This window comes from Fringilla coelebs (genome assembly GCF_963513975.1).
Source record: "Fringilla coelebs genome assembly, chromosome: 12".
In the NCBI taxonomy this organism is placed as follows: Eukaryota; Metazoa; Chordata; class Aves; order Passeriformes; family Fringillidae; genus Fringilla; species Fringilla coelebs.
The window spans coordinates 16042323-16114411 of NC_140038.1; the positions used below are offsets into that span (position 1 = coordinate 16042323).

The following is a 72089-nucleotide window of genomic DNA, read 5'->3' on the forward strand; positions in this document are numbered from 1 at the left end:
CAGCTGAAAAGTGAAGCATCACCAAAAGCTGCGTGAGACTCTGTCAAAGAGAACCTTTATATATAATTCTCTTTCCAAGCCTGGGAAGCTGTGCATCCCACCAGTTCCAAAGAGCGGAGAGAAGATATGTTCAAGTAACCGACACCAGGAACCGCACAAATCCACACCCACTTCAGAATATCTACACAGTGACCTGCAGCGTTTAGAACTCTCCTTTCAGAATGGATGATGGATATAGAAACACAAACCAGGTCTCAGATGACTACAGGTACCAGGATGGCAACTACGACGCACCCAACGACGGCTACTACCGGGGCGGGGATGAGCCCGCGCAGGACGAGGATGCCCAGAGTGATGTCACAGAAGGCCACGATGAGGATGATGAGGTCTATGAGGGGGAGTACCAAGGGATCCCACACCCAGATGACATTAAGGAGAAGCAGAAGAAGCGAGCCCCTGCCGTGGATGATGAGTACAGAGACCGTGCTGACCTCATGGCCGAGAGGATGGAGGACGAGGAGCAACTCGCCCACCAGTATGAGAACATCATTGAGGAGTGTGGCCATGGACGCTTCCAGTGGACTCTCTTCTTTGTTTTAGGGTTGGCACTGATGGCAGATGGGGTGGAGGTGTTTGTGGTTGGATTTGTTCTTCCCAGTGCTGAGAAGGATATGTGCTTGTCCAGTTCCAACAAAGGAATGCTGGGTAAGTGCCGCTGGCAAACAGCTCCTCTAATACTGCTAGAAGTAGCTGGACACCTTTTTCTGGTGACCAGCTGATTTCAGGATCTTCTGATGACTTTCTTCTTGTGTTGTATGTCATGCATAGTCGTGCCTGGGTGGATCTGACTTGAGGGGTTCACATGCTGATGAGCAGCAGAATTGTACCAGAATGTGCTGCGGCCCCAGTGCCAGTCTGGTCAGTGTGGGCTAGATCAGGCCAAGGCAGATCACACTCTGCGGGTCCACAGGGCAAAACACCAAGGGTGTTCAAGGATAAATAAGTGAAAAGTTAAAGGTGAATCTAGTGACTCAAAATTCAAAGCTGTTAGAAACTCCAGGTTTCCCTTTTTTTCAGCCCAGAGTCCCAACAGGCAAATCAACTATGCAGTCAGTTCCTTCTGCCTGCTAACTTCTCAGTTTGGTCATATGTCCTGGATCAGATGTAGTCAATGGAGGTTTCTTTTTAGGTCTGTGGAATGCAATGAAAGTGCAGCATGGAGATTAAAGCTGAGGCTACTGGCAACATCCCTTTTGCATCACTACCAACATCTCCCTGAGGTCAAAATACAAGGCTTAGTTATTTATTGGGACCGAGACTGGGTGGAAAGGTTTGGACAAACAATTTTTTTCCCTTGAACAATAGGCAAGCCAAATTCCATCAGCCAACACAGCAAAGCCTCCCAGATCTCCAAGAATCAGGACAGGTTCCAGCACGGTCTCTGGTGAGAGCCAGCCACGCAATAGGACAGAGCATCTGGAAGGGAAATAAAATTGCTCTTGGAATAACTGCTCGAGGAGGGAGAGAGTGTGTCTTGATGGACATGCACTGGGATTGCAGGGAATCATCAGGGACTCTAGGTCATACATGCTGGCCCAGAAGCCCTGCCTGATACAAGGAAAATGCAGATTTGGGACTAGACCCCAGCCACTGACTTCATTCTATTGACTTTATTTTCATGTGACACAGGCAATAGATAATTATCCCTACATAAACCTCTCCTCTTGGTGTACTGAGGTCATATTCACTTTTCTGTTTCTCCCTTTTTTCTTTGAACTTGAGGATCAGGATGTTTCTTTCTATAGTTAGCCAGGTTTGTACTGACTTTTGTGCCTTAAAGAATTTAGTAACTTTTTTTGCTTCACAAACCCATTAAAATTTCTAGCTCGAAATATCTCCGGTCAGATATCTAAAAGCAAACCTCTCACAATTAGATCCTGATTTCAAAGGGACTTTGGAATTCACCAGCTCCCTGTGGGACACGAGGCTTGGTGTCTTTTTAGTGATGAGACCTTTTTTGAAAAGCAGGTCATTTATTTTGGTGACTCTGTGAAAGCTGAGATTTTCTGAAACTCTGACCCCATAAATATCTACCTCTGTATAGCTCAAGCTCTGGCAGGCTCCTGAGTGAGAAAACTTCAAATGTCACAAGGAAATCTATCTTTGAAGTATTTCTGGCCCAACCACAGGTAAAAATGAACACGAAATCTCCCCAGAGAGCGCGTTCTGCTTTTTCCAGCTCAGTATTTGCAAGGCTGAAAGTTCAGGGTGTTCTGATAAGCTCTGAATAAGCAAGGAGACATTTGGGTCTGTATCCAATCCCAGCTCCAGCCTCCTGCGCACTACCAGAGCTAATCTGGGACTGCTAATGAGGGGAGGAGAACTCTTCTTGCTGCCTTTCCTGCCCACTTTCAAACACAGCTTGTGAGAACCTGATTTTGCAGAACAATTTCTCCTGTCCTTAGCTTGCTTGTTTGGGGGATCTGCTGTCAAACTGCTTGTATTCAAACTATTTCATGACTTCAATATGACAGGGAAAAAGAGAATTTTTTCTTAAAACAATAAAAGCTTGTTCATCTTAGTCTGGTGCAGGGAGGAGAGTGGGTGGTTATGGTAGCATGCAGTTGTTATTGACTGGTGGTGTGCATGGGGCAGGTCTCTGATTCAGTCCAGTTTATTTGTTAAACACCACCTCAATTTCTAATGTTCATCCTGTGCGTGAGAGTGCCAGCACAGGATGAGCAGAGGGGTGATTAGAGCAGGCACAGCTTTCCCTCAAGTTATCCCACGGTTTTAGGGAAGCAGGGATATTATCCACACATAAGCTACTGCCCCTTGCCTTATCCCCATGTACCAATAAACATCCACAGATAAGCTCGTGTTTATTCTCAAGGAACCGATTATCTCCCCACTTTTTGCTAAGGAAACATAACCAGGTTTTCCCAGGAGCAGTTAAGGTCACTTCCAGGCAGCTGCTAACATTTAAACACACAAGAGCCCAGCCATAACAAGAGAGGCCAGGAGGGAAAAACAAGGAAATGAGTCAGGTGAATAATCAAACCCCAGCAGAAATAGGAAGGGACAAATAAGAGTGATAAAGCAGATGCCTCCTAAAGGCCAATTTAGTGAAGTAGTGAAGTTCAGCTTCTGTTAAAAAGGACATTTTGCATTAAACACTCTGCATATTGCATATTTTTTCTCCCTTGGAAAGCAGTCATGGGAAAATATCAAGCAAACTATGGCCAAATTATGCAAAAATTGCAAATAAACAGATGCCCACGGTGTTTCATGAAATGTGTGAAATGGATATGACACATCTTAGGAAACGTTTACATTTCATTCTGAAAATAAACATCTCACCATCAGATGCAAATTAACAGCTATTTTGGCCCTGAATATCCCAAGTGGGACAAAAGACGTATTTGGAGTTTTTTATTTATGAGAAATTCTATTTTAAAGATAATATCAGGGGTATTACAAAAATAAAACCCAACAAAAAAAAAAGAAGAAAGAGTATACATATTTTAGCAGTTTGATTTAATCAATAGAAGTTATAATAGAAGTTGTTAAGAATAATTTTGGTAACATGTAACAACTTTATTTTTACATATTTATTTGAGAGATCAGCTTTGCTGAGCTTTCATCAGCAATAGTCAAAATAATAACTCTTAAACTTAGACAGAATATTCATTCTCAGTATGATAAGCCTTTTGGAAACATTTTTTAAAATATGCTAAGGATAATCAAAAGAATAATAAAATTTGTATTTTTGTATTTATGATACACAGTATCATTATTTGGAGATATATTTTATAAATATATATCTTTACGTGCTATAAATCACTTCTTAGAGGACTAAATATTATGTTTGCAAGAGCAGTAAGTACACAAGTATAAAAGATAGTGACATAGTAATGTCTTAAACTTCTTCACATATAAAAAACTTGAGGCACAGCTAAAGCATCAGCCCTCCCAGATCCCAGAGCTGCAGTTGTGTTATCGTCATTTCACAGTTCACTAAACTGAGACAAGGAAATTTTTAAGGGCTTTGCCCATAACTGTAAAACAGCTACACCAAGGCTGAGAATAAAATTGCTTTTTCAGGTTCCCTTCTCCTTTTTATGATTTATTAATAATTTTTTTAAGGAGAATATAATATTACAGACTCTTAACCTCCCAATGCTGTATTAAAAAAACTAGTAAAAAAGCTCCTATAAGTAATTATGCTTTTATGTAGCAAGTCAAGCTTGGCTGTGTGAGTCAGGTTAAATAGAATGTGTACAACATGCCTGCTTTTAGTTGTGTGAAAAGGATGTTTTATTATCAGCCGAGATAAAATCTGGTCGCAGCTTCTCATTGCCCTGAATTCACCTGATATGACAGTAAATCCTAATCCCCTCTGCAGAGCTCAATGGCTTTTCTCCACTTCATTTTTTTTTCCCTCTGGCTGAGCACAGACAAGCCCAGCCATGGCTCCTTTGCTCTGCCACGGTTATTTGCTGCCTCTCTTGCTCCTCCATGGCCATGGACCCCCATCTCAGCAGCCACCACACCCTGCTGAGACCTGCCCGTGTCAGGCACGGCTTCCTGGCTGCAAATTTGGAAATGGTCAGCCCAAGGAGCATCAGGGAAAAAAATAAAGGTTCTTGTTTTTGTCACTTGAGAACACCCCACATTTTGTGTGGGTCTGGTATGGGGATGAACGGCTGCGTCCCCATCTGTAAACACTGCGGGAATTTCATCCGATGCGTTCCAGCGTGGGGAGGTTTTTATTGGACAGAAAAGGATTTGTTTGGCCTGCTCTGTCGAAATCTTTGCTTTAGCAGAAGGGTTGGGTGGGGAGAAGCAGATGGTCCCATGAACACTGTGGTGCTGGACAAGTCCCATGGGGAGATGTGCAGGCAGCTGAGTGTAAACACCACCCACGCCCCGCTGGCAGCGCCGAGCCCGGCTGTGCCTCGTGCTGTGCCACAGCCCCACGGGCTCACCCAGCCACCCCAGCCCCAGCTGCACAACCCCCTCCATCCCAGCAGCCAGATATCCACACACAGATCTCCCAAAATGGGGTGCTGCCTTTCCCATGGCAGATTTCCTTCTGAGGCGCTGGCTGTGGAAGGAGTCTCACTGCTTGTATTAACCAACAAGGGGAGTGCAATGGGATGAGCCTTTCCTTTGAGTTCCACTAAAAAGGTCAAGTTGATTCAGGGGGAAAGCATTAATAAACCTACAAGGAACAGCAGATTGAATATTGCAGGAAGAATGGAAAAAAAGACCACCAGCCTTCAGCTCATCCTCTGTCAAGACCCTCCCATCACTATGGTACAAGAGAGTCAGCACTCTCACTATTTCTCTCTTTTTCAATTACTTACAATTGGATCCTCTGCCACATCCATCTCCCAGATTGTCCAGACCTGACTCACAAAGTTTTCTTTGTGTCCATAAGGTGTATCCCTAACAGATTCTACACCAGTAACAGTATTTTAATTTGTTTTTATTACATTTTGAACTACAAGATACATAAGTTCCTAATAATTTACTGTTGTCCAAATGCTTTCCCTCTTCAAGAGCCTCTTTTATTTATTTTTCTTTTTTTTTTACCATAGGGCTGTACTGGTATTGGCCTGGGATTGGAAGGCAGGTAGGAGCTTTTTCCTGTGGTCACTGGCTCCACACAAGCCAGAGACAACCCTGGGCCCAGGCAGTTCCTTACCTCCCTGATAGCCCCAAGGACTCTGGGACTAATTCTTCTCAGTGAGCAATTTGGCTCAAATAGCTCAAATTTTCTATTTATTCCACAAGTCTTTGTCCTGTCTTTAAAGGGATTATTTTTAGATGTGCCTCTCTTTTAAGGACTTTAATCCCATTAACCAACAAGAAGAAAAATTCATGCTTGTGATGCAGATTTAGGTAAACCTTGAAATTTTTTGGTTTTTTTCTGAAACCCTTGGAAGTCTACTTGTAACTATATTGAAGCAGTAAAAATACAGTTTATGGCACACCCAGAGCCATATACTGTATCTGCAGTATATTCCTTTCCTTATTCCTAGAACTTCAGCTTTTAACTTCTAATTCCTGTCTAATACAGAGCACACAACTTCAGTAAAGGCTAATAAATTTCTTAGTGTGAAAATGCTAAATATGTTACCCCTTTTCTAGTGGGAATAAACCCAGTCAGTGGTCACATATTTTCCTTATAACTTCAGCAATGGATGAGTCATAACCCAAAATTTATTCATAGAATTTCAGCTCTTTGGTTTTCCACCACTTTTATGGGAGGCTTTTGCAGACTTTCCCACAGGCATTCATTATACTCCAGGACATGTGGAATAGCCTGCAAATAATGGCTTATTCAGAGTTGCCCTTAACTTTTCATCTGAGCACCATCTGTGTCAATTGGGAAGCTGATCTCTCCTAGCACAGTCTGAGTCTGTGTGGTTTGAAGCCAAGTTTAGAAGTCAAGGTTCTGGTGCAGACCATTGTAATGCTGTACTGTAGAATATTTGATGGACTGAACCAGCCCAGCAAAATAAATTCACCATTTGGTGATCACTTTTCTTGGTCCAACTTTCCTAAAATTGACATGAGCTGGATCTTTTTCAGAGGTAGCAGCCATCCCTGTGTTCTCTGGAAGGTTGTCTCCCTGCAAAGATGCTGTTGGAGTAACTATTCCACTCCTCCCTGGGTCTCTGCCACCTTGTTGTCAATCCAGGGCACAGCAATCTGCAAAGCAGACCTTGTTCTGCACCCTGGGTCCCAAGATCCATCAGCTGACAGAGTGTTCTATAGCAGCTACCCCAAAAGTTTAATTACATTGGCCAGAACATGCAGTCTTCACCAAAAAAAGACCTCTCCATGATAAGGAAGTGTTCTGTTGATTTTGTTTCAACCCTGAAGCATTTATTTCCATAACCAGGATCCTTCCCTCAAAACGTGGCTAAGTCGACAGTCTCTGGTTGTCCCTTTCCTTTTCTACAGATTTTTATTGTTTTAAATTTCTGGAGGACCATGCATCAATTGATTTATCAAATACAATAACTAATTAAAACAACATCCTCTAGATGATTTTGTGACATTAACAGCTCTGCTGTGGTTTGTCCGCTCAGTGTTTGATGGATGCTGTGTTGCAAAGATCCAATCTTCCCTTCCATCCCAAGTTTGGGCTCCTTAGTCAGAATCTGCAGGGGTTTGCTTACAAAAGCAGCTCCACTTGATATTGAGTTTCAAGCACTGCCACATCCCACACTGATCCCACTCTTCTGGGCAGACAACAGGCTGCCCCTCTCCAGTGACTGCAGTAAAACACCAGCTAGAATACAGCAACAACCTCCTCCACCTCCTCCTGACCTGGGACATTTTCCATTACTAAGAGGATTTGGATGAACATCTGCCATCCAGGGATTTTCTCCAGGGAAAAAAAAAAGTTTGGCAGATCATTTTTTCTTCCTCACCAGGGTCTGGCAGTGCTGGCAGGGCTCGCTGTCAGATGGGTGGCTGTGAGGCACCAGTGAGTAGATTCAGGGCTTATCATCACTTCCTTCCGCTGGCTGCCATCAGAGTTGCTCCATTAAATGTGGCTCAGGAGCCAGGGTAAAAGCATTAACCCATCCAGCACTGCACTAAGATCCTTCCTTCAGGAAGTTTTTGGATTGCAATTGTTTTTGCTTTGGCTCACCCTTGCAATTTGCACTTCTGTGAACAAGCTGGAGGTCAACGTTAATAGAAATAGAGATTCCAGATACTGAGATGTGTTTGTATCTTCTCTTGAGATCAGTACCTTAAACCTTTACACACCATCAGATCTCCTCACCAGGACAGCTTGGATCAGGAGGGTAGGGCAGGGAGTGCAAGGATTGCTTGCACAAAGCCACGTGCTCATGGTGGAGGTACAATTGGCCAAATCCAGCTCCACAGTTCTGGTACAAAGGCTTTTAATAGACAAGAACATATTTTTTGCCTTTGACACACAAATCCTGCCCATCAGACATCATGTGGTTTGAAAAGAATCACTCACAGATAGGTGACCCCACAGTGGAATAGAGAGATTTAAGAAATCCAAACTTTTCCCCATCTGATCAGCGTGACACAAGTGTCCTTCAAATGCTGCAATGGATCTCTGCTGCATAGCTTTTAATTTAGAAATGCATTTTAAACCAAGTGCAGGCATTTGTAATCAAAAGGAAGACAGGATCAGCTGCCAGATAACTCTGCAGTAGCCCTTAGCTGGTTTTGCTGGATGGCACAGAGCTGCCTTCAGCCACCAGACTGATTGTTTTGTTTAAACATTAATAAATTACAAAAACATTCATTGCCACCTTGTTTTCCAAGTGTGTTTGACAGAACAGGACCTGGGGAAGGCATTTGCTCTCAAGAGAGGCCAAGCTTGGTTCAACGTGAGGAATGAACCTCCAAAGAGTCAACCATGCCTGAAAAATGTTTCTTTTAGCTGTATTTCTTCAATTTGTGAATAGGAATGTTTCCTATTAAGGCAGTATATTTATTTTCTCAGCATCCAATGCCTTCACTCAGGGCCAGGGATGCAGGGAGCACTGCTGCTTTCCTTTAACCCCTGCTCAGCTGGGTCTTGAACCTGACATGTCCCCAGTCTCCAAATATCCTCAAGCATCGTCCCTTTCCTTCAAGAACTCCCTGCACTGAAGGGAAAGCAGGAAGTTCTGCTTTCCAGCAAGCAGATGTTCTTCATCCTGAAATAGCTCAGCCCATCTGGGTCACGTCCAGCTGTGGTCAGGCCCCATCAGGATCTCCACAGCAGGACTGTGCATCCTATAGACACAGGCTACAGTCCTGTCAATGGGGTTTGATATGCTGCAGGAGGTGCTCCTGGGAGCAGCCTCTTGTACCTCTGTGCTTCCCAGGAAAAACTGTGGTTGCAACCAATTTCTTCTGAACTACATCTAGAAAGTAGATAAAATAAATGAAAAAATATATTCCTGAACCTTTGAGCATTATGAACTAGTGTTATTTACATTAAAACACCTGCATTAAAGAAAAAAAGGCAATAAAATCTGTGGTCCTTCTGCAGCAGTGGCAGTAGAAGAGCAAAGGACAACTGTCATGTTCGCCAGGAGAGTGGCAAACACAAACTGAGTACAGGGAGACTGCCCAGGGTGGAATCCCATTCTCTTCTATTCAGCCTAGTCACAGAGTCACAGAGAATGTCTTTGAGGACCCCATAGCAGAAAATCTAGTGAAGTCAGGTGAAAAAGAAGAATCCATCTTTCTTAACAATGTTAGAGAGATGACTCTATAGAGCAAACTGAACAGACAAGCCTTAGATTCTCCCTTCTCCTAAAATTTTCAGATCAAGACTGCACTCTTGAGCAAGCTGTCCTTTAGTTAGACACCAGATCTTGGCTCAGTAAGGAAGGAAGTAGCTGAGCTACACGAGGTGAGTCTGGGTAACAGACTGATCCTTTCAGACACAGCTGGGAAAAGCAGAGAGCGAAAGAGCTGAAACACTGCAGAGATTTAGCCATGCTTCATCAGGCTCCCTACTCTCACAGCTTTCTGAGCATAAACAGCAGCCTGACAGAGCTTCTCCCTACACATCCTCCATCCCACTGCACTCAGGGGGGTCAGAGGAGTTAAGACATCAGACTTCTGTTGTATTGTTGGTGGCACATAGCTGGGACACGTGCAGCCTAAGCTGCTTATGCCTGGCCATTGCTTACGTGCAGGGGATGTGTGAGCAGCGAGGTTGGGAAGGAAAGATGTGGGGCTGGTCAAATGAGGGTGTGTCCATGTCGCCTGCAGTGATGCCAGCTCTCAGGCACAAGATGGGAAAATCACTGTCCTGCCAATGGGCAGAGTCTCTGGTGTCTGAGATTTGGGGTGGTTAGGAGTATCTCAACTGCACAGTATGCCAGGACACCAGCTGCCACATGAGCACTTTCAAATCTGCTTCGACACTGTGTACTATTTCCACCCTGTTAACAAGCTGATTGTCTCTCTCCCTTCCAGGCTTGATAGTCTACTTGGGAATGATGGTGGGGGCTGTCTTGCTGGGTGGCCTGGCTGACAAACTGGGAAGAAAGCAATGCCTCATCATATCACTTGCAATCAATGCTGCCTTTGCATTCCTCTCCTCCTTCGTCCAGGGCTATGGATTCTTCCTCTTCTGCCGCCTTATCTCAGGCCTCGGGTGGGTACCTGGTGAATCTGGCCTGGGGGAGCCCCAGCACAGCTGGGCAGTGTGGGTGTGGGGGTGGGACAAGGAAAGGTGCTCAGGAGAGGCATCCCTGGTGCCCAGCCAGGATGGCATTGCCATTTGGGGCTGTGGCTGTATATTTCACTCTTGACCCCTAGAGCTCTAATGATGGGAAAGTTTGGTCATTGATATTCTGGTACTGCCCAAATTGTGCAGAAATGTGGGTGAGACTGAAAAGTGCCCACCTCCAAGGCCTCCATGAGAGCCTCAGCAGTTCCTACTGGCTGCCTGTATTTTGCCTCCCTAAAATGAGTGATCGTGAAATAACAAGAGATGTTTAAGAGAAGAGCAGGGTATTACTCTGGGTTTGTACAAAGTACAGAAAATTCAGCTTTTAGAGCATGAGAAGGATCTTGTTCATCTTTGACATCTAAGACCAGTCCAGCCAAAGAGAGATTTGTATTTTTCCTCCAAGTCTCACTTCTGAGCAGCCCATCTGTGAGTGTGACCTTCCCTCATTAAACATGCAATCCTAACCACAAACACCAGACTCTCATTTTTCTCACGTGCTGTTTTTTCTCCTCAGTATTGGGGGCACCCTCCCCATTGTGTTTGCCTACTTCTCTGAATTCCTGTCTCGTGAGAAGAGGGGGGAACACCTGAGCTGGCTTTGCATGTTCTGGATGATTGGTGGCATTTATGCTTCAGCAATGGCTTGGAGCATCATCCCACATTACGGTAATTCGTGCTTTTGAATTTCTACACCTCCACATTCCTACAGCACTACACCACCCCAAACCCTTGCACAGTTCTTACACATCCCAGCATAAATATCACTGAAAATAATAGATACCTGAAGTGCTCACAGAAGGTCTCATAAATTGCACGATCGACTGATGGGTACTAAGGCTGCAGACAGGACTGGATGGGGCTCAAGGCTCAGGACTAAAGGCTCAAATGCATCCCTTGATTTACACTGCTGTAGCCTGAGCTCTTCATCTAAATGTCAGCTCATTCGGGGAAAAAAATTGACTGAGATTATATGGCAAAAATTGATCCAGTTATCAAAAATAAGCAACTTTAATCAGGGAATTACTGGATGCTGTGGATGATAGCAGTGAGGACAGCACATGTGCTTTCCCTTAGCCAAGTGTCCCCACTGTCAGGGCCGTGTTCCTGATGGCACATCTGCCCGGCATGTGATGGGCTGAAGTCACTTCTGACTTCACCTAAATGGATGCAGGAGTGGAATGGGTTCCCTGCCCTCAGCTGGAAGTGGGAAGGAAAAAGTAGATGGCTGTAAACTGAAATTTACTTGTGCTCTGAGAAGCAAAAGTCTACGTGTCTCATGGAATTCCTTGTAACTTGTGCCTTAGAAAAACACCAGAAGCAAATATCTACTGGAAAAGATTAATTCCCTCAGTATTCAGTGACACCAGCTGTTTGCAAAATCCTGTTTGAGGAAAGTAGGACAGTTCACAAAACCCACAAAGGAAACCACTAACATTTACCTATCCATCTTTTCATTTTTAGCACATTTAAAGCATATTCAGTATAAAGAAATATTCATGTTTTTGATTGACATGGCAGAGACTGTTGGAAGAAATAGGTAAACTTACTGCAGTGGTTTCAGGTTACAGCTTTTAAAAGCTCTTAGTTATTTACATTACAATTATTTTTCAGATGACTTTTTGATTTTGTATTTTTTTAGCTTCTTTTTTGATTTCCAGTGTTCCACCTACTCTTTTGGAACTTTGTGAAATCATTAGAAGACCATGACTGGCTCAGATGAGACCTCTGCAAAACCCATTGCTTGATGATTTCCTTAATATGCGAATAAAATTTTTACAGAAAAAAAAAAGTTTTAACACTCCTTGTGAGATTTGGGCCTAGGGAGAGTGAATGGAGCAATATAAGAGAATGAGGCTGTACTTTCCAGTTCTTAGCAGGGGAATACCTAACTTGGTCAAACACCAGGAAAAAAGCAGGAGAAGGGGTATCTCAAATGCAGGATTAGGATTTTGATGTTTTTAAGTTTGAACGCCAGCTCAGGTTTTGTAGGTCTGGAAAAAAAATAAACTTGCTTTTCTCGCTCACTTCCATGAAATGTGAAATACATATGTGATGTAGGAGATGGAAAGAAGCTGTCTCTAAAGGGCCTCTCAGATCAGAGATTTAACCTTTGTAAAGCTTTGGTAACATCACTGAGGAGCAATCAATTATGAGCCTTATTCCTGCACCATTTTCCAGCCTTACTTGCCTACAGCTGCTCTGAGCTGTTCCTATCATTAGGAACATCATTAGGTGATCTCTAAACTCAAAGATAAAAGAAGGTTTTTAAAAGGCAGAGCCTGAGCATGCTCCAATTTCTGTAACGAACATGAACTTGCTGCTATCTCCTGAGCGTGCTAGCCAGCCTCCAAGAGCCACCAGCACTAAGAATAGCAAACTTTCAACCTGTCCTCATGTCATACAGAGCTGCAAAGTTCTGAGCAGAGAAAAACTCAGAATTCCTGGTCAGTGTTTTCACTTGTTGGCCCTTGCTGTTTCCAGGCTGGGGGTTCAGTATGGGAACCAAGTACCACTTCCACAGCTGGAGAGTCTTTGTACTGGTGTGTGCTCTGCCCTGTATCGCCTCCCTGGTGGCTCTGAAATTCATGCCTGAAAGCCCACGGTTTTTGCTGGAGGTAAGATGATTCATCTCTGATATCTGCAGAGGATGGCAGGTCCCGAATGTGTCACTGTCTGTCTTTCTTTGTCCCATCAAACACACAGAGCACAAGCTCAGAGGCAAAACCCCTCCTATGTGTCTACCCCAGCTCCACAGATTCCTTGAACCCCAGAGGTTGCAGCTTGTGGGGTCAATCACTGATAATTAGTGTGTCACTGCCAGATGGGGTACAGAAGGAAGGCAGTGAGAGATGGGAATTTTATCCAACAAAGGCACTTTGAAAACATCTCACAGAGTCTGGGCATGGAACTGCTGAATCCTAGCGGTAGAGCAAAGGGTAAAGTACATTTCACTGAGTAAAATACTTAAACCTCAGAAATCTTAAGCAAGTTTCTGTATCTCCACTTCACAGATGGGATATGTGGAGCTATATACATAGTTCAAGGAACTATATACATAGTTCAAGCCTGCAAGTCTCCAACAAAGTTAGGTTGAGAGTCCAGTTCTCATCATCCATCTCCTCTTCTTCCATCTGTTTTTTAAGCTCTGTCCCTGACCCCTTTTCTGCCTCAGGCAGTTTTAGGACAATTCCTTTCTCCAGCACAAAGGTGCTGCGCTCTGTGAATGCCGACCATGCCTTCAGCTCTTTGGGTTTCTGTGTGCTTCTCTACTATGCTGGACCTCTAGAATTGCTTTCTCTCTGTGCTTTGATAAAGCTGGGAGCTTGAACACTTGCTTTCCTTCTCTTTGGTGTTTTCAGATTGGCAAACATGATGAAGCTTGGATGATTCTCAAGCAAGTCCATGACACCAACATGCGGGCCAAGGGCGAGCCAGAGAGGGTGTTTACGGTGAGTTGAGCAAAGCCATTGCTTAAGGAAAGCTGGACATACCCTCCTTACTGCAGCACAGCACGACTTTATTTCTCCTCAGGACTCTTTCAATGTAATCTCTCCCCCAGCAACCAGAAAAAGGAGTGTGAGAAACATTTTGTGGGTTTAAACTTAGGTGCCAGTCTGTTTTTCCAAGAATTAGTTGAGTCTGTCAATTGCAGCAAGTAGTCTTCATTCCTGGTGTTACTCTACATCCTTTAGACCAGTGATTTCTCAATTATGCACGTGTTTAATTGGCTTGCTCTAAGAGACTAAAACAAAATAAGAGACATATTAGCCACGTGGGAGACCTGAGTCACTCCTTTCTCCATTCTGGCTTCTAATCAAAGTCTGATTAAACTTCACGTACTTTCTAATGAGCTTTCCAAACTCCACCTGCCTCATATCCAGTCTTTAATCTCTCCAAGGGAAAGTGGGATGAGTGGCTATTACTCATTGGTCTGCTGCTTGTTGTGAAAAGGTCACACCAGCAGAGTCATTAACAGTAAAATCAGAGGAAAGGTTTATGCTGGGGTTAGCTGCAAATTACTGTAATTCAGTGTTAAAATCCTGGTGAGCCAGCCAGGGAAGAACTCTTGATTTATTCTTTTAAAGATGAGAGCACACATGCTTTTAAAGGATGGGAAAAAAGGAGATACACTTGTGGGTGAAACATGTATTTTTGATCAAGAAGGAAAGCAACGCTCCATGTTCAGAAGGGTTGTCAGGAGACTGTGCCCCTCAGGAGTGCACCTTCAAGGAAAATAAAATTTCATATCTGAGCATGACAATTGCGTGCAGGTTCATGTAAGATCTTAATGAGCATGTGCTATTTTTAGGCTACCAACCATGTGAGCAATGCAAGCCCTGATAGCAAAGGTGACAGGGATGTTTTCTCCAAATCCATCACCAGCTTTGCCGTAACACTGAGCTGGGAAATGAGGCTCACATATAAATATATATACATATAAATATATCCCACAAAGTAGGGTACTATGAGAATCTGAGCTGAGTAGGAGAATGAAGGAGAAGCTGTGCAGCCCCCATTAGTGCTGGTCACTCCATGCCACAGAGTCACGACTGCAGTGGAGGAGCTGAGCTCAGTGTCGCACCTCGGGGCTGAGCCGAGATGTACGGACACGCGCTGGCACAGGGGCTGATCAGTGCTCCTGGTGTGGCACAAACTGTCAGGGTTTGTGCTTTTCTGACAGGCCAGAAGCTGTCAGTTTGTGGTGAGTCAGCCTGTACGGGACAGCTCCCAGATCTGACATTTAATCGGTGCCAGCAAGAGGAATGCGGAGACTCCAGAGCTGAGCCAAGGCGCTCGTTCACACTCAGAAATTTATTCAGCAGATTTTCGCCTCCTCCCTGTGTTTACAAACAGTTCTGTTTTCCTTGAATATGTCCTTTAATTAAATTTACTAAGCAAATATTTACTGGCATACATTTGTAAGTTTTCCTGAGCAGACCGGTTCAGGTATTCAGCAGTGAAAATTCGGATTCTTTTGGTGAAGCAAACTGATTGCATTGTGTGGGCTCACTTGATGGCAGGATACATTTTCAGCTGCAAAGATTCCCATCTACACATTCATTTGTCATAGAAGTTCTGTCAGTGGTATTTAAAAGATGTTGAATGAGAAATGTTCCTGCTAGTTGTCTTAGAAGAATGAAATCCTGAAGACACAGTTTGGGTACAAGAGTCTGATCGTGGAGATAATTTTTACTATACTTTCTGAGTCCTAATTTGTAGTGGGAATCTGAAGATAGAGAAATAAGGTAGCATACAGGTAGATTAGCCAGCAAATGAAAGATTGAAGTGGACATGATGTACTTAAAATATTTCATGGAAGAAGAGAGAGAGAGGGGATGAAGGGTAGATGAAAAGAAGGAAGCAAGGCTTATTTCTGTTAATAGTCTCTTGCTGTAATTAAATCAATTATCTCAATTGCTAATTCTAACTTTCAAGGAAAAAATAATAGGGGTTATTAGGTGGAAACACTGCCCAGAAAACAGTGGAATTTAAATCCACCCAAGATCAGTTCTAGAAACTGCAGTCCACATTTTTTCCTTTTTTTTTTCCCTCCAGGTTTCCTATATCAAAACTCCAAAGCAAGTAGATGAATTTATTGAAATCCAGAGCTCAACAGGGACCTGGTACCAGCGATGGCTGGTCAGAATCACGACTACTTTAAAACAGGTAAAGAGAAGAAAAAGACTTCACACAGTGCTCCAGTAGCTCTTTGCTTCAGGTCATTGTACCTTGAAACCCTGACTCCCACCTCAGAAAATCTTCTGGTTTTTGCAAAGAGCTGTACTAAGACTGCACTTTCTGTGCAGATGTGTGCACACTGCCCTGCTGCCAGCCAGGCCCCAAAATGCCCCTGTGAGCATCACTGTCATCCAGCAGTGCAGAGCTCCCAGGAGCAGCCACAGCCCCAGGCACTAGGCTCTCCTCCTGAGCAGATAAATATTGATTCTGTCTCCCCAAGCCTTAAGTGAAATTACCAGCTGCAGTGGAGGCAGAAAGTGTTTGCTCTTTGTTCCTGCTGAGTTTCTAAGAATGTTCTATTGTCTCCTGGGCTAATTTAACCTTTCACACCTGCTATGCTGCTCACCTAATGCCCATGTAGGACTGTGGAAAACCTTGCTAAAACTTCTAGTCTTGAAGGATGAGATGAAAATAAAGGAAAGTTCTTCTTAATAGCAATGCAGGTGCTATACTATCACTATACTTAAGTGCCAAGATAAGAGCTTGAGGAGTTGCATCCCCTCATGTTCTTGGCATTATTTTCTGCAATGAGTCAAGAGCAGAACTTGGTTTGCCTCCTGCTTGGCTTCATCCCTACCTGATTTCTTCTTATACCTCTTGAAGTGCCAGCTTTTGGGCTTTTGCTCTTCAGAGAGCTTTTGATCTCAGTTTGAAAGCACTCCTGACACCATACATATATTTGAAAAGATAAAGTTGTCAGAGGGTCTGAGAACAATCTCATATCCCCGTTTGCTGATATTACCTGAAAGAAACACTGCCTCATACCCAGCCCTGATCATGCACTCCAGCTCATTACAGAGGGCTCAGATCAAATACTCTGGCACTGAGGTGAATAAGTGATTTTTTGTAAGCCATTTACACGATAAACATAATTTTGAAAAAACATTGAATATAAGCCACACATCTGACCTTCCTCTAATGAACCCATTTTTCTGACATTAGGTTTATGATGCACTCAGAAATTAAGCTGTCAAGTGTCTGCTGGGGTGTCCTGGCAGCTAATTCCTTCTTGTGGATTTGTAGGTCTGGGACAATGTGCTATATTGTTTAACAGCCCAGTACAGGATGAACACACTGATGCTGGCTGTGGTTTGGTTTACAATGGCCTTAAGGTAAGGAAGATACTTCTTTATATTTTTCAGGAAACTAAAGCACTATTCAGAGTCTGCATAGTTATTTACACATGTAAATAAACTATTACAAAATTAATCCTGGTCTTATTTTAAAGAGTCTTTGTGAACTAAGCCTTGCCCTCTTACAAATACTGATCAATCTGACTGCTTTATATTAAGTACAAGGTGCTTTGAACAAATCAGGACTTGAGAAGTGGTTGGGATCACAGTAATAGATTGACTTTCTCACCTTTTAGATCTTTCATTTGATCTTGTCCTCGCACACACAAAAAAAACCAGCCCTACCAGACAATGTTCCTTAGTCTAGATCAAAACCACACAGGGGAGTCTAAATCTAAACTCCAGGTAAATTTTGTCTAACTCTCACTTGAACTGCACACTTACAGAAACCAGCCCAGTTTGTTTATTCTCTGCTAATTTAATGGGTAGCAAGGTTAGCACATTTGGGAAACTGAAATGAATTGTCCTGCTTCAAGTGAAGGAGAATAGACCAACGTGCTTCTGAGATCAGCAGGCTGCTTAGAGTGCAGATACACTTTGCTCAGTCCTGTGTCAGAACTGAGCAAGAATTTGTGTCAGACATGCATTCATATTTGGAATTTAACAAGTTTACAAGCTGTGAAGTGGGGCTTTGGAAGAATCTTGTGTCCTGATGTGTCTCCCAATGTGCTGCAGTTACTATGGCCTTATTGTCTGGTTCCCTGACATGATCCGCTATTTCCAAGACGAGGCATATGAATCCCGAGTGAAGATCTTTGATGAGGAAGAAGTGTCCCATTTCACCTTTAATTTCACCCTGGAAAACCAGATCCATAGAAATGGGGAATACAGGAATGACAAGTAAGTGAACAGAATTTGCTTTGATGTATTCAAACTGAAATAGATTTCTAGAAAGCTCTTTCTTTCTTTTCCATTTTCCATCAACTTGAACTTCTCTGTTGTTCTTTTGGACACTCAATCCAAATCTCTCAAGTCCCAGAGGCAGTTTTTGACAGACAAAATATCACTGTAATCCTTTTTTTCCACCTACTTTGCCTCTGTCACTGACTTCTGCAGAGCCCAGGGAATGCCTGTGAGGAGTCCTGCTTCCAGCAGCCCTGAGTTGGGATCAGCAAGTGCCCACCTGGCCCTGCTGGGCAGCCCTGCATGCAGAGGTGACTTCTTTTTCCTTAGCCCACACTGACATCTACTGGGCTTGGGCAGCCACTAGTAATGAACTTGCTGCTGCAGTTCCAAAATAAAAAGCTATTTCTTCTTGAAATCCTCTATATGAATTACCCCAGTCTCTATCCTGCATCCCATTAGGGCAAGCTGGGCCATGGTGCTTCTCCCACTGCAGTCACTATCTCCCCACAGATGAGTGAGTCACCTTCTCTTTTAGTGTTTTGAAGTCAGTGCATTTGCTCCAGCAGAACATCATCGTTTTCCTTCCTTTTTTCATCCTATTTGGGCTGGACTTGTTTGTTCTTCTGCATCCAGCCTGGACCCCAATCCCTCTATGTTCCACAGCAGTGTAAATCCTGGTCATTCCATCACTACTATTCAAAATCCCAATAAAAAGGAAAAATGTCCCTTTGTAATTTCTGTGATCATTGCCCCAGGTAGACCTAACAGGACGCTGCTCCAGCTGCCTTGCTGCAGGGGACTCCTCCCCTGCTCAATGTTACACAAAACACTCATTGTTTTAATCTTCACAGCTGAAACCACATCTCATTGCCCAGCCAGGTGGTTCCAATCCCCTCAGAAACCATTTCCTTGCCACATATTTGATATACATTGGTGGGGGACCCCAACATGTGTCCTCATGTCCTTCCATACACCTTCACTGCAGCAAGGAGCTGAGCTTGATGATGCAAACCTAGCCCCACAATTCCTCTTCCCCAAAAGAATGTGGTTAGAAGTGGATGTTGGTCAAATTTAGGGATTGGGGACATTTTTCTTTATGCCTACAGGAGGTGCTGAATTTTCACTAACTCCACTGAGAATTAAGGATACTCAGCACCTGGCTGGATGAAGGCATAAAACTGTGATGTAAATCACTATTCTCCCACCCTGGCCCTCTCCATTTCAAATACTCAAAATCTCATCAAGCTAAATTGCAGTAATGCCCAGAAATTGTCTCAGAATGTTTTACAGCTGTGTTTGCTCTACAGCCCCTGTGTGTGAGCTAAAACTCCATGGATCACCAGGCCATTGCTCTCTGAGTCTTCTAAATTTGGGTGTTAAGAAAGCAAACTGCAGGGGGGAAAAGAGGTTTTAACAGCCTTTAGGAGTAAATACATCACAGGTAAATACATCACTGAGAAAATGCAGAACAGCTTAAGTTTTGCTGTAACCTGTGAGACCCTCTACAAGGAGCAAAACACTTGAATAATCTTCTTGTGGTATTTTGTGCATTAATAATTTCTGTTAGTAGGTTCAGTCAAGAAGCCCTGCCGTGCTCATTTAAAGGTGTAAACAACCATCACGTTACGCTGTGTTAAAAGTGCTCTGTTCAATTAAGCTGCAGAGTATATGTTAGAGGGCTTTTTTTCATCTGGTGACAGTCATGGCCTCTTTAACTGGAGCAATAATGCTTGTTCCTAATAGCTCCTTACATCTTTTAAACATGTCTGTGCATTGCCTAATACATCTTCTCAGTGTTCCTGCAAAATCTCACAGGTAAATCAATATTGTGTCATCCTTCAGGCAGCCAGGTCAGACATGTCACACTTCCCATCAGAGGAGAAATCAATCACCTGACACAGTTTATTATTTTTAGTGAAATCTGTTTTCATTACATGGTGAGTAATAAACCTCAAACAGAGATGGTTACAAGCAGAACTCAGATAATCTCCCCACTCTCTCCAGAATCCCTGCTGCATTTTCACTTTAAAAATCACTTTGAGTTTAAACAACTGTCAGAAACCTTTCACCAAATGGCTCAATAGGCTCCTGATAATGTCTGGTTTTATTTATGATGGAGGAAGGGGGAGACTAAGGAAGGCAGCAAGGTCAGCTCATGAAGGAAATGCCCTGCATTGAGTGAAATTCTGTCATCTTCAGACAGATTAGGACTGAACACAAGAGGATTTGTGTCCCCTCAGCTTTAGAAGCACATTTTCTCAGATGTGATTATTTTGAGGAAAAGAAAAACTGCACAAATCCTAAAAGATCCGTGTCTCTTCTCAAAAAAATACTCTTCAGACCCTTCCCTCCTAATAAAACACAGAAGAACCTGGAGGGAGTTATGCATTCAAGCAACACCTTTCTGTAAATGACACTAGAAATTAGAATTAGTGCTCTGCCTCTTGAAACAGCCACTGCACACTATGCAGTCTAGAAAATATCTTAAAGCACAGAGTGAAGTTCTGTTTCCTGCCCCACAGATTTATTGGCATGAAATTCAAGGAAGTGAGATTTGAGGATTCATTATTTGAGGATTGCTACTTTGAAGATGTGAGATCCAGTGAGACCTTCTTTGAAAACTGCACCATCATCTCTACTGTCTTTTATAACACCGGTAATGGGATTCCTGCTGTGGTGTCATCTCTGTAACTAGGAACGTTTTTTTTAATCAGAAAACTATTTTATTAGAAGCATTTTATCTGCTTTCTGGGAGAAAGGATGGTAGGGTGTGTTTGAGTGTGTGCTGGGTAATGAGAGTGGTGCTGGAGGAAAAGAGTGTGATGCATTTGGAAGGAGACCTCTGGTGGCTCCATCCGTGATTTTAACCCCATGGCTTCTGATGTCTCTGGGTGCTGTATGGGAAATGCCAAATTCTGGGCTCTGACAGGGTAAAGTAATGGCAAAATTCTCAGCACTTTACAGCTCTACTCAGTAAAACTGGCTTAGAATATAATTTCAAGCCACCGTCAGTTGAAGATCATCAGCAGTAAAGCAGTCACTAATTTATACCAAAAGTCACTAATAGAAGTCACTTATAAAAGTCAGTAATTTATACCAAAAAAAGCTCTTAACTTCTACTCTAATAAGGAACAAATGATTATGCTAAGAGAACCAAAGCCTGCATTGCCCTGTCCTTGTGGCATGGGGATACTGGTTCAGCATACTGAGTATACTCCACAAATAGAAGGAGTGTGTGAGCTTGCATCTGCCAGGAGCCAAAGACTCACCTAGAGCTTGCCACTCTAATAAATTCCCACTGAAATAAATACTCCCTGGCCATTTCCACTGGATGACAAACTTCCCTTGGGTATTTGGTTTGCTCCTTGCTGTTGTAGGAGGAGAGTTCAGCCAAGCAGGGTCAAGCCTTTGCCTCTTTCCCTCACAGATCTCTACGAACACAAGTTCATCAACTGCAGGCTCATCAACAGCACCTTCATGAAGGAGAAGGAAGGCTGCCACATTGACTTTGAGGAGGACAATGATTTCCTGATCTACCTGGTCAGCTTCCTGGGCAGCCTGTCTGTGCTGCCGGGCAACATCATCTCTGCTCTGCTGATGGACAAAATTGGGAGGATAAAGATGATTGGTGAGTGGGGATGGTGGGTGATGGGGTAGGACAGGGTGGAGCTCAGCCCTGCAAACAGCCCTGCTCAGTGTGTCACACACTGGCATGGCTCTGCTGGGAATGAGTCATCCCCAAAACAAAAGGAGCAGAAGGATAAAGACTAGAGGGTCAGGCAGGTGATCCATGGCAGTAAGTGACCTACTCCTTGTCTCCTCACCCTGCTTTTCTGTGTGTCTGTAACATTTTTTTTTTCATTTATTTTGCCTTTTGTGTCAAATCCTGCATGTTTTTGCAGTGTTCAGCAAATCAGGGTCAGAGCTAAAAAGGGAGTTCTTGGTCCTGTTGACTTGCTGCTGAAGTCCAAAGCCTCTGTATAAATAAATGAACATTTTGCTTGTAGCAATGAATATTCACAAAGGTTATTTGATGTGGCAGCTTGACAGCCTAGGAGTTCCCTCTTTTGGTTTTTATCTGATTTTCAAATGATTGCACAAGCAGCTTCAGAGACCATATGGCAAATTAACTGACCATGTCACAGCCAAGAAAGGATCATTTAAAGGACCCCTTTAGCATCATGGGAGGAAGTTATCAAGTTATCACCTTATCAGCTTTATGAATACTTTGGGAATTGCTGGTGTTGCAGCCTCCAGGGTTCAGACCTTGTTCTCATCCCATGATATGGGAATCATGCCCTGAGGGACAGCCACAGGAAGGTAATAAAATCAGGCATGTGGCTCAGGGGTAAGGGATGAATCACTTTCCTGAGCTCTTCTCTCTCCTCTGAGAACAGAGGGAAGGTTTAGCTCAGCCTCACCTTCAGACAGGTTAAAGAAGAGCAAGATGACTGTCTCAGGAATTTACACTGAGGGAAAATGAGCATTCATGTGGTGAATTTGAAAAAGACCCAAACAAACCAGAGGGTCTGTGAGAAATAAATTAGAGGGAGCTGAATGAGAATCAGATTGTCCATCCAGCAAACATGTCAGCATTTCAGCATTTTCATCTGGAATTGAGATGACAGCTGGAGCCCTAAATGCTTATTTCTCCTGCAAAAAGACGAGAACGGGACAAAAATTAGTAATGACATGCTGAAACGTTTCACTATGGAATTTCCAATTGAAAGAGCCTTCTGGCATCCCACCTGTATCACTCTGTGGAACACATTATTTCTGGTCAGCTTAACAGGAAAACTGAATTTCTCCTTTGTGTTATGTGCCTTGCTGAGTCTTCAATTCGTTTTTATCACATCCTGCCAAACCTTCTCTTGTACAAAACAGCAGATCTCTTGGTGCCCTCACCAGTGCTGGGCTGAGCTCTTGGAGCAGGGGGAATATCCACAGGAGTCCTGCACAGCAGCTTTTCATAGGCAGGCCACTGCAGTGGCAAGGTGCAATGCAATGTCCAAATTGAAGCATTTTAGTTACACTTCAGCATCCAAATTATTTTGGATGGTGCTAAATTGACTCCAAGAACACCAAACAACAGAGAAAATTGTTTGCTTTCCTGGTAATAAATGGAGATATTTCAGTGATAACAGAACATTCTGGTGAAAAACAGTTTGATTTTTCCCAAATTCATCTTTCAGTTGAAAATTCCCAATGGAGCAGAAAGCAGTGATGTAGCTATTAATATTTCTGAATCTGAACTGTGCCTAACTGAGCATGAATGCTCTCACTTTCTCCCTTGGTGATGTTCATAAAATTCTGGCTCCTGTGCAAATGTGCCATGAAATCTAATGATGTTCTTATAATTAAAAGAGACCTCAAGTGCTTCATACAAGTGACTGTAAATTATCCTAATTGGGACTAGAAATGTGTCAAGTGATACGACATGAAATGCACAAGCTTATCACTTGAAACTCAAGTTGAAAAACCTTCACAATGATGCTTCCTCCTCATGGACTTTCATGTTTACTTGCCTCTGCTCTTCCTGGGTCCATCTGGAAGTCTGAGATGCTGGAGGCCTGCCTGGCAAAGCCTGTCCTCACAGTCTTTGTAGAGCAGGACTATCAGCAAGATCAGGTGGACTTTGAGAACATTTCCAGGCTGGCTTCCAGCATCAGAGAATGACAGATAGGCAGCATCAAGGTGTTTTTGTGTGGTCACAGATTTAATACTTTTTGGGATGCAATGCCATCACTTGAAAGCCATCTTTAACAGATGTATTTGCTCAGCTGTTGTCGCTACAGGACACGAAACAACACGGGCGCACACACTGCTGCTCTCAAGGTGAAGAAAAGGGAAGTTTATTTTCTGATTTTAACATTTATACATTTCTAAAAGTGACAGTGGATTGGAGGGTGACAGTGCCACCTCTCCAAGGACACTGGACAAACAGCCTATCAAATTTCTCTTTTTCTATAAAAGAATGCAAAACAATAAGTGTTTTACAGAAAGCATGTGAGAAAGTTCGCTACAAGAAGGCAAACATCAGAAGGCTTAGAAAAACTTTAAAAATCAGGGTGACAAGCTGTGGTGGCAGGGTTTTTCTGTTGGTTTCCCCCTGCAGGCGGCTCGATGCTGATCTCAGCCGTGTGCTGCTTCTTCCTGTTCTTCGGGAACAGCGAGTCGGCGATGATCGGCTGGCAGTGCCTCTTCTGCGGGGCCAGCATCGCCGCCTGGAACGCCCTGGATGTCATCACCGTGGAGCTCTACCCCACGGACAAAAGGTGCTCAGAATATTCCTCCTGTTAGTCTCCACCCTCTACCTAGTGCTCTTGGTTCCCAGCAAAAAAAAAGCTGCCCTACAGACATGTAGGTGGGGGAGCTGTATATTTTTATTTGTTTGACTTTCACCAGTCCTTCAGGGCTGTGTAATGCTGGGTCAGAGCAGACATTTGCAAGCAGAGTCCTGCAGGCGTGGCAGGTTGAACACAGGGATCACGTGGACATATGGAAATCATGGGCTGATAAATCAAAGAATCATAGAATCATGATATCACAGAATGGTTGGGGTTGGAAGGAACCTTAGAAGATCAACTAGTTTTAAACCCATGCCATGGGCAGGGGCACCAAATGAAAGAAGTGCTCTGTCATTTCCATGGATGCACATGGAGGTCTGGCCTTTCACACTGCATCCCCATCCTCTCATCATGGCTCATCACTGGGGCAGCCCTCCCCTCCAAAACCTGGAGAAAACCATGTACACAGAGCGATTTAGGACATGGGGAAGAGCAGAGGACTTTGGGACAATGTCCTGTGGATTAAATCTTTCCTTACAGCATTATAAGCTCCTTTTTGCCTTTTTCAGACCGTTGGGGGAAGCCAGAAATGAAGGATAGGGACTGTACCTTAAAAGTAGTGGGCTTTTGGCTGCTGGGTGAAACAGAATTGAGAGGAGAGCTGTGGTTACTTCTCTCGTGACAACCCAGTCCAGGCAGCCCTTGGAAGGGCTTTGAGGAGATCTACAGCAGATTTTGTCCTGCTGTCTTTGGGGAGGGCAAAGGCTCACAGAGGGGGACACTCTAGGGCTAGGGAGAAGGTGAGATGAAAAGGAGAAATAAGTGCACACAGACATTCTCCCCATTCACACAGACTTGCAAAACAGCTGCATCTATTTATCTACTTATTTATTCCGCCCAGTTTTACTTGCTGGAAGCATAGCCTGGGCAACATAAGAGCATTCACAAAATTACCCATCCAAACCTTGTGTACTTGTGCCAGAACCTGCCTCCTAACCATTGCTTTCTGCTTTTCCTCCCCACAGGGCAACAGCCTTTGGCATCCTCAATGGGCTTTGCAAGTTTGGTGCCATCCTGGGGAACTCCATCTTCTCCTCCTTCGTGGGGATAACCAAGGTGGTTCCCATCCTTCTGGCCTCCTCCGCTCTGGTTGGGGGTGGCCTGTTGGCTCTGCGCCTGCCAGAGACTCGAGAGCAGGTCCTGATGTGAGCAACAGAGGCCGTGGGGGCTTGTGGGGGGGGCAGGTGTAGAAGAAGAACAAACAAAAAAGAGCCATGTCTGGAAAACCCAAAAAGTTCGTTCTGTACTGTTCTGTCGATACCTCAAAGCGAGACGGCAGAGGGGAAGAACAACCCACAGGGATTTAAACAAAAGCATCCTTCCTGACCTTGTCACAGCCACCACTGGTGCATGCAGCCCCCACACACCCCTTGCAGAGCTTGGGTTCCACCCTGCCTGTGCTGGGAGCCCCCCCTGTCCCTGTGCATCCCCCTGCAAGGACACCAGAGGCAGCCAGCAGCTCTGCGTGGGTGTGACACGGAAGGACAGACCTGACCCTCCTGCCCTGCCCAGCATCTGTGTGCTCAGACACATCCAGGGGGGGCAGGTAACAAACCCGCTCCAGGTGAGCTCCAGCAATAGGGCTAACACTTGCAGGTGTGGCCACTGGCCCCAGCTGTCTTGATTTTGGGATTTCCACTCCACCCACCTGGAAGAGTGAGTCCTGATTTCTCGAGGATGTGAGAGTGGGTGCTCAGCTGTCTCAGAAGACTCGGAGCTTCAAAGCCCTTTACTGTCTTCACTTGGGCACAGGGAATCACTAGACACCTTCTTGCTGTGGAAGAGAAATAGCTAAATAATTATATAATATATATATATGTATTTACACCTACTTGCAAACATGCATACACCCATTGAAGTGATCAGCTGTTAAAATTAGGATTTTTAATTTCTGCACCCTTAAGAGGATTTAAAGAGTGACACTAAAATCAAATCCCAGTAATTCAAGATTATCAGGAGTCAAGACCAACTTAGCAACACTTTGTTCTTTACATCCAGATACCAAATATTTAAATGTCTTAGTGGCTGGGAATATATATATTTCTATAATGATTAAGAGGTTTTTTTCCTTACAGCTTTCACAGAGGAGAAATTGATATGATATTGGAGCATTCCACAAACCAAATGTGTACATATTATCCAGTGTAAATAGGGGATTTTTGCCTAATACCTAGAGAATGGTAACTGTGAATTTACCAGCATTTTAGCCATATTATTTGAAGAATATGATGCTTGATTTTCTAATATACTTGGGTCTCATTGAAACACTGTAAGCACAGTTACTTAAAGCCATTTAACTTGTTACACAGGGAATGCACACAGCAAGCTTTCACTGTACAGAACATTAAATTCCCCATTAAGTGGCACAGTTTAGCTTGATATCCTGTGGAGAACATTTCTGAAATTTGTGTGCCCTTTTTATCATACCAGTTAAGTCCTGTTGCACCTAGAGGCAAAGTGAGTTGTGTATTTTGGGGTGTGTTTTCTTGGGAAACCAGAACAAAAAGCACCCTGTTCAATAACACACCAGTGCTCACAATGGGTGAGATAACACTAATTATAAACTTTCAACAAGCTCAGCAACAGACCAGAATTGATCTGAAACCACCACACACTGCAGCTAGTTTGTGAAACCAGGATATTTTGTGACATAAAAAAGTTCTTTTGTACTTTTGCTGGGTCTTCTTTGTTGGTTTTCGTTTGTTTTTGTTTTTTTGGTAATTTGTTTGGTTTCTTTTTAAGAAAATCAAGCAAGGCTAGGCTGAGATCCTGCAGGAGGGATGTCTCACAGCCCAGGCTGCAGCTGTGGGACTCAGCCTGGTGCTGCTGCAGGGGCAGCTGAAGGACACAGCAGGGTCAGAACACGAGCAGCAAATCCTTGCCAATGAGGCAAAAGCCTCGAATGAGCATCACTTTTATCGTTGTGTCAATCAGGGATAAACACTCGTGGATCAGCTGGGCTACAATGGGCTCTTTGAGATTTTTTGACCTTTATTCTGAGGTATGTGAAATTGATGAAATCACAAGCTGCTGTAATAATTGAGCTAATTATGCCTCATTTCTTCATTTTATGGGTAGCTTAGGCTCTTTTTTAAAAATTATTATTTATTTTATTTGTCTTCAAAACAGCAAGGTTCCTTCTCTAAGGTAGGAGTGAATGTAATTATGTCCTTTGGCAGCAGTTCACAGCTTCTGTTCAGAATCCCAGCCTAGAATGTGGGTTTTTTCTCTAAGAATATCTGGTCCTTTTGCTTGATGAGAAACAGTTTAAATATGTATTTTAACACAAAAGGTCACCATGACCTTTAGGTTTCATCCATTTTGTTGGGCTGTGCTTGCCAATTACCACATTGCAACTGGACAGAGAGGGAGAAATTTTGTTTCATTTTCTGGACTATTCATTTGTGCAGCTCCAAGGAGCTAGAACATATTTGTCTAAATATTTATTTTGCATAACATTCCTACTTACATGTCACCCAAAGCTCACAGCAAACCTCTTTGTGTTCACTATTGACATTTTGCAGTGACATTAATGACATCATTTATTTTGCAAAACTTCCCTGTTAATTTCCAGAGAAGGAAGAAACTGAAATCATGAGGAGATAGAAATGACAAGGTAATATTAGGAAATAATATCCAATATTAGAAACCTTTCTTCCTTATAAAATGGCTCTTTCACAGGCTGCTAAACCTTACCCCACAGACCAGCTGGGACAAGGTAAAGAGTAATGGGATCTCATTGTCAATGTCACCTGGAAATTCTTTGCACCCTAAAATCCATGGGTCTGTCACTTGAGGGCCAAGGGATATTGCACGTTTTGGGACAAGGCTCCTACCCCTGGCTTATCCAGGGAGTTTGTGACCAACTGAGATAAAGGACAAGAGTGAACAGAGAAGGAAGAAAGGAAAAGCTGAGGAGAGCTCCCATCAGCTGGCTGTGACACACCTAGGGCTGGTCTGAATGGATTGCCATTGTTCCCAGCTGAAAGGCAGAGGGAATGTGTGGGACCCTGTGCTGAGCTGGAGATGGCTTGCCCTGGACAGTCCTGCTTTTCCAAGGACAGAGAGATCCAGGGCAGCAGCTCCAGCTCAGGCATTGCTTTTGTGACCCCTGGGCTGGCATCTCCACCCAGTTCAGTGGGGACAGGCTCAGCCAATATTCCCAAAGTGTTTGTTTGCTGTCCTTGCTGTGGTGTAAATCAGTGCAGGTGTCACACTGCTGCTCTCCAGAGCAAAACAGCAGCTGGGTGCAGAGCCCTCTTCATTGGCTGGGGTTTGTTTTGGGCTCAGTTTCAAGCCTTGGCCATCTGCTAGGCTTAGCCTCGGTCACAGATCCTTGAGCCTCAAGCAAGGGAAGATTTCTCTTCAGGCACCTCCTCTGGTGGCTCAGCTTAATTTCTGCTGTAAAATCAGCCTTGCCCCTGCTGTTCAAGGGCCAGCACATCTCCTCCCTCAGTTCCCCTGCCACGGTGACTGTCTCTGTCTTGGATACACTGGACCATCCACGGAGAAATCTGCTGAGCACAGCTGCCCTGATGGTCTCTGCACAGCACCATCTCCATGGATTTGTGAACTTCACTGCAACAGGGACACAGAGGACCAGGGCAGGGGACTTGCCTTAAATCCCAAAGATCTCTTCTACAGGACAGCTGGATCTCCTCGTGCACGTGTGGCACAGCAGGACAGCCACTTAGCCAGGGACACTGTGGCATGGAAAGGTGAGTCTAGGGAACCCAAACTGGCCTGCTGTGGCTTTGTGATTTCAGCTCTGCAGCACTGTAGTGGGAGGAGTCCACTGCTGAATTTCTGAGCATGCAGAGACAGGCTTTTATAGGAACACCAAGCACTGTTGATGCTATTATTAACGACCAGTGGTATTACAATAAGAGTTCTGCCTCCTTGTGTTCCCTGTTGATGTAACAGGTTGTGGTATTGTGATTTATTTACTCCAGTTGTGCAGGACACCTCCTGTTACTGCCTTTGGCTCTGCTACATCCTAGAGGTGGTGGCTGCAGCTTGTGCTGGGTGGGGTGATCCCCTCCTCGCCCATATCAACATCACTCTTTGAAATAGCTTGAAATGCTGTGGGACTTACAAATGGTGGTGTATGGGATCTTTTGGACTATGAAGGGGGTCAGTCTTGGAAAACCCACATCCAGTGCCAGAGGTTCTGCACACTGGGAAGTGCTGAAGCATCCTGATGTCCTTCAGGGATGCTGGAGAGGCACTGAGGGATGCTCCCCAAGCCTGGGAGTGGTCCAGCCCCAAGGCTGCCTTCACACAAGGGCACAGAGCAGGACTGCATGGAGCTGAGCTTTCTGCAGATTTCAGGTCCCTTCCAGGTCCTGCTTTGAGACCTCCAACAGCAGAGGATTCTCTGATGCTCTCAAGGAGGCCCTCAGTCCTTTTATATTCCCTGCTTATGTCCTTTGACTTTCCAAAGGAGTCACAAAACCTGAGAGGATATTTTTAGGTTTATGTAGATTTGAGCCCTATGTATTTTATTTTGCATTAAGTTACTCCCCCAGTTTCTCACCCTTATATTAGCAAATGCTGCTTTTAGGAAGAATAAAGCCTGGGAACTGTGAAGGAAACAAAATGAAATTAATTTCTTTGCTGTATGTGATGCTAGTGCTGTATAAATGTACACACACTGCAAGTTCCACTGTAAATAACACTTGGTGTCGTGCTTTAATGGAAAGTTTCATTTAGATGTTCTGTCAACTCTGTGTGTGAAATAGCCAATTCCAGTCCCTTGGTTCCTTTTCTTCGTTTAAAACCTCCTTTTATTTTTTTATTTGATCTGTGTCCTGTCGTCACTGGAAATTGCAGCTGTTCCAATGGATTTGTTTTTGTTCTCTCTGTCACATTAAAAGGCTGGAAGAAAAAGAATGGCTCTTGTAGTGTTTGTGTTTAATGAACATTTTGAGCCTTTTCACAAGGGCTCTGCTGGGTAACTTTGTACCCTGACACTGTAGGGGCTTTCTTTGATGTTTGCTACTTGTTCATCCTCCTCCTTTCATACAACCCCAACTCAATTAAGTCTGCCTTCTATCACAATCCTTTCACTCTGTGGACTACCAAATACAGGACACGAGAAAATCTTTACCCTGAGAAATTTTCTGGTAGGAGGAAGGACAAAACATCTTCAAATGTGGTGCAAGACCAAAAAGCTAAACTCTGCTTTGTAACAGGAATGCCTCCCCAAAGAAGCGCAGCTTCTGAGGCTTGGCACACCCTTTGACCACAGTACACTCCCTTCTCAGATGCATTTCTAGGCATGTGAGCTCTTTCTTTCTATTTGCAGCTCTTTGTATACATCTCACTGTCCAGGCCATGCTTTCAGAGCAATGATTCAGACAGCAGCAAGTGCATAGGAAAAGAACTCATGGCACAGGCAGGGGAGGCTGGCTGCCAGACTGTGGGGCTTGTGCAAGAATTTCTTTATGTAAAACATTAAATGCACTAATCTCACTTGTCCTAGGCCCACTGAAGGGTTTTGATTTGAGTCAGCTCTGGCTTGTTGTTAAGAAATTTAAGTGCTGAAAATCTGTTGGGTAAATTTATTACACATCCCATCACTGCAGCATGCTAAAGGTAATATTAAAGTGAGAAATAAAGAGCCAGAGAGATTGAAAATGTAATAAAGAAACCCTGAAGGTATTTCCATCATCAGGGGACTAAACCAGCATTTTCCCTCAGCTTGGGTTCAGCTGAGAGGGTCTGTCTGGGCTGGGGTTTCACTGGGTGAGCCAGAGCCAGCAGCAGTCTGGGGTTGGTGAGGGCTGGGCTCAGGTGGGAATCAGTAAGGACTGGTTTCAGGTGGGAATCAGTAAGGACTGGTTTCAGGTGGGAACCAGTAAGGACTGGTTTCAGGTGGGAATCAGTAAGGACAGGGCTCAGGTGGGAATCAGTAAGGACTGGTTTCAGGTGGGAATCAGTAAGGACTGGTTTCAGGTGGGAATCAGTAAGGACAGGGCTCAGGTGGGAATCAGTAAGGACTGGGTTCAGGTGGGAGTCAGTAAGGACTGGTTTCAGGTGGGAATCAGTAAGAGCTGGTTTCAGGTGGAATCAGTAAGGGCTGGTTTCAGGTGGGAATCAGTAAGGACTGGTTTCAGGTGGGAATCAGTAAGGACTGGTTTCAGGTGGGAATCAGTAAGGACTGGTTTCAGGTGGAATCAGTAAGGGCTGGTTTCAGGTGGGAGTCAGTAAGGACTGGTTTCAGGTGGGAATCAGTAAGGACAGGGCTCAGGTGGGAATCAGTAAGGACTGGGTTCAGGTGGGAGTCAGTAAGGACTGGTTTCAGGTGGGAATCAGTAAGAGCTGGTTTCAGGTGGAATCAGTAAGGGCTGGTTTCAGGTGGGAATCAGTAAGGACTGGTTTCAGGTGGGAATCAGTAAGGACTGGTTTCAGGTGGGAATCAGTAAGGACTGGTTTCAGGTGGAATCAGTAAGGGCTGGTTTCAGGTGGGAGCTGCCAGCTGGGAATTTTGCAATGCTCCTGTCCAACTGCAGAGTGCAGAGCTATGGAGTCAACCTTCCCTAAGTCCTTCTGTGTGTTCAGCCTGCAGGAAAACCTGCATCAGCAAACACCATCAGAAAGCATTTCCTACAGAGTGAGTTCTTAGATAAAGGTCAGAGATTTGCACTGAAAGCCTTGCAGGTGTTTTTGAGTCATTCTTACTCCAGGCTAGTTGACATTCTGCATAAGGCTGAAGTCTCAGTAAGCAGAAAAATCCCATATTTGAATGTTCAGAGAGGGCTGCTGACAAAAACGGTGCATAAAAACCCCTGACTAATTTTAAAGTAGGGCACAGGGAATTTAAAAGCAGGATTACATGACACATCTGCCTGAGATCACATAGGATGGACTGGTTGGTAAGCAAACCTTTGCAAATCTGTGTTCCTGCTTTTCCATATTGATGTTCCTGCCCTGACCATCATCATGTGGATTTTCTGGCACAGATTCTCGTTGCTACTAATAAATGACCCAGATTGCCTGGATGTGCAAGTTCATCCAAGCTGTCACAGAAGGTTACCTGCTGGAGGAAGAAGGCTGGGGATGATGGCATTCCTAGCAGCCACAAAATAAATCCAGCAGTAGGTCTGAGTGATGCTTCTGAATTGTGAAGTGACTTCATATCAGAAATGTGATTTGAGTCAGGTAATGGTAAGATGGTAAATCAGTGCTCCTGTATCTCAGATCCTAATTTGGGGACTTCAAAAACAGAGACCAAACTTGGCAATCTGAGTTCACATTTGTTGAAAAGACAAGGGAAGGGCAAAACTTAGCCAGGTCCTTGTGGAAGGGAAATGGAGCCCTGTTTATTCCAGCTTGGGGTAGAAATTGCTGGAGACTGAGCACCCTGCCAATGCACACACCATGGTGTGATTTTGGGGCAGATACTGAGTCTGTTCTTCTCAGACAAGTTGGTTTGTTTTGTTGGTTTTTTTTGTGAGCAGGCAATCATAAACAAGACAAAAACTATTAATTTTTTTTTTCACCATTCTCAGTGAGCTAGGAGAATTAGCTGAAGAACTTTCAGCTACCATGGCCAGTGCAAACAGTTAGGGGATTATATACAATTTTTAACCTTTTAATTGTACAGAATTACTACTGCACTGACCCACACAGTACTATTTGAAAATACTAAAAGTCAGATTTAAATTTATTGTTCAGCACTTCTTTTTTCACATATAAAAATATGCGTGCGTACACATATATGCACACATATGCACTTATATGTAAAACTAAATTATTGCACTTAACCTTGCTGATGATGCCCGAGTTTTTTGGGGGATTTAAAGACCAGGAGATGGCAGCAGTTGCCCACGACATTGACTGGCCTGTGCTCACCAGTAACTGCTGGAGGCTGTGCCCCGGGACCCCCATCAGACAGACAAGGTGCCACAGCAGGGCCATCAGACACAGCTCACACCGCTCTGACCCTCAGCGAAACCAGGGAAAAGGAGGTAACAAAAAAAGCAGTGACTCAAAAGTTAAGAGAACAAACAGCGCTGACTAATGCCAAAGCTTTTGGAATGCAAGTTGTGCAAAGCTGAAGCAAAGCAAATGTAATTATGGGGGAGAAAATAAGGGTTTCTGCTTCAGTGGGCTAGTGCAATGGTTTTCAAGCTTAGCCTCCACATCCTGAGTGTTCTCCAGAGAGATGTAGATTCCCTGTAGTAATGTGGTGAGATTGCATTTCTCCTCTACCTGCAGACTGGGCAGTGCCTTCCCTGCAGGGCTGCACCAGTGGTGCCTCCTGGGGCAGCCTGCTGAGGTGCTCTAGGAATGGGCTTTGCACACAAGGGCTCCAGCCCAGCTAATGATGACAAGGTGTCACCAACATTGTCTCACATGTTCCTCCTTCTCCAGAAGGCAGAACCTTCTGCAGTTAGAATTTGGGCTATTAACAGGAGAATTCTCACCACAGAGGGGTTTGTGAACCCCTCCCATGTCTCCATATGAGGAATGGAAGGCAGGGGACAACACAGGTATTTCAAAGTGCTTTGCTTATCACCTCAAAACAACCTGAAGCCACAAACCCTTGATGCTTTCCATATATGGATGAGTCAGATCAGAATTCTGATCCTGCTGGGAATTAACCAACTAAAATCAACACTGCAGCTGTCCTGCCCACAGCTTCCAGAGCCTAAAGAGCCCAGCCTGAGGCTTGTGATCCTCTTAAGCAGGGCTTTACCCCAGCCTTAGGAGCTCACTCCCACCACACCTGGACACAGCTGAGGTCCACCATGAATTTTGTATTGATGCTTTCTCTCTGAGAACCACAAGTTTAGAATTCCCTGCAAAGCTTTTCCTTCACTACAGAAAAAAAAATAAATAAACAAAAGAGCTACTGGGTTACTAAAACAGAGCAAGGAAACCAAAGCCAGATTTCAAGTGGCTTCACTCCTTGCTTTTGTTACCCTGGTACAGTAAAGGGAGGATGTGACTTCAGCCTGTCCAGCAGTGGAGAGCCATGGGCAGCAGAGGAGCAGGATCCACTCCTGTCCTGGGGTTGCAGAAGAAGTTGGTAAGATCTCTCCAGAGGGAGCCCTTTCTTAGCCTTGAAATCTTCTGCTTCAGAATGAGAAAAGAATATTGTACTCAGCCCTTCAAAACACATCTTTAATGATAAATTCAGCTCTTTCATCCTTTCTTATTTAGGATAAGAGCTTTGAAATCTTCCCAGGAACCCTGTTCCTTCCCTTAGACCCCTGAACAACAAACTGCTCTGAAGCAACCAGCCTCGTGCTGAGCCCTTAGGCCTATAAATATTTCAGAACAACTATTTACAGCCCTCTTCTGACCCTATCCAAAGAGGCCATAAGGAGTTCTGAGCAGCCCTGGCTTGGCACAGCTGTGGGACCCTGCTAAGTTACTTTGTCCCCTTTTGCATCCCACCTGGAAGAGGACAGGAACAGTGTCACCTTTTTGTTGGTCTCTGGGACAGATCTCCTGCTCTGTGCGGGATGACCCCTACTTTAGGGGCTCAAGAGACCTTCTCAGGTAGATTTTCTGAGGTTTTGAGTGGGTTTGGGTTCGGAGTGCCAGTTATTATCATGTCCTTGCTGATATTTATTTCTGGTATTGCAGAATGCCTTTCCTCCAGATCAGTTAAAGAAACTTTTCCTAGTAAATGCTACACATTTGCTCCCAAATAACCTGTTTCCTTGCCTCCTCAGGTCAAGGTTCAGTAGAAAACTTGTGGGAAGAAAATCTCATTAAAGAGGAAAAAAAAGAGAGGTAACCCTGAGTGAATGCCACATCAACCACAGAAGAGTTCAAGGCTGAAGTCAAGTGTGTCCCTAAATCATGAACATGATTAGTGCAACCTTCCAGTGTCCACTGGGGATGAAATATTGCCTTGATAGGCTTTAGAGACAGGATTTCATAAAGAAGAAGAAATCTAGATGGGAAAACTCAGCAGGGGAATGTTAACATCCAACCAAACCAAATGCCCCAAACTCAAACCCTTTTCTGCCCATTATCTTGTGGTGTTAATCAGGGGTACCTCCCACTAGAGTAGGTTGTTTAAAGCCCCATCCAGCCCTCTCCCAGCACCACACTGGTCAGGGTGCAAAGGCTTCAGCCCAGATCTCTGCTGAGTGTGCAAGCCCCAGGCTCGTGGGGGTGTGGGTGGCAAGTTCTCTGAATGAAAATTAGGGTGGTGGTGTGGCTCACTGGAAAGCTGACAGCTCCTTCTCACTTTAGGAGAAGACTTTCTGAACTAGATCTCTGAGGTGTCTCACAGCACAGCAAAATCTGGGAAAATTGCCTCCTGTCTCCTTTTCTCTCTGGGTTTTCTTCTTTCTCTTCAGGTATGGCTTCCCCAAGCACCCTCCCTTGCTTGATGCAGTTGGAATCTGGAGACATGATGCAAATGAAATGCTGATTTTTAAGCAAGATGATGTAAATCCAACATGTTCAGCCACTGTAGTCCTGGGAATTCCCTTATCAGCAACATAATCATTGGGAATGAGTTCCCCAGTCTGTGAGATAACAGCAGGGAAGGAGTGAGGGCTGAGCTGATCACCAGGCATTACTCAGCCAGGGCTTCCTCCTACAGGACAAGGAATGAGCACAGGGTGAAATGTCAGTCCCACAGACATTTCCAGTGCAATGACCCTGCTCTCAATAGGCCTCCTGAATAACTGCACAAGGCATGAAAGCCAGTCCGGGGGACAATCTCCATCCTTCTGTTTACACACAGGGATCCTGGTCCAGTTCCATGTCTGCCCTTGTGCTGATTGAGGAATAAAGCACTAAAATATCCTGTCCTGAGCTGCTCAGGGGTGATAGCCCTGAGCTATTAGTTCTTGTGTTCCCCTTTGACTCTGTAGTAAGAATGTGTTGTGTGGCATTACATTTATGAGTAAAGTCCTTGGGTGGTGGCCTGATTAATTTGGTTTCAAAATGGGACATGGGGGATAATGCTGCCTGCTTATTTTATGTCCTTGCTGCCTTCTTACTACCAATCTTTGCAAGCACAACTCACAAGAGACTCCTTTGTTTTCCTCTGGGCATGATTTAACTTTATTTATTGACATTGTTGTTATTACTATTCATAAAAGAAATTATCAAGGTAACCTGCCTGGTGGACTTCCAAGCATTTGGTAATGACTTCTGCAAATCATGAAGAAAAATGTACCTTCAAAACTGAACACATAAGCAAAAGCAGGACAAGGGGATGATGAGCTTTAAAGAATAGGTGTCCTTTCAAGCCAAAGATTAATTCCAGATTGAAATTATCGTACAGTAAATAACACACCTGAGTCTTCATCAATAGGAAGCAAATTTACCCTGTTGCAAATATACTAATCACTAGCCTAGCAACTCACATTATTAGCTGAGAATAATTATTCTCTCCAAGGAAAGTATAGACCTTCAAAGGAGATAACATCTTAAATCACAGCAAATTTTAATTTAAATTCAAAGTGTAGGAATGCACACAATACCCCATCTCTCTCTTATCCATGCAGGATGGTGTCATTACATTGTTTTAAAGACAGCCCCAATCATTGGACTAAATACCTGCAGCCTAACACTTTGCAATTTCATTTTCTCCTTGTCAGACTGTGTAATTGATATTTGTACTGGAGGTAATAAAACAGAAAATGTGAGGGTGTTGGTAACTGTGCCATTGCTGTCTCTTAAGCTGCTGAGAGGTGTGGAGGGCTGGTGAGGAGCTGGTGCCTTTGTCACTGGGCACAAAACCATTCCCCTGGCCTGAGGCTGCAGGCAGTGCCTGCTTGGACTGGGATAGCAGTGAGGCCACTTGTCACAACACCTCCTGTGAGTGCTCCTGCTGGAAAACAAGTCCTGCAAAGAACCAAGTTCACTGATTTCAGCAAATCCCAGCTTGCTGCAGGACACGACTGGGGATGAGCAGAGTCAGCCCCTGGGAGGTGGCAGGAGATGGAGCTCTCCAGCATCTGCAGGGACAGATGGAGGGAGCTGAAATGTTCACTGTTGACTCTGCTGACTTTCATGATTCATGCAGTCTTGAGGACTGACAGCTCCCACATGCAGTCACATCCAGAGATGCGACCAATTCTGTTCCCCTTGTTCCCAACTCAAGGACAGGTAATGGGACCTGTTTCATGGGCTTTTTGCTGAGAGTGACTTCACTCTCAGCAGGTGAATTACAGCAATTTTTCTGCCTGTGTGGGAGTTTGTTTTCTCCTCCAAATGCCTTGGGTTCAGTAAGAGCACTTCTTCTAAAGAAGATAGCTCAGAAGTGTCAAACTATGATGAGGGCCAGCTGACTGCAAAACTTTTCTCTGAAGAAAGCTCACAGATTCCTGTCTTTCCAGCAACCTTTTCATTGGCCATCACAGCCCTGAAGCTATGTAAATGCCCAAATCTTCTCCTCTGATTTCTAATTCTTTTCATGTTTTGCTTTCAAGATTGTGCAACACAAAGCACAACAGAGCTGATGGGCTGGGGAGATGTAAATGCCCTGCAGAAGTGACCCTGAGTCTGAAGCCTTTAAAAAGCAGGACCTTTGGGTTGAAATTGCTCATCAGGTAAACAAAACAAAAGAAACCACCATCCCAACCCCCTTCAAATGTGAATAATTCCTGGAGAGTATCTTCCGGGCTGATAGATAATTGTATCTGTGCCGCCTCCAAAGCAGCTCAAATCAGCCCAGTGACATTTGTCACAAGTGGAGGCAGTTATTAATAGGCTGCATTACTTATAAAACTTCTTTACAATGCAAATTGCTTCTTACTGCCTTTATCCCAGCTTTGGAGATGTTTTATCCATATATTCCTGACTTCTGAGTCAAATCTAAATATCCTTAAAGGAAAGAGGAGTGAAAGCCCAGTTGACTCCAAAGCTTTGGACAGGACCAGGAGTTCTGGAGATGTGTCCAGGGGGGATGTAGGACACTGGTCCAGCAGGAATAAAAGACTGTGATGCCTCCCTTACAAGTAAAAAGCCTACCAGAATAAATCCCAGAATACGGCCAATTTACTTGCTCACTACTGGAGCTGCTTGTACCTATCCACTTGGCAACACTGATTGAATAAGAAGTTCAATTTATTTGGATTTCAGAGATGCTTTGGCAAACACAGAGTGGGGATCACCCTGTCTGCTTTCCAGCATTACATGAAATGTGTATTTTTAGCGCCTGAGCTCAGAACTAATTTTTCAGGAATTTCACAGCTTAAGCCTCTCGTTTTGGAAAATAATCAGTGAAACATGAGGAAAGGCTGAAGGTAATGGGGATGGGGCCAGCTGCGAGCCCTTGCTGATGTCCCATGTTGATTGCTGTTTTTATCCTCAGTGTCAGGAAGAAAAACAGGAGCAAGCAAATACAATGCAACCTCCAAGCAGAATATGTAAATATAAATCATCATATAATAGTAGCAGTGACCCAGGGGCAAGCAGCTGCTGGAGAGGAGAGGCTTTCAGACTCTCAGATGAGATTTAAAATCAAAGTCCTGAGCTCTTCTTGTCAATAATGGATTAATGAAATGAACAGACACAATGTGCATACTATGGGAAGATGCCAAAATTAAGTACTGAAATCCCGGCTGTATTTTTGTGGGACTGAGTTACTCTAAGAATTGAATTCTTTCTTTGAAAATGTGTCCCCATACTGAAAAAAATGCCCCTATATTTATACACAGATGAACTTAGACTTACTGCAATGTACATATTGTATAAATAGTATATTCCAGTAGCTCTTGGGGTCAGATATGATTTAGAAATGCAGATTACTGTTATTATTAATAATTATGACCACGACCAGCTGGGGTTTATAACTCAGGACATACTAGCCATGGCAGTCTATTACTAATGTATGTGTCCTGATCATTATCTTATAAAACAGCCAATCAAAGTGCTGTACTGTGTATAGGAAATCATCCCCTCTGCACTGCTAAGTGAGCTAAACACATAGGTACCATTAGCCCTCCATTATATACTCTTCCAAGTACAATTAAGTGCAGACAGGGTCTAAAACTGGGGCCTGTTGTTTTTCCCCTGTGCATCATGTAGGTGGAGTCGGTTTATTACACCCATTTCAGTTCTTGTTTTTTTAAAAAAAGAAAAAAAAAAGCTAAATGGTCTCATTAAAACCTCATAGAGGAAATTTATTCATCCTACTGAAATATTTTTGGGCTCTTCCGAAACCAGTAATCAGCATCTGAAGACAGTCATCTGCCTTGCTAATGGACCACAGTTACATGTGTAATTGATTAATTAAGGAACGAAAATCACTGCTGAGACTAAGGGAGACATCCACAGCTTCAGCAGGCATCGAAGTGAAATAGCAACTCCTCCTGGGTGAAGCAGATGAGATTGTTTCAGGTATTTTTGTCCATTTTAAATCGCTCTATCTTCTCTGTACAGGTTGTTGTTTGGTATCCCAGACTTTTCTGTGGGGGTAAGAAACAGGGAAAACAGGAAACACTGCAGCCCTCCTTTTCCAGCTGGCAGAAGGAGCACAGGGTGGTTGGGTTTGAGCATGTGTGTGTTTATCCCCGTGCAGCCACTCCTTGGCTTTGTGTGCATGAGCAACCACGTACGTGGAAAAAGGCAATGGAGGGAACTCAAACAAACGAGATCTTTGGCAAGCTCTGGGTGAACATGGTGGCATCTGCTACTCTTTACAGGCTGTGTTGTCATGATTTCCCTCCTGTGGAGGTTGTGCCTCCTGTCTCACCACTCATTTCACCAGTTTGGAGCTTCACCCATGCTTTGCAGCGAAGCTCTTTACAGGGTCCTGGCTGAGGAGAGGTTCCACACGCAGGCAGAGCCAAATATAAACATCTCAGCAGATATTTTGGACAAGGGAAATGGTGCAGAGTCACCTCTGCTGAGCTCATGGTGAGTGTACTGCTAGGCAGAGGAGCTGTGCTCTGCTGGAGCTCTTTCAAGGCATAAATTCCTTCAACAGCAGGAAGAAGTGGGACCTGAAGGGTTCTGCCTGCAGACAGCATGGCTGGTGCTGAGGTCCTGCTTCTTCCAATGAATACCTGACCTGAGAGATTCCTTGCACTTTGAAAGACCTTCTGGATGTTTCTGATGAGACCAGTACTAGGGCTGCATCTAAGAGAAAATAAAAGATAGGCTTGAATACTTCCCACCACTAAATCTATTGTTTTCTGTGGTTCTCATTGCCTTAGTTTGATCTCCACAGAGCTCCAGGCAGATCCAAAGATCAGGCAGATTTTATAGCAGGCTAGAAAGAACCACAGTGCTGAAATTTGACAAAAAGCCCTAAACCTATTTTTAGATAAGCATCTTGAGCCCTCTAATAGCTGAACCTTTGGCAGTTCAGCCAGGCAGCCCAACCAAAGCCAGTTTTTAATAGTCAGAGGCTGAGCTGTTTAGCTTGCTCTCTTCATCTGCCCATTAGGCACTGCCACTCCAGTTGTGCACTGGTCAACAAACTCTTGGAGAGCAGATGGCTCAGGCAGATTTTCTGCAGAGCAGAGTCAGGCACTTTCAGTACCTTTATGACCCTGAGGATATGGATGGTGTAGGTACAGATTTGGACCCCTCACTCCCTGTGCTCTGGCATAAATAACCAGCCCACTCCACACCCTCCAGGGGGCTGTTCCTGCTGGTGTTGATGTGCACATGCACTGTGTTAGTAATGAGTTATCTCAGCTGGTCATGAAAAGTCAGGAACACAACTGAGATGCTGAATGGTTTCCACTCAAATAATTTTATTAGATGATGAATTTCCAAGTGTTGGAAATTGTAGGTAGGCAGCTACAAGCAAACATCCCTAAGTTACCTTCAGATTTTGTAACAAGTGGATTTAGTTTTTAGGCAGCTAAAATGAAGTATATGGAAATTTTCTGGCTTTTATGGCAGCTGTGAATGATTGCTAACCTCAAAATTTTAAAAGCAGCATTTCTGTGCATTTATGCCTCAGAGTTTATGTCACATTTGGAGAATAAATGGAACCGTCTCCTCTCAGCTTCCTTGAGCTTTTGTGAGTGGCAAGGATCTGAAGCTGGGTACATTTCCTTAACTGCACCTTAAAGTATTTGTCTCTAACTGCTATAAACAGCTATAATGAGCAGCCTTTTGGAGGTCACTTAGGCCTGCATTGCTATCCAGTGCCAAATAATGATTTGGCAGAGCACTACACAACTGGGCTGAATTTTAAGTATGGCATTAACTGTGTTTAACTCTGCTTGGTGTCAGTGGGGCTTACAATGAGTTTTAAATGTTTCACTGAACAAGGGTGGATTCAAGCAGGTGCTTATCACAAAAAGCATCAAAAAAAGCACCTGAGTGATCCAGGACCTAAGAGAGATGAATGGAGAGAGCTACAGAGCAGCTGGTGTCCCTGCCTTCCCAGCAGTGCAATTTCCATCCAGGGAGCAGGTGGAAATGGGAGGCAAAGAGAAAAACTATTGTAAATTAAAGAAGGGAGAAAAATATGTGTTGGTTCACAGTGGGTATGTTTAGAGTGACGTGTGGACTCTGTCTGACAGACTCCTGGGTGTGGATGTGTCCTTTCTTTGTGAGGGGCACTCTGTCTGCTGGTTAGGAATGATGGCCAAATGGAAGGATCATCAGGACAAGTGCAATCTTATTCATAGTCCATAAAATAGCAGGAGAGGAGCTCCTGGTCTGCTCATTTATGTCAGCTTTGAGACCAAGCCAGACAACCTGTTATTATGGAACGGCTTTGTACGTGTGTACGTGTACATTGTGTGCCTGTGTATGCAAAACCTGTCATTGTCAGACACAATAATGGCATTTTACTGGGCAGAAATGGAACTTTCCTTGTCTTTTTAGGTTTTGATTAGGAGAGGAACTGAGGGACCTGCTGACCCCTCAGCTTCACTGACTTATGATTGAAGCTTATTTTATTGTAGATTTTGTTTTCTTACACATTCAGATGATAACAGGGTTCGGAAGGGAGAGCATGAGCGACATCCAGAATTCCTCAGTTTTCTTAAGGATTATGTAGTTTGTCTGTTGTCTGATCTCTCTCAAACAATTTAACTTCCATCATGGATTTCTCCTTTATTTCTAAAATAGATATTTCTGTGCCTACTTAAGCGGCCCCATATAATCCCAGACTGGTTTGGGTTGGAGAGGACATTCTAAGATTATCTAGTCCAAACCTTCTGCCGTAGGTAGGGACATCCAGCCTGACTTTGAACAATTCCAAAGGTCAGGGAGCCACAGCTTCTCTGAGCAACCTGTTCCCATGTTGCACATAGGGCAATCTTGTGGTTTTCCTGTGTCTCCAGGACTATAACAGTAACTCTGTATTGAACTCTCCCTTTGCCCTTATCTAGATGGAAATCTATTTTGCACACACACACACACCACTCAGTTCATGTTTTCATCTCTTGGGAATATTTAGTCTTCCTATGAAACCCAACCCAACACAAAGAAATCAATTAATTCTGACTCGTGAAGACAATGAAACTGCAGAAGGAAAACAGATGAGCAGCGGATGTTTCCTCTAATGGATGATGAAAAGCTAAAGTGTTTTAAACACTGATTTATTACCACTGAGACCAGAGAGAAGAACTGCAGCTCCTCATTTTGCTGGCACCTCCATTTTCCAGGTTGGAGGCAAAGTTCTGTCCCAGCTGGATAACAGGGACAGTGTCTGAGAGGCACAGCAGGTATCCTGCAGGCTAGGGTGGCTAGTTAAAGCCAGGGGCCACATTCTACCCTCATCCAAGGAGAAGAAAGGTGGAAGAATATGCTCATGACTGGAGACTAAATCAAGAGAAAACAGAATGGAGGATAAGTAAACATTGAAGTGATAGCAGTGAACAGGACAGGCAGGGACGTCTGCAGTCCTGATTTGCAGAGGGTAATGATGGCAAGCTCTGAGTTCCTCCTCATGCAATTCAGCTCTGCTACAACAGAAGCAGTCTATAGTACCCTTGGAGCTGTTCCAGCTGTCAGAGACCAGCCTGGTAGCATCTCACATGTGTTTGATCCAACGTGGAATTGTCTGAGTTTCAGGAAAAAGGGAGGGTGAATCCTAGGCTGAACTTGAAGGAAGAGCTCGTTGTTATCACAGATACAGCTGCTGCAGCTTCCCCTGGTAAACTGCACTTTTAGGAGCATGTCTCCTTCCACTTCCTCTGCAGTGGTAAATGCAGAGGCTTTCTGGCATCACTCTGTGTCCTGTACAGGGTTATAAAAGTGCAGTTAACCACTGGAGCATTTTACAGCCCTGACCACCCCAGCTACAATGAAATAGATTAACAATACTCCTTGTGGATCCCTTCCAATGCAGGGCATTCTATTATTCTTCCAACCTTCATTTAAGCTCCAAAAAGAACAGAGAACAGTCTGCTTTGTGGCCCTGACTCTGCTCAGTGGATTTAGGGGAGAGATCCACACAAACTTGAGTTCCACAAAGGAACCTGACAAAAGAAACAGGGGCACAGATGACAAACTTGATGGCTCCAATCACCATTTGATTTTTTATTTGCTTCTTCCAGAGAAATTATGCTGTTGCAGAGTATTTGTGTGTTGATGATAACCATCAAAGGCAGAGAGTATATGAAATAATTAAATTGGTAATTACTGCAGTAAAATGCTCCATTCCCCTCTAAGAATTTTCTCCCTTCCCTGCACCTTGCTCACCATCCTGCAAAGCGCAGGAAATGAGCAGCTGAAGGGGTTAGGTTGTAAGAATGTCCCAGTGAATAAAACCCTAAAGCAGCTGCTAACATTAATGTGGATACCTGGGCTTGAGCAGGGGCTCCTGCCTACTGCAAATACAATCTTCTTATATTTACCTGACACCTGCAAAATGAAGATCTAGATGACGTGCTTAGCTTCACTAAGAGGATTTCTTTAAATAATGTCAACTCTTTCCCTCCTCCCTTTCATAATGTCCCTCCCAAAATCATTGTCTGTAGAGACAGATTATCATTCCCCAGGTAGGAACCAGCCAAAAGGCTTTTTGAAGATGTCTTTGGCAAATTTAGCTGAATTTTGGTTTTGTATAGAGAGGTTTGGGCTAGGAACTACCAGTCAGGACACATATTTCTGTGCTCCTCTCTCCTGTGAAATGTGCAGGAGTCAGTGCTGAGGGGCTGACAGGCAGAGCTGCTCCCACTGAGTTTTGCCTCAGACAGGGGGGCTGTTTCCCCCAGGATCATTCCTGCTCCTTCCAGGAGTGTGGCTCAGCTATTATGCCAAAAAAAACAGTCCTCAGTGATGGCTCAGGAACAAAATGCTCTCATGTCATGAAATGCATTATTAAATTTCAGTTGTCAGCTTTTAAGCCTGATGTTGCTGTTGCTGTCCTAAAACATGCTCCTTCATCCCTTTCTTTAATTGCTCCAGAGTCAGCTGCTCTGGAGCATCCAACTTGGACCATCAGGGACCACAGTCACTGCTGCTGCACCAAAATAAATTAAACTTGGCTGGTTTACCTCAGTGGAGGCTCAGGTCACCTCTTCCATTTGTCCTAAATCAGACAGGGTTTCTGTATGCGTTCTGAACGACATCTGCCCTCTGAAGTGCCCTCAGTGCCTGCAAACTGAGCTCCTGAAGAGGTACATTCATCTGACAAACATAATATTTAGTGTCTGCTAAGACAGAGGCTCACTAGAACAGACCATCCACTTAGGCAGAGAAAATATAAGAGATTGTGTTCAATGTACTGTATACAGGAGTTCCTTTTTCAGCATATACCCTATTAAATTAACTGGAAATGAGTGTTCATCAGTCTCTAAGGGAAGGAGCCTGAAGCCTTTTCTTTTCTCTTCACATCAGACATTCATCAGGCCTTTGATCTTACTGCTCATGACTACGTTGGCTTACAGAAAAGGTCAGGAAACAGCTCTGCAAATACAAGTAGGTTTTCCAAGGGCTAAATCCCTTAGTTCATAGGTGGGAATTTTTCAATAACATAATGGTCAAATGCAGCCTGTCAATTGTGTTCTTTTTATTCAGTCAGGGTGTTGAGATTGTATGGAGATTGCAAATTCCCCATTGCTTCTCTCCAGAAGCAGGATGAATTCAGGGTCAGGGTAAAGTTATATTAGTTTTGTATGCTCAAAACCTTCAGGTCCTTCTACTTACTCCAGGCATCCTCTTCAAGAAAATTCATGCTGATGACTGTCAAATAATCTTCCAGGTTTTGGCAAACAGTTAAGTATTTGGGGAAGATAGCTGGCCTCAGCTGTTCTGAATGCTTCTTTTTACTTCTGGTGGAGCATGAATATCTCCTCTGCTTTGGTAAGGAGGTTAGAGATACATCTGAAATCATTTGCTCTCACTCAATCTGCTTAAATGCATGGAGATAAAGCACAGGTTTGTTTCTGTTTGAGTGTCTCATTCTAGTGCTTCTTGTTATATAATAATGACTACAGGGAACAAACCAGATGGTTTTTGTCATAAAACTCTGCTCTGAGATGAATCTGGTGAATCTCACACAATTCCTGGCTGAATTGGGTAGCAGAGTCCCTCTGTAGAAAGCAGCCCAACTCTCCCAATTTTCTTCTCTGATTTTATTTCTAAAATACACTAAAAACAAACTCCTGAACTCAGGCTCTGGAGAGAAGTTTAAAGCCTCACTTGCAATCTGCACATCCCCACTTGGGGAGGGAGAGCCATCGTGCAGGCTCCCTGACAGATGACATCTCCTGCAGTTATGACTCCATAAAGGGGCCCTTCTTGTGCTTTGTGAAGCTTTTCCAAGTGATAAATGGTGTTTTCTTGTCTCTCCATATCCATCAAAACCTCTTCATGAATTTGATTGCACTCTGAAAGTGCACCCTTGCCATAGAAATGAATTAATATCAAGGGGGAAAGTCAGTTTTCTGCTAATTCACATCATTTTTTTCATTTGTCACATTATCTCCTCAGCTTCAAAATCCCTAATGCTCTGGGTATAAGCTACTGATTAATGACACAAACTTTCACCACTCATCCCTGCACTTGTGTAAAGCATGAAAAATGCAGGGGGAAATCAGCCCATCCCCAGATCTTCTCTGCCCTGCCCTTGAGTCTTTGTGGTGACCTGCTCCAGCAGATGCATTTGGTGGGATGTCACGGGTAAATTAACAAGTCTGAGTGATTTCAAGTGAAAAGCTGTCAGGGAGCTGAAGGAGGAGCAGTGCATTGTCAGTTCTTCCTTCAGAGTGAGGATGATCTAGCCCAGTTTCCCTTAGAGAACACAATCCTGGCTATGCAGCACAAGGAAGGAAGGTTGTTGAAGGTTGACTCTGGAGCTGAAGGTTTGCTGTAAAGACCTTGAAATGCTGGAAGCCTTGGCTGCAGAAGCAAATCCTCTGGTAAATGCATATTTGCATGAACTTTTGCAATGGCTTTTTTATCTCACTAACTTCTTGCCTGCAGAAATCTGACCAAATGTTTGCAGAAATCAAATCTAAAGGAATGCAAGCACCAAAATGAGCACTTCTTCCGAAATTCCCAGACCTCATCCAGGAGCAATGTGTACAAGATCTGTAACAGCCCAGGTTGCTTCTGCTTCTTCATAGTTAATGCAGAACAACATCCAGATTTTGAGTCACTGCAGGCCACCTTATTGTGGGCCCTACTGCTTTTAGGGGAAAACTGAAAGCAGAGATACTTGGTCCCCTTATCAGATGCCTCGTTGCTAAACAGCCCTGTCTTGCTTAACTGCTCTAAATTATACTTCTGTTCTGTCAGATTGACTAATGGGCATTATGGCTGCTATTTTCTTTTTTAAACTAGAGCCAAACTGAAGTCTCCATGGATGAATAAATGAATTAATTTATTTTATTGCAGTACTCAGTCCTCAATAAAATGTCAGAGGTAAAGTGGGGTTATTTTTTTTATGTTCTTGGATAGGAATATTCTGAGCACACGCTGTACACACGCTTCCTGGGGAAATTAATTATTGTTATTTTATTATTAGAACCGTTGAACACTTGTATGGAGTTTTACATCTTCAAAGCACTTTGCAAACATTTAGCTAATTAATTAAAGTGCATTTCATGCAAATCCATTTCCATCTGGATTTACAATCAGCCCTCCTTTATGGGGAAATTATGTCACACATAAACTGAGCCGAGCGGCAGCAGCGGGAGGTGGGCAGCAGCAGTGCCTCTACAGCTGTCACCCTCAGCTGGGCTCTGGCAGCTGCAGGGCCCCTCACTGCTCCAGACAGCCCCTAATGCCCAGAGACCCGCAGCTCACAGCAGCACACACACCCACAGAGGGATTTAGAGGCAGCCCAGTGGCCTCATTTCAGGGCAGAGCTCTGGAAGTGTTGACAGCCGCCTGTTGTTAGCAGCGTTCCTCCATCCCGCTTTCATCGTGGGGTTGACAGGAGTTATTTCAGCCTTACCCCCAGCCAGGGTGATGGCAGTGACATCCTCTAAACCTCTCTGTCCTGCAGAGGAGGATCACGTTTGTCAATGAGACTTTTTTACCCCTGCTGGAGTTCAATGAGGCTTGAAAGACAGTGAGTGCGAGTGACTAAATGGGAACATTGCTTTGGCAATGTGGCACGGGGGAACCTGTGGCTTCTTGGTCAGCCTTCTCCGGCCCCTGTGACAGGGCTGGCTCTGCCTGCCAGCCCAGCTGCCTCCCACACCGAGCTCCTAAAGGCAGAGGTGTGCTCAGCCACTAGGATCAGGAGGAAAGAGTCCTTGATGCACTCAGAGATGCCTTTGCTGCCTCACAAAGGACCCATCTTGGTGCCTCCAGAAGATATTTTGCCAAGGGTTTTGAAATTATCTACAGCATTTACTCAATGACCAGCACAATTCAGTAGTACCAGATGCAGTTCAGCAGAGGTAAATAGGATCCTAAAACTGAGGAGCTCCTGCTGCCTCAAATAGATGAGGCTAGAGCCACCACCCAACAGCCTTGGCTAAGGGCATCTCACTGGCAGCCAGCTGCCCTAAACTAAACATATAGAATGTATATATGCACGTTATATACGCACACAGAGTGTTACGTGTGAAAAATAAGAGGTGTGATCAACCATCCCATCAAGAATGGTGAAAAATTTCTTGAGAATGAAAAGACCAAAGGGGAAAACCACAGCTGTCAGAACTCAGAAATTTAAAAATATATTAGGACCAAAAGGAAGATTTACAATACAGATGCCAGTAGATTTGTGTGGGGTTCTGGGGAAAATAAAAATAAATGTCAAAATACTAAAAAAATTCAATTTGAATGTAAGACAAAAACATTTAAACAAGAAGAATGCTTAAGCAGCAAAATACTTATTGTCATGGTTGTTCCAGCTTCCATGTTCTTTAAAAAAAACTGTGTGTTCTATCAGAAGTTTCACATAAGCTGAAGAGTTTGTATGCCCAGTTCAGCTTAACTGGATGAAGCTTAGAGAAGGTCTGAAACGAGAAATTTGATGAGAATATGAAATGCTTTATCCTTGAAGTCCATGAATAGCAGAGTGAAGGACACCTTCACCTACAAACTGATGTAAAAGCTGCCTTAGAAAGAGATCAGCACTGGTGGGAGGACTCTCAGCTGACAGCACAACAGAGCTGCTGCCCCAAATCAGCAGCCTCTGGGGCTTTGCCAGGCTCCTGCTGCATCGAGGGACAGTGGAGTTAAAACTGCAGAGGTGGGAAATTCCAGGGAAAGAGCAGAATTTTGAAGGGATGTCCTAGAGCAATCAAGGAAGAAAAGAAAAAGAATGTGACTTGTAGCAGTGACCTGGTAAGGATGACCCAAAGAGGAAAAGACTTCACCAAACATTTTAATTTCTTTCTCCTATTCTGTATGAAGCTGAGATTTTGGCACTTTAGCCAGTATTTTCCAGCTGAAAATTAAAATATCTTCCTTTAGGACTCCAACTATTTTTTATAATATGCCCAGATTTTAAGGAAAACAGATATGTCTTTGACATTTTTCCCTCCAGTGAAAATGAACGTTCTCTTAAAAATGGGCTTTAATTAAAAGCATTGATTGCTGTAAGAATCTGTACAATCACAGTAACATAAGAAGCATGGTAAATTGTGTCTATAATACTTTAGAGCTATTCCTCTTCTATGCTTGTGTCACTGCTATTGGACTATGTGGTCATACACAGTACAACTGTGGCCCAAGTCCATGAAGATCTGATCTTTCACTTCAGCAAGAGCAGAAAATATTGTTGACCCCTGGTGCAGTCAAGAGAGCTGTGTTTTCCTTTACAACCTGTTAAAGATGAATAAGACCTAAGAGGAGAGAAGCAGGGCAAATGAGATCTCAGAACTAGCAGAAGCTCATGGCTGTGTTTGCTCTCTGAATTCTAACATTGAAATTGCAACATTAAATTCAAATGCACGTTTTTCTCGAAGGGAAGAAGGATCAGGTGAAAGTTAGCTCTGAATAGGCATTTTCTGCATCATGGCTGCATTCCAAAGGGAAGCCTCCCCCTCCTTCTAATGATGCCCTTTGGCTCTGCATGTTATATCTATCTTGGTTTTCCACTTTGATGATCATTTCTAAATTGTTGCTTATTATCGTAATATTGGTTCTTTGCAGAACGCTTCAAGCAAAATGCTTTAAAATACAATGCATAAATACTGTTGTAACTACTACTGATAATCTCTACCATGCCTGCAAGAGCTTTCTCAGTGAAGGGAGGAAATCCCAAAGCTCCTGCAGAGGGCTGAACTCGGAGTTCCTCTTGTTTGAGTATTTTTGAGTGCAGGAAAGACCAAATTTTTATGTCTTCATAGGACAAAACAGGACTCTTCACACTGAGATATCAACTGGCTCCAAGGACCACACAGGGCCATGGCCTTGGCTCCTGGAGAGCAACAACTGTTCCAAGATAGGTGACAGCCCTGGAAATTAAAGCAGCCTGTAGAGAATCTTCAGTTTGGCTGGGGTCTCTGCCAGCACATTGAGAGCTGTTCCTCTTCAATCCACTCCCTCTCCAGCCCCAGTGATGAGTGAGCACCTGCTCCTGGTAGGTGAACATCTCTGTGGCATCACACTGCCGTGCCCTCAGAGCCTCTGCTGGGTGCAAATGATGGCCCAGGCTGGGTTTCCTTTCCCCCAAGGAGGGGAGGGCTCCCCCTGCTACCAGAACAGCCAGCAGGATTAGTCATGAAAGAAATTCCTCAGCAAGAGAGTTCATACTTGGCTGCTGGGCGCTGGGGTTTCAAAGTCTGGCCCCCAGTGAGTCCCTTTCCAAAGTAAAGGAGGCAGGGCTATGCATGGATTATCTCTTGGCAAACACTGGCTTTAGCTACAGGAATCTAAAGGGAAGTTATTTAAGAAATTATTTTCCTTTCCCTTTATGCCTTGCTGCTTTCCTGCCTTCCTGAGACTCAATTTCAGTAGCTGAGCTTCAATTTTCAGCTCTGTGCCACCTCTCTGAACTAAAGATTGAATTTAGTTCAATCAAATCACTGAAGATATTGACCCATCAAATTCAGATCTAGCTCTGCTTTCATGCTTCACACTGCTCATGTGTTTTGGGGTAGCTTGATAGTTGAAATGCCTGGTGAGTTTTCAGATTGTCAGAGCGCAGTCCAAGAGGCTTCTTGCTCCTTCTCCCACCTTTTCCTGCTTTTCAGGTCAGTGTCCAGCTAAGGAACTTCTTATGCATGTTGTTCCATGGCCAAATGATCCTAATGAAGAGGCATTTTTTCCCAACAGCATCATATCTTCCTAACCTGATGGAACCAGCTTGCTCACCTGGAGGGATCAGCTCTGGAGGCTTGAGGTTGCAGCAGGTTTGGAGGGACAGATCAAAGCAGGCCACCAACATGATCTTCTGGTTTGTCCCCATCCCCTTGGTCTTTGCTTTATTATTGGATGGTGAATTGAGCAGTCCATGTACCTTGCTCACATTTGTCCCCTCTCTAAACTGCTGGGAGAGGCAGCAAACAAAGACTCCAGTGGCCCACACTCTGCTTTTATGTAATGAACAGACAACAGGTGGGACAGTCTTCAGAGACTGATGCCATGGCTGGCTGGGATCAGCTATACAGATGCACCTTTCGAGGCATCCTTTGAAAAAGGGACTTCATAAATCATTCAGTCATCACCATCTTGAGAGTGCTCACACCCCTGACCACAGGGCAGGAGCACAGCAGCTCAGGGGATGCAGAAGGTCTTGATTCAGGGGGTTATTTTCACTTCTTTAGGCTGCCAATATCCTGTAACATTTCAGCAGCCAAAGAACTATTTGTTCTTGGGCACCATTTTCTGAACAGGGAATCTGTCAAGTACATTTGCATTATTTAATTTCAGAGACTCTGTTTGTTTAGGCCCTGATCCTCTCCAGGTTTTGAAAAGCCAGTTTTTCCCTGAATTTGGTAAAGTCTGATTTCTTCCATCCCTCAAAAAAAAAAACCAAAAAAAACCCATGAAGCTTAAAATGAGCCTTCCTTTTCAATCCAAACCAAACAACCAAAGTTTGTGTCCTTCCACACTCAGCTGCCTCCCGTGTCCTTGGAAGCAGGTCTGCTGGTTTGCTCACACTCCTGGCCTGGCTGCCTCTCCTCCTCTGGCACTCACCAAGTGTGGGCACAGGGTCTGCAGGGCTGGCATGAAAAGCCTTCCTGGCAGGACTTCTTGGGGAGAGATGTGGGGAAAAAACCCACATGAATTCATGGAACCTCTTTCCTGCCATTTTGCGTCTGGTGTTTGGATTATCCTGGGTTTAATCCTCTGGATTGGAGCTGAATATGAGCTGGCAGTGTGCCCAGGTGGCCAGAAAGGGCTGACAGCACCCTGGCTTGTGTGAGCAGCAGTGTGGCCAGCAGGACAAGAGCAGTGATTGTCCCTCTGTGCTTGGCACTGCACCTCAAATCCTGGGGTTCATTCTGCCCCCCTCACTGCAGGAAGGACATTGAGGGCCTGGAGAGACTCCAGAGAAAATGAGCTGGTGAAAGAATTGGAGCATGAGTCTGATAAGGAGCAGCTGAGGGAGCTGGAGGGGTTCAGCCTGCAGAAAAGGAGGTTCTGGAGTGACATTTTTGGTGTCACCACTCCCAGAATGGAGGGTGTAGCCACGTGGGGGTCAGGCTCTCCTCCCACCGAGCAAGGGACAGGACAAGAAGAAATAGCTTCATGTTGTGCCAGAAGAGGTTCAGATTGGATATGAGGAAAAATTTCTTCACTAAAGGTTGTCAAGCACTGGAACAGGCTGTTCCAGTGGAGTCACCAACCCTGCAGGTATTGAGAAGATGTGTAGATGTGGCACTTGAGGACACAGGTTAGTGCTGGGCTGTCAATGACAGCTCTGTCTAATGCTGGTTCTCTCATAAGGAATGTGAGTCCATTCCTGGTATCAGCCTGAACACAGACACAGACACTTTTCTGCCTGCTGGCCTATTTCCTTCTGGGAACTTCAAATCTTTCAGATTATTCAGGCCCCTCATTCAAGTCACCCAGTGGACATGATGGTTTTTAGGGAGGCAGAGGCAGACAGCTGCATGCACAGTGTGGAACACATGAACCTCATTTTCCCAGGTATACTGTCAGCACAATACTCCATCAGTCACTGCCTTTTTCCAGCACAGCTATGGTGAGGAAGGGCTGTGCTTAAACCACCTCACTTCTGTCCATCCACATCAGATCCACCGTAGTCCTAAAGGATGAGAACCCCTGGCTCCCTTTTCCTTTGGTCTGTGTTTCTAATTCATTCTTGGAATAGCAGCAAATCCCACCCTCCTCAGCCCCCCAAGTCCCAGAGGAGCAGAATGCTGTTAATTAATTCTAATGAACATCAGACAGCCACTCTCTCTCTCTACGTTGGGACAGGGGTTACTTTTATCTTCATCATTTGCCTTCCTTGATCTGATTTTCCCCCAGCTAAATTAAATCTCTGTCTTCTGTTTCAATTGATTTTTCTTTTCCTGCTCTCTTTTTTACTGAAGTAAGTTTACATAAATGTAAAAGTAACAAGACAAGGTCTTGGAACAGACATGTCAGCTATTTAATATGGCACAGGCTGTTGTAAAGCAATAGTAATGCAGTTTAATTTGTATTTTCATAACTCATCCAGTTTCCCCTCCCCTCTTCCCCCCTAACCCTGAAAGCTAAATCATATTTAAATGTCATGGGGTGCTGGGAGATTGGCTGAAGCTGCCTGACCCATTGGACCATTCATTTGATGCAAGATCCACAAAAGACTCAGACTTAGGTCATAGAAGCAATATTTCTTGTATTAGCTATTTACGGATTTACACATATTTTCATTTTTCAACAGTAAATAAAATAAATAACAGGCACCAAAATGCTGGCAGCATGACAGGGACCTTTATAAGATGCAGAACAAGGACAAAATTAAAAGCAGAGAGACAGTAAATAATTCTGTGGGCCTGATTTGTGACACGTGCATGGGTAATTGCTGCACTCTGTGCTTTAAAGTCATCATTATATCTGTGTGGGGTCAGGGAAGTTGGTGTTCTCCAGAGAGAAGGAGGCTTTTCCTGTAACATGAGACCACCCTTGCATGGGAATCTGGCATGGGCAACAACCTGGGGATAAGACAGGAAATAGCTGGAGAACTAATGGGCACCTCTGCTTGTGAAAGCTATTTCTTGGAAGTAGTAAATCTAATAAACTTGGAAAGACTTGGCTTCACATAGGCAAATGTGACGGCTGCCAACAGAAAACTGGCTTAATTATTTGAAGGAAAAAAATCAAAACCCACAATATTTCAGGGGTTATGGATAATGAGGGGCAATATTTGTATTTATTTGGACAAAAACATAACATGCAACAAGCCTTCTGGACTGTGGGCAAAATTTAAAAGTATTTACTCTGTCTGGTGGGTATTACCTGGAGATGGCCAAGGAGAACCCTGACTTGGGAGGCTCCCTGTAGGATACAGCAGCTCCAAGATTTGGCCCTGTTTGCCTGGGAAGCTGTGAGGGAGGATGACAACTTGCACTCCTTTTCCCTGGATGATCTGACTGGTCTCCTGGCTTTCTGACTGTCCTTGTCCTCCCAGTTTAACTGGATAAGAAGGTTCCCACCAAGAAGCAAGCTTAAGCACATGCTTAGCTTTCACTACACCCAGCCCAACTCCATGGCCTTAAATCACTGCAGCTTCTGGCATTGCCTTGTGATTCAGGCCTAAAGCCAGGACAGATGTGTGCACACAAACAATTATATAGATTTAAACCATATAACATTTGCTGTCATGGTAGCAGCAGGGTGTCTGTGTGCTGCTGCTGCCTTGGTAACAGTGTCTGTGTTTGTCTGCCCGTGTATCCTCAGCTGCCATGGGATGGGGTGTGGGATATATTTAAAGGAAATAAGTTTTTTAAAAGCACAGGAATAAGAAAACCTATCAAGACATCTGTCTGCCAAATCATGATCCCTTTTACACACCTCCTTACAGCCCTTATATGCAGTTATGCTCTGTTATAGCTAAGGAAGACTGAAGAGTCTCCAGAGTATTTTTTTTTTCCTGTGCTTGTCCTCAAAGGCCCACATATACTAGACAAAGGATGGATAAAATTTAGGGGAAAAATAACAGCATTACAGCACCATGGAATGTGAACATCAGTGAAACTGCTCTGTTTGGTGAGTTACTTTTTCCTTCAAAGAATGAGTGCAACAGAGCACCATCAATAGCACACCAGGGAGAAGGAAAGTGGTGTGAAGTCAAATACATTTACCTTGGTAAAAAGCATGGTCTAGTCCATTCTCCACAGCAACCACTAATAACTGGAGATTTCTGAGTCCCCAATTTTCTAATATAATAGTTAACAACACAAAGCATTGATACCTAACTGTTGCAGTAAGATTAATACATTTGTTGGGTGCCTGCAGAACAGAAATAAGTCAGCCTTCTCAGATTCATAGCCAGAATTCAAGAGAGTCATTACCACATTGGCCCTTTACTGAAAGCTGTCTTGCATCATTAGATTTTTGTGTAGCCATAAGTTATCTTGAAATTAATTGATTTCCATATTTCAGGAAAAAAATCCCAAATCCTAGGCAATAAACATCAATCCATTATAAAGAAGGAATGCAGGACCACTGTAACTGTGTGAGGGTCATGAGAACACTGTTTGCATCAGAAGAAATCAAAGCTATTACTTCCACCTCATGCAATCATGCCCATGAACTGAGAGATCCTTGAAATTATCCTCCTGCATTTTTCTTGCATTGGTTTAACAAATCATTCTCACTGGTTTTATTAAACTGGAAGTGTAAATCCTGGTCTGACTGCCATTGCACCCCAGTCAGTAGGAAATTTTATTTATCTGTTGTGAAATTAATGCTTGAAAGGACACAATAAACCACAAAGAAAAGTGGGAGAAAGAACAGGGAAGGAAAAAAACCCAAAAACCCCAAGAGACAGGGTTGCATTAGGCTGTGTTTGATTGAAAACACCCCTCTGATGGCAGCACTCTGCATATTGTTCTTCAAGCACTCATGCAATCAAAAGGGGGGAACTCTTCTGCAGGGCTGTCCTCAGCTGCATGTGAAATGGATTTTTTCCATACTTCAGAAAGTTTGGTTAATTGTTAATTCACATCCCTGCTCGTACCAGTCACGGTGTTTTACGGGCTGGTTTGCTGGTGAACTTGGCCAAGAAGTGCTGCAGACTCACTCCACATGGGCTGGTGAATCCCCAGTCCCCAAAACACCACTTCCTTTACCAATCCAGTTCTTGTCAAACACCAGATTTCTACAGAGAACCACGTGTGATACCAACTCCTGGATGCATTTTCCTGCAGCTTGTACCAGTAACTCAGCAGAGCTGGGTTTCACCAAAGCCTGGTAATGAAGGGCTCTGTAATTTATCAACTGAGCCTCACAAAGCCTCATCTATAGTAGAATTGTATATTTACAAGGAATCTGATTTTAAAAGCAATGTATTTATATATGAGCATGAAGAAATTCTTTTAAGAATGGCTGATTTCTGCAAACTTCTTCAGCTTTAATGGAAAAATTCTATAGAAATCCAGTGGAAAAAATGAATGTCTCTGAAGAAGTTTGGGGTGAGAAGGTTAATAGAAAAATCATATCTCTGATGTGGAATTTTTTTTTTTTTTGGTGCACCTCAGTATAGCATTCTGTAGGCAGCTAAAAGGGGAAAAAAAAATCTATCAGCAAGTAACATTTTCTAATCTAGTTGGGTGTAGTGCAGCCCTGCAAAGAAATAAAGACTCTCTCATCCCAGGAATCTAGCAAGTGTGAAAAGCAGATAGGAAATAATTTGTCAATAGATTTTCAGATATCAAACGGATGCGAGAGGTTAGAGCAAGCACAAACCTCTGCACAGAGCTACAACTTGTCTAACATTTTCTTCAGCAGCTCAGGGAAAGTAAATAGTTTTCCATGAACCTTTTCAGTGGAGGGCAATAAAGAAGCAGTCCCTCAGCAGCTGCTGCCTTTAGTTGCTTTTCAGGTGCTCTCAGCACTGGCACCTCTCCCCATAATCCAAAGGAAGAATTCAAGTAAGATACCATAGAAAAAAAATCTCCCTGGTTTAGAAGTCTGTTTAGTAGGATTCTTGTTGAAAACAGGGTGTGCTTTTAAAAGTTTGCATTTGTAAGGCAAATGTGGGCATTTTGATGACCAAAATAAGTCAGTGTGGGCACTTAATTCCTTTGGCCTCTTGCAAATTCATGCTAAGATCACTGATCCAACAACAAAGGGAAGGCTGGGAGCTGGTCCAAACAAAGCTCTGATTTAAGCTACTCTACACCAAATCACAGCAAACACTCCAGTGATTTCATCTGCTGTGAAAAGAAAGCCCTAAACATCAGCAAATGCACCAGAAATTAGCTTTCCCTGGCAGTAAGGTTTTGTGGGTTTATTTATAGCCTGTTAGTGCTCATGGAAGGCAGGGAACAATAACCTAAACCAGAGTCAGCAGTTCTGCTGCTAGTTAGAAAATATGCCATTTTAACAGCTCTGTTTGCTCCTGGCCCAAAAGCCCTTTGCCTTTTCCTGCTCTCCTGCCTGTTCACCCTCACGTCCTTCACACCATTCTCAGCTTGGCCCCAGGAATTTTCATCACTGCTGAGCAGCTTTAGCCACAACACAGAGAGGACAGAACTCTGCTGAGAGCACCCAGAAGATTGTTCTCTCCCAGAAATACTCTGGTGGAAGTAATATTTTTTTTCCTTTCCCTTTTGGATCCAACTTTGCCTCGCAAAACCTTCAACATTTTAGGTGAAAAGTGTTCTCTTTCCATAAAAAGAACTAGTCTATCAAAAAAAGCCTTTTGAGAGAGAAGAGACAGGCTCTAAGAGATATTCTCTGGTAGTGACACAGTATTAGCAGAACCCCACATCCCATCTGAAGAACTCCCTCTCTCCATGCAGCAGCCTCCAGCTTGTTCCTTGGTTTGCCTGTGCGAGAGAGCAGGGAGATGTAGGGAAGATATAAATAAAGTTACAACAGGCAGCACCAGCCTTTACCATGGGATGAAAAAGGAATGCAGTTCTTCTTGGTTACTGATTGAACAACGGAGTTATAGGGGTGCCAGAAAACCGAGATATGGGTTAAATGGTGCCCAGGTCTGTGGAGGAGCTCTGTCCCTGTCCCTCTCCCTCTCCCTGTCCCTCTCCCTGTTTGAAGAAGCTGTTGGGTGAGAGGAGAGGAGGAGGCCACTGGTGGAAGGCTTTAGGATCTCATCCATGAGTGTGGATTGACAGGAATGGGCTGAATTATAAAAACACTCCAGTTTAAACAAGAGTAGTCAAAATGGAGGGATTCTTTCCTTAGACCCCACTTTAGCAAACTGTAAATGGAAAAACTCCTCCAAGACATAAGAAATGTTTTCAGTTCCTGCCAGGCAAACCTGCTTTGAGCATGTAAAGCTCCAGGCTCTTGAGACAAAGGCTGACACAAGTTACCTGCCATACAGCAAAGGAAGGTGCTGTAGTCACCCTGTGTTGCAGATCCATATTCCCAGAAAAGAGTGGAGTAGACATGAACTGTGCATGTGCAGATCCATCACAGCATGTGGATTATGGGACAGGACAGACATTAAAAATGTGTTGGGAGGAGGAAGGAGGCCTGCAGGAGAGCAGACTTGGATATTAAAGAAGGGCTCATAGGCTCTGAGGTACAAACAGCTATCAGGTAGTGGTTTCACTATGAGGTACAAACTTCAGCCTCTATAAAATCCATCCTATGCATACCTGGGCTCCAGTGCAATCCCTAGTAAGCAATGTCTCCCTCCAGGAATTCCAGCAGAGGCAGGAGCACAGATCACATCCCACTTAGGCTGAGGTACAGCCCAGAGGCTCAGCTGTGCGCCAGAAGACATTTATACCACATGCCAAGGCCTCCAAAATCTTCTTGTTAACCTCAGACTAACCTCTTCCCTCTCCCACCAGTGGGAATAGCCCTGGGTAGTTTCTCTTTTGTATGCATGATTTTTTCTTTGCTGGGAATCTCAGGTTGGAATTGTTCTGGAGCTCTCAGCTATCTGGCACGTTTAATCATTGCCTATGCCACATGTGAGAGGATAATTCTGAAAAGGGCACCTGGGACCCAAATTCTGGGGATCAGTGTATAGTCTGTGTGGCCCACAGAAGAAAACGGTTTGGCTGCTCCCATTTAAGTAGGAGTGAGCAGCAGAGCATAAGGAAAGGAAATGCAAGGTCTTAAATGAATCCAATTACTCATGCCATTAATTTAGATTTACTTGAGTAGTTAGAGCATGCTAAATAAACAAAAATTGATTAGTTAGACCATGTTCATTTGAAATTTGACCATGAGTGGATGGATATTTATTTTCCAGTCTAACGGTAAAGGTTTGCCAAAATGTTTCTGTGGTATTTAAAAGGAGGTCACTTGATTTTTTTCATCTTGGATTTGCAATTATTCCCAGGATCATTTTCATCTGCAAGCCTTTTTCCCTAGATAAGTGCTGAGCTGATGACACGTGTAGGTGATGCTTTTTCGCTTGTTTCAACCAAGCTAGACACTCCTACAAAAGAGTGTGTGTGTGGAATGAACCCTAAGGTTTGCCTCCAGCTCATGTGGAAATCAGCTACTGCCCACAGGAGCCAGCTCTGATTTTTACTCTTGAGGGAAAACAGCAAAATATGACTTGAAACCTGAATCAGTTACAGAACTATAGCACGGGGAGAATAGAGTCTGAATGGGCTTTGAAATGAAATCAAGCCAAGGAAGTGCTTGTGTAGCAGACATGCATGCTGAGGCAGCTGAAGAATAATATTTCAAATTGACTATATCCCATGCATTAGGAGATGGGAGAAAAATGAATGTTTTTTTTATTTAGAAACAAGGAATATTTCCCTAGCTCCCATTTCCTCTTGATAAAATCACTGTTGTCGCTGTAACTTAAACATATCTGGAGGTGGGGACCTTTCTTTCCGCCACACAAAAAAAAAGAGGCAACTTTACCCAAAACTTCCCTGTGAAATGTTCTATCACAACCTTTTCCCTATGTTAAACTCAGCAAGTATTATCTCCCCTCTGAATTGGTCTGGGTACTCAATCTCTGACAAGAAAAGAGTGAGAAATAGTTTCTTCTGTGGCTTAAAAATCTTAATCTGAGCCCAGGTAAAATGATTATAATGTAATGTGCTTCTTAACCACATTACTATCGGCCAACATTTCCTGTCCATTAATAAGTTTCTGAGATGGTTCTCATGGATAAAAATGGAATTTAAAAAATAATTTATTATTTCCTTCACTGGAAACAGAGTTAGGAAGCAGGTATATATAAAAATAGAACATTCACTTATGTTTGGGGGTGGGTCTACATAATCTTCTCTCCAGAGGCTGCATCTCGATTTTCATCAGATATTGGTGAAATTTTGTGGGTGATTGTTCTCTCCATGAATACTGTATTCAGTTCCAGTCAGCCTGGTTTTTGTACACTATATTTAAGATGGAAAGACCTTGATAATATTGAGATAAAGCCCAGTTCTCCCAGCCATGGAATATGTGTAGACAAAGCAGAATATTAAAATAAGCTCTGCATTATGAATTGCAGTAGCATTCTACCAATGGCTTGTAAAAAAATAACAAAGGTTTAGGTGGCAAAACCGGGCTGTTCCTTTGCAGTTTTTATTTGCTTATTTCATTTGGTGGTCATAACAGTTTTTCAACTCAGTTGGTTTAAACTTTTTCACTTTCCATGTCTCATAGTGCCTGAGTCAGTCTTCTTTAGAGAATGCCCTTGTCACTGAAATGTTATCCTCTCCAATGTACTTTTAAAGAAATTAAAGTACTCTTTAGTTCCTACTTGGAAAACAAAATCAGATCTGGCAGTTTAGGATTATTGCAGTTGTGTCAGGTTGTATTTCAAGAAGACAGCTCTATGTGCACTCTTCTAATTAAAATGAAAAGATACGATCAACTTATTAAATTAGTTTCCCATCTGGTAATTTTACTGTTTAAAATAAATTTCTTTTGTGCTTAAAAACAAATCTGAAACCAGCATAACAAACGCTAAGCTGATCTTAATACTGTCACTGCAACAAAAGTCTTCCAAAAGATGAGGGGAAAGTTGATAATCCTCACACAAAGTGTAGAAATAGAAGAAGAGGGCCAGTAGTGGGGAAGGGCTGACAGTGATGAATGCTTTACTGACTCCAGATCAGGTTTTATTATAAGAATTTTCCCTGAAACCCACAGAATCCTCTTTCCATCAACCTCTGTGCATAAGGTGAATGACTCCTGCTCCTATTCTAAGCAGCATGAGGTGGCTTTAGAAATAGATGTATCTAATTAGTGTATATCCCATGTGAATGTTCCATATGCCAAAAAGGAGGGGAATTTCAGCTAAGGAGTGACTGTGTTTCATGCAAAGCCCTTCTCACACCCCTCAGTTTGCTCCTGGAACCCTCCAGCAGTGGCAGCAGTGGTCCTTTGGCAGGGGAGCTGTGGGGTCAGGTTGTCAGGGCTGGCTCAGCTGCGCTGCCATGTGTCCCCTCCAGACAGGGGTGTCAGGAATGTGGAGCTTCCCTGCAAGCTGTGACTCTGCCAGCACTCAGCCTGGGCTCACATTTGCCCCTGCCAGGGTCAGCACCAGCAACACACGCTCCAGACCAATGTGTGCAGTTCTCTCCTTCATCCCAGCACGAAGGGATGTGCTGAGAGCCACATCCTGAGAGCTGAGATGTCTCCAGCTGCTTTGGGACCAGCATCCACCCTGGAGTGCTGCTCCCCAGGGAGAACAGCAAGAGGAATTACTTCTCAACAATTATTTCAAGGTGTTCTGATCCTTTTAACTGAGGGATTGTCTTACTTGGAGAAAAGAAATACAAGGAAAAAAAATCCAAGGAAATGCCATGCAGAGTAGCTACATGAGTTATCACTTAAAAACTCCTAAAACAAGGCTTAAGTTTGAATGCTTTTAATTGAATTAATTCTTCTCCATTTTGTTTGTTTGCATCCATGGAAATTTGTGTGTATAGCTCAAAACAGATCTTTCTTTCTTTCTTTCTTTCTTTCTTTCTTTCTTTCTTTCTTTCTTTCTTTCTTTCTTTCTTTCTTTCTTTCTTTCTTTCTTTCTTTCTTTCTTTCTTTCTTTCTTTCTTTCTTTCTTTCTTTCTTTCTTTCTTTCTTTCTTTCTTTCTTTCTTTCTTTCTTTCTTTCTTTCTTTCTTTCTTTCTTTCTTTCTTTCTTTCTTTCTTCTTCTCATCTGGAAAATCACTTCCTGATGTCTTGCAGACTCCCCAGGACTATCCATGGCTTATCCAGCAATGTTCTGGCCAACGAAGATATTAATAAAGATCAGCTCTGTAGCCATTCATACACATTCCCACTGCCAAAAGCTTCACAGCAGGAAGGAAAGACTTGACAAAATAGGGGTCCACAATCCTGAATGTTTTATGAACCAGAAGAATTTCTGGGAAAGTAAAATCTAACAGACAGCATCTGCTGTACCTGGCAGCAGCAGCCTAGAAGAGATTCAAGTCATCCCAGGCTTATTGCTCATGACTCAGAGCCACACTCCTGAAGGTGCAGAGGCTGTAGGGTCTCAGGGAGGAAGGATTGGAACCCAGGGCACCAGGTCTGGGAAGCAGGCTGACAGGATGCAGGCCAGGTGATGGAGACAGGTCCCTCATCTCAATGTTCTCCCTTTTCTTGGCTTTCCACTTTCCAGTAAATAAGGAGCAAGATTACAAAGGAACAGCTACAGACAACCATCTGCTGGAAGAGAAAGGAATACAACAGGAAGAATTACTCAGCTGGCTGTGAGAATAGCTGTAGGTCACAGGACCCCCCCAAAGTGCTGGGCTCATGTCTGAGGATGGGAGCAATCCCTGCTGGCAGCACAGCCAGGAGCACTGCCCTGCTCCCTGCAGCCTTTCTCCTGTGCTCAGCTCTCAGCAAGGGCCAGGAGCACGAGCTGCAGCCGTGCAGTTTACACCAGGGATCATTTTCAGCTGTTTTTCCCATGAGGAAAACCCACAGGGATTTCTGTGGCAGCTTAATGGCCCTTAGCTTAGCTGAGTGGCCCTTGGCAAAGCCTCCACTGTGTCAGAAGAGCTGTTGGGCTCTGTTAAGGGAGGGATGGTTTTACTTCAGCTTTCTGCTACACTCAGAACACGTTTTTTTCCCTGTCAGTGAGTGCCCCCATCCAGTCATAGAGTGCAGATTGAGAAGAATGTGTTTCCATCCAATAATGGGTCTGGGATAAAGACCTCATCAGTCTGACATCCAATTGGGATTCTGGCTCAGTAGTGATGAGGCAGTAACATTAATGCTGGATACTAAAGCAAGAAATAGATTTTTGGCCCTTAAATTGTTGTGTTCAGCTCCCTCCCCAGCAACCCCATCTCCACAGGAATGGAAAAATAAAATCAGAGAGAAGAATTCTGTTAGCAGACAAGGCAAGAAATTCAATACAGATGACATTTGCTTTGCAAAGCAATAAAAAAAGCTCCATCTGTTTAACAGTTAGGTACTTTCAGATAGGATTTAGCACAAAACATTTAGAACATTTTCAAAACATTGCAATGTTAAACACTCAACCCTCAGGACAGATGTGGGGTGGAGATGAGGAATTGGAGGCAGAGAGGTTGAAACTGTGGCAGAATTCCAATTAGGACTCTTGGCTTTTGGGTTTTATCCCAAGAGCAGAATGTCTAATTCTGTTTTGCTGGGTGAGGTACCCAGCATGGCAAAGGGCAATCAGCATTTCAGCATTTCCTGCTCTTGTCTCAGCAGTGCTGTGCATGACAGCTGATGTTTGCAGCCCTTACCAAGACCCTCCTGCACAGGACACTGATCTTCCTGTCTCTGCTGCTCGTCCTTCCAAGTCACAAACACCAAAATTCTGCTTTTAAGCAGGGATCTCTTTCCTTACTGCAAGGGAGTGTGCCAGTGTTTAGCATATCAGGGCAAGTCATCCCCACAGAAGTGCACATCTGCTTTCTGCTAAGATAACATGAGATCCCCAGCTCAGCCTCCTGCAGGAAATAATTCAATTGTTTGTAATTAGACTCAAAGAGCAGCAGCTCCCACGCTTCTGTGTGGGTCAGTGAGGTCCTAGGAAGGGCTACCAAGGAACCAAAGCAATTAGCATGTGGGCACCTAATCAGCTACTGCAAAACAGAGGAGAATAAAGCCTCTGCATATGCTATTTGTGACACAAACAAAAGCTTCAATTAATTTTGGAGGAATATGCAAAATACCTATCACTGTTTCATGGATATTCAGAAACAACAGCTGCTCTTTTTGTGGCTGTTTGTTGTTGAGACCTAACAGAGGTTAAAAGTTCATTGTTTCCATTATCCTCAATATATATGTATATATACATAGCAATTCACAGAGGTATGGTAGAGGCTGGGTGCATCTATTGGCATTCTCTTCCTAGGAGGGGGGACCTGCCTGTGTGTATCTGCATGATGGAAAGATCTTGTTCATTAGCTCAGGATGCTCATATCATGTATATTCTATTAAGCACATATTGAATATGCATCTCATTTTCATTTCAATTAGGATCTGAGGGCTGATTTCATTCATGACTATTGATTCCTTCCAGGCCATTTGCATTTTATTCTGTTCATTATTATTTATAAGCTCTGTGCTCTCTGAGGAATTTAAACATCATCCCTCTCGTGATTGCCCCCAAGTGATGAATTACACCCTGTCCTTCAAAAACCAACACAACAAGCCCCATGCTCATCCTCTGCTCTTTCTCTGTGTATTTATGGGGCTTCCTGTGCTTTGCTCTGGTGCCTTCTGTGGGCTTGGCAGCAGGTGATGCTCTGCATGGTGAACTCCATTTACTGCATGACAAGCTGTGGAACTGCCTGGAGTTTTCCAGTACAAAGAGATATTTCACCCCTGCTCTGCTGGGAGATATTTCCCTGCCCTGTCAGGGCACTGGGTGGCCAGGAGCAGAAAACATGACAGCTGAATCACAGACAACTCCTCTCTTCAGAAGATCACTCCCAGCTTTTGTCCCTGACTCATGAACCAGGACAAGAAACACTTCACTCCCAAATCATCTCCCTCCCCAAGGACTCCCTCCTGCCTGACATTTCACAGTGTCAGAGGATTAATTAAATGTTCCCCCCCTGTTTTTATAGGAAGGCTGTGTCCTTTAGGGCAAGATACTGTTTTTTAAGTGTTTTAGAGAAAGGTTTTAGCTCAGTGCTTTGCACACACTGATGTGTGTGGCTGAATTTGCTGGTCCCTGAGCTCCACGGGGGTGAGGGAAGAACTGGAGATTCTTTCTGACACGTGGAGGCTCCCCAATGCCTTTTGATGATTTGACAGGTACTGTCTGAGATCAAATTTGCACAATCCCTAGCTTGGAAGGAACAGAAAGGAAACTTCAAAAGAGCCAGATTTGCAGTTCAAATTGAAAACAAGTTGTGTTTTCATTGGAAGAGCTATGCAATAATTAATTGCTTACTTAAATGTAGGCTTAGATCTGGAAGGTCTTTTGAGAGATTTAAGAAAGTCTACACATTAAATCTGATAGGAACATATGCTCCTAGATTGTTTTGATCTAAGCTAACAGAGCTGGAAGGACACAAAAGTGCAATAGAAGTAAAATACAAACTGAATTCTTCCAGAGGTAGAGGAAAGCGGTTTGCTTGATAGAGTTTTGATGCAAATGGATAAAAAGAGGAGAGGGAAAAGACAGAGGGCATTAATTTTTCTTTCAACAAATTAACCCCTCTGTCCACAGCTAAGGCTTTCACACACTCATCAGCTGAAGCAATGGCATCACACCACGTGTGCAGTCAGACAGGAAGAAGTGAAAGCCTGGCTATCAGGTCTGCCAGTGTTTTTCTCCACTCCCACGAGGATTCCTGTGTGATCATATCAAGGTGTAACAGGAGACACACAGTCCCAAGAAATTTCTCCAAAAACTGGCATTAAGGGCAGGCTTAAGTTGGATGGATGTTATCTAGAGATTACATTCCTGACTCTCCAGTGAGTGATTAATAATCACATCCTGGCTGCTCCTAAGGGGGATTAACAGGGCAGGAAAGAACTCAGAGCTGAGGATTCCCACACCAAAGCAGCTTCTCAGCCCACAGGCACATAGGATAGATGGATAGGAAAGGAGGGAGTAGGAATGTAACAAAGAGAGGAAATTAGGAGAGCTTTCACATCTACACCAGGCATCATTTAGCAGAACAGAAGGAATGAGATGTTGGCCAAACTTTTGATTTCTTACAGCAAAAGGTACATAAGAATATATACTTGCAGGGAGGGAGCAAGGGCTCCATGAGATGCCTCTGGTATTGGCTCCTTCTGCATTAAATCAAGGAGAGTTAGTTTCTAGAATTCTTTTTGCCTGTGTTCAGACACCTCCTGCTCTGAAATCCCAGCCATTTTCTGGGTCATACTTGCAAAGAAATCCATCCTAAGCTGGAGCACCCAGCCTTAATTACAAACTCCTATTATAAAAGTTGCTTATTCTTGAAACTGTGGGTGGGGAGGATTTATTTCCAAACAAATTATCAATTTAGTCTGTACAGAGCTGCATCTGAGAAGCTCACCTCTTTACTGACAGCTTCTATTGGTAGACACATTTCCCTATTTCATTGTAAAAATAAAAGCCCATTTATAGCAACACACAATAAGCTCTATTGATACCAGAGACTACTCTTGGTAGAAGTCAATTATGTGAAACATACCTCTTAAAAAAAAAAAAAAAGTTTTGTGATTCTTTCATATGTAAACTGGGTATTCCCTAATTTGTCTTGAAATGAATGCCATTAATTTGTCTTGAGATAAATGCCATTTGTCTTCAATAAATGCTCTAATGCATCAGGGCTGATCAAAGGGCTCTGGTCCTTGCCTCTCCACTGAAGATGCCAAAGTGGTTCCTGCTTCCCAAAACCCTCTCAGCTGGGGTATTTCACTCCTTGAGTCTGTTACCAGCACCCTGCACAAAGGCAGAGCTGGGGGCTGCACGATGAAGATAAGACCCAGAATGAAGCACTCACAGATGGCAGTTGCCATAGAAGGTACAAAGGGTTCTTTAATTAAGTCTTCCCTTCCCCTTATTAAAATTCAGGAAAGATTACCGAGGAATTTGTACTGTATCTTGAAAACAAATCATAACAATTACAGCAGACTGCCCCAGGCTGGCTAGATTGTAGCTCATTATTCCACAAAGGCTTGATGAATGTGTAAATTTATAGAGAAGGCTCCTGCATGTCATCATTGCTGTGCAAAGACTTCCTGCTTGCTGTATCCAGTTTTAGAAGGAAGACCAGCTGGCTAGAGTCCCTTGAATTATTTGCTGTTGTTGTTGAATTTTTAAAATAGATATAAATTATGTCTCACATTTACGGTTTTTCTCCAAGCTGTCAAACAGGGACTCATTCCTGCTCTTTTTGATGCCATCTAACTCAGTTAACTCCCTAGCCCCACATCCCTCAAACATCACCAAAAACAATGGCTTTAAAATTCTAAAGATATGTTTTATAAATGCCACAGGCTTCCCCTTAAGGAAAAAAGAAACTTTAAAGCATAATCGTTTTATACCTATGAGTTTAATTGCCTTACAGGGATAAAAGAGGAGATTTGCAGTCTGTACTTCCCCACTAATTGATTGGATGGTGGGGCAAGTGGGCTGGGTGAATCACTCATTGTGTGCATTTCCTCTTAAAAGGGGAGCTTTGAACACAGACCAGGGCTGGATTTGATCCTCTTCATCACACCTTTGCATGTGTGATTCCATAGAGAAGACTGGAGCAAGGGTGGGATTTATTGGCAAGGTTTATGGATGACTGCGCCACAAGGGACGATCTTAGCCAACTCCCCTGCAGAAACCAGACCAGAATATTTCTCTGGATGAAGATCAGATGTTGGAAAACATGTGCACTGGTAATTAGAACCTGTCCATCAGTAGATAATCCACTAACAGGCCCGGGGAAATGAAGCAGGAGCATCACTCTGGGCCATGCACCCACCCCAGCCAACATCCATGCCTGGTCCACCTCTGTGCTTTTACTGTTCTCCTGATTTTAAACCTGGGACCTCAGGCTCCAGCAGTGCATAGGGAACTCCTTCACCATTTTCTGGATATATTGCTGCTATTGCAAGTTTAAAGTAATTTGTATGAAACTGGTTCAGTGTATGTTTCCTGTAGAAAAGAAGAAAATGTAGATTTTAGAAATATAGTGCTTATGTGTTCTGTTTCCCAAATGCAGTGAAATGAATGTTCTTAGTCTGTCTCCTGCCTGGCTGTGGTGACTTCACCTTCCCTTGCAAGATTTTAAATGTTCAGATACATGCAAATCCCATTTGCAAAGAAAATACCAGGCACTTCCAGAGCGCCTGAGAGCTCAGAGCACTATCTGAGCACTTTGCAAATATTTTAAATTCTGCTCATTTTGCCAATGGCACCTTGAAGCCAGGACTCCAGGGTCTCAACCCATCATGCTGGAAGCCAATTTTAGCTAAATCAAACAGATCCAAAGTACAGCACTCCACAATCTGCAGGTAGAGGCATGGCCTGGAATGTGATGCCACCAAGGCCATGATGAGAGACTTGGCAAAGAAAAAGGGAAAGAAACTTCCCACAGGATGGAAAAAAGACATAAGGGATACTGGGTTTGGCTTTATTTTTTATTTTTAAATTACATTTCCCATTGCATCTCTGTGTAAATAATCAAAAGAAAATATTCAGCAACCTTCTCCACAGCTAGTCTTTATTCCTGCTTCTATTCAAAAACACTCTGGCTGGGCTTGTCCAATAAATCAAAGTCTTCAGCTGATCATGAAATTAATAAATAAGGTGACACATTTGCTCTCCACTGCAGACGAGATTTCCCATTTCATGCTTCAGTTGCCTGAAGTAAGAATGCAAGAGAGGGAGATTTTTTCCTGTGGTGGTAAGGAAAGCTGATGAAAGATTACCTTAAAATCCCTCCTAAGGGACAACCAAGCAAGAGACAGAGTTGTTTTGGTTTTTTTCAATTTTTATTTCCCTTTAAAAAGATATAAGCAAACAAATAAACAAAGTAGAAGGGGGCATACTTTATATTGATTTTCCTGCTCTGCCTGCATCATTCTCCCAGGGACTGCAGGGAGAGAGGAGCTGGGATGAGGAGATGAACATATGCCACAGGTGTGTGGGCTGGGCACAAAAATAAATAGATAAATAAATAAACAAGTGTATCATCCAAGTAACTATGGCATTTTTTTAACGTTTATTTTAATAAAAGGAGACAGGAGGAGGTCTGTGAATTCTAAAATATATTCTTTGCAGGGATAAAAGCATCTGGGAAAATACAAGATATCATTATTATTATTACTTAGAAGATGGCTTAATTATATTTTTGACAGAATGTTTGAAGTTGGATGGTGTGGTGCATTCTTCAGCAGCTAATGAAAGATTGCAGCCTTCCCTTCAGCTTGATAGATTTGAAATGTCTGTCCTATTAGTGCAAGGAGGGAAATTTTCTGTTAAGTGTTCTTAAGGCAATGGGGAACTTCAAAAAAGAAAAGATCTCTTTCACCTTCAGGACAAAAAAAAAAAAAGAATATGGTCAGTGTTTCTTTGTGCAGAATATCAAAGTGTTCACTGGCACATAAATCTCTCTCTCTCCAGTATAATAATTTTTTTTATTATTATTTAGAAATTGTGTTTTCCTTTCAAAATAAATGGAAGAGGAGGGAACAATTAGAGGGACCAGAAAAGCCATCTTTAAAAAAATAGATTTGGATTTTGTTTGAAAAATAAGACAGGAGGGGAGGTGAGATTTTGGAGGATCTTGGTCCCCAGTGGTCGTAACAGCATGACATGGTGCTGCTGACAGGCTGCTTCTCTGGGCAGCTCTCTCTGCCCTCTTTTTCTTCCTCACAAAACAAGTCACTTGACACACAAACCCCCCACCCTCACATATTTATTTTTTCTATGTATAAAACACCATGAATGCCTGTTAAATGTTAATTGGTAGATTAGAATTTGCAAAAGTTTTGGTAAGTCACGACTAAGATAACCAAAGGGATTTTGAAAAATATTTCCAAGATCACTGTGATGTGAATCATTGTAAGAATAAAGATGTTGCTACAAATGAACTAACTAAGGAGTGCAATAAGATGTCCCAAAAGTACTGTGAAATAATGGCAAATAAATCTGCAAATTCAATTATTTCTTTTCTAGAAGAAGTTGACTTGGAAGATATCCCTAACATTTTGTTCTCTGTCCTGCCAGAGCAAAGAGACTGTATGAAAGGTTTGACAAAATGCTAGAAAACCTATGATGAGACCTAATTAAGTATATCAGGTCCACATTTTAGTTTCTGTTTAAAATACTTTTACCTTTCAATAGAATATGGTTCATTACAGACACGCTTGGCAAAAATGACAAGGGTTAGTTTATTTTTTCCATTCTCAGTCTAGCCTTAGTATCAAGGAGAGCCTGGATTCCTAGTCCCTCCTTCACCAGGGTGCAGGGATGCTGTAGGATTTGCATCCTACAGCAAAAAGCTCATTATCCCTCACTTTGGTGATGAATTTGTGAGCTGAACAGAAATTTCTCAGCTGCTGAAGAATGTATTAAATGCTCCCAATATACATTCTAGCAAGTTAATGAATATATATATATGCATGTGTATATATATAAATGTTAAGTTATAAATAAATCTTCCTCTCCTCTATGAGTTTTTATGCCATACTAAGTTAACCCCATAAGCCCTGGTTAATATTATTTTATAGAATTTCTGTTCATGCCAAAGGAATTACAGGGCAGCTGATGCCACCCCTGAGTCCTGGGCTGGGAAATCAGGAATTATGGGATCTACAATTCATGGGAGCTTCTCAGAAGCTGAATGCAAAAGACAAAACTGGTGTTAACAAGCTGCAGGATTAAAAAGAGAGATGGAAACCCCTGAGCTAGAGCTGGCCTCCTTGATTGATAGCCACCACTGATATTAATTCAGCTCCTCTGCATAAAAACACCAGGCTGCCACTGTGACACTCCCTGTTCCCTTGGATGTCCAACCTGTTCCAACAGGATCCTTCCCTCTGCAGTCAGGCAGGACACCAAGAGCTCTCAGCTTTAGACAGAGCTGATAGCACTCCCTTTATCTATAGCTGGCATTTCAATATTACTGACTGAGCATTGCTCACTGCATCATCTTTTTGGTCTCCTTACAGAGGAGGGGATTGACAGCACATTCAGGCAGATGGTGAAACCCAGATGTGTCCCTGCTCTTACTCCTGGCTCTGAACCTTTGTTTCAGGACAAGGCCATCTCTACAGAGCTGATGCACTCTTATTCCAGATTTCAGCTACTCAGCCTGGGGTGAGATCCTAGGAAAAATAAGCTGGTCTGTACTTCAGACTTTGTCTTGGAGCTTAACACGACTCTCAGACACCTGAAGCCAGCTCTATCCTCTCTAATAACAGATAAAAAAGGACAGATGTCTTAATTTATTACTTTTTCCTTTCCCTGGTTCTATTGAAACCTCAGATTTTCAGAAAGTAGAGTGTAAATCAATGAGCCTTTTCCCTATAATTATCATCAAGAGCTGTACACTACAATTTCCAGCCCAGAAAGCAGACTCTGCCTTTCCTGTAGTTTGATCCCCTCTCCTCTGCATGCTGCTGCCTGCAGGAGATTCAGAGGGCAGCAAGGCTGTGAAAACTGTGTGGGATGAAGACCTAAACAGGAAAGAATCTGTTGTGCAAGATGCCTTTTGTCAGCTGAAAATTGCACTTGTAAAAAAACACAGAAACCCCAAAGCTTGTAGTTAAAGAGTAACATCTTTAGCTCTAATTTATACTGACAGCACAATAGAGCTATTGCTCAGGCTCTGCCTGCTCTCTCCCCAGCACAGCAAGGGTTTTATTAAGTGATAAATCAATTTCTACAAGGCAAACTGGAGATTAAGTCCTTATCCAATGTTCATTTGCAATTGAAAGCAAACAGAAATACCCTGGGACAGGGGCTTGTGACCCTTTTCAAGGGCCAAGCTTGAATAAACACCCCACATGCCAGCACAAGGCTGAGACCAGTATTGCAAGTCCTGAGGGAATGCTTATTTCTCAGAATCTGATCAACTAATGATTTCTTCTTTAAATTAATAAATTCCCTGAATAAATAATTTGGATTTAAATGGTCACTGCTAAAGAAATGTCATCCTTTGGTTCTGATGGCAGATGTCAGCTGTTGGAAACCAGTGCCCACATAGCCAGATCAGCTTAGAGCAGGACCTGTCCCATCTCAGATTCCCTGCCAGGTGAGGGGCAGAGCCTGATGTTTCAGAAGCAGACACAGGGAAGCCTCTCAAGGAGCAGATCTGTGAGTGACCTACTCATGGACTCTCTCTCCAGGTACAGCATCAGCTCTTGGCCATGTGAAGTGAGAGCATCTCTCTTTGGGCAGTTACTATGCTGGTTAAATCCTTTCCTGCAGGAGAAAAGGGAGATTCCCCACTCCAGGGAAAGCTGGAGTGGAAAACTCCCCCCATC

At 43.5% G+C, this 72089-nt stretch overlaps 1 protein-coding gene across 1 annotated transcript; it reads left to right on the plus strand.

Moving 5' to 3' along the window:
• Positions 1–221: 221 nt before the first annotated feature.
• SV2B (synaptic vesicle glycoprotein 2B) lies at positions 222–25451 on the plus strand (the record flags this gene model as incomplete). Its single annotated transcript, XM_084213646.1, has 12 exons — positions 222–705; positions 9979–10159; positions 10752–10903; positions 12719–12852; positions 13597–13686; positions 15794–15904; positions 17000–17088; positions 17785–17949; positions 20478–20611; positions 21383–21583; positions 24071–24230; positions 25268–25451. 12 exons carry the CDS (start codon positions 222–224, stop codon positions 25449–25451), a joined length of 2085 nt encoding a protein of 694 aa, XP_084069772.1.
• Positions 25452–72089: the final 46638 nt, after the last annotated feature.